This window comes from Nicotiana tabacum, chromosome 6 (genome assembly GCF_000715075.1).
Source record: "Nicotiana tabacum cultivar K326 chromosome 6, ASM71507v2, whole genome shotgun sequence".
Lineage (NCBI taxonomy): Eukaryota > Viridiplantae > Streptophyta > Magnoliopsida > Solanales > Solanaceae > Nicotiana > Nicotiana tabacum.
Genome location: NC_134085.1, coordinates 115,051,605 through 115,123,693, shown reverse-complemented (window position 1 = coordinate 115,123,693; position 72,089 = coordinate 115,051,605). Strand labels below are relative to the sequence as shown.

The 72,089-nt window shown below is 37.7% G+C and overlaps 3 protein-coding genes across 6 annotated transcripts in view; all 3 read left to right on the top strand.

Moving 5' to 3' along the window:
* The first annotated feature begins 16,136 nt into the window (after nucleotides 1-16,136).
* Nucleotides 16,137-19,023, top strand: LOC107789141 (hexose carrier protein HEX6-like). Of its 2 annotated transcripts, none has more exons than XM_016610918.2 (3): nucleotides 16,137-16,352; nucleotides 16,726-17,048; nucleotides 17,460-19,023. In XM_016610918.2, exons 1-3 carry the CDS (start codon nucleotides 16,220-16,222, stop codon nucleotides 18,534-18,536), a joined length of 1,533 nt encoding a protein of 510 aa, XP_016466404.2. In that variant the 5' UTR covers nucleotides 16,137-16,219; the 3' UTR covers nucleotides 18,537-19,023. The 2 variants fall into 2 exon arrangements, with proteins under 2 accessions (XP_016466404.2, XP_075111301.1); XM_075255200.1 differs by lacking the exon at nucleotides 16,137-16,352 and adding an exon at nucleotides 16,367-16,579.
* A 6,649-nt stretch (nucleotides 19,024-25,672) lies between these two features.
* On the top strand, nucleotides 25,673-29,060 carry LOC107789142 (hexose carrier protein HEX6). The gene is made up of 3 exons (XM_016610919.2): nucleotides 25,673-26,103; nucleotides 27,196-27,518; nucleotides 27,857-29,060. The coding sequence occupies exons 1-3, from the start codon at nucleotides 25,968-25,970 to the stop codon at nucleotides 28,925-28,927; spliced, it is 1,530 nt and encodes a 509-aa protein (XP_016466405.1). The 5' UTR covers nucleotides 25,673-25,967; the 3' UTR covers nucleotides 28,928-29,060.
* A 42,519-nt stretch (nucleotides 29,061-71,579) lies between these two features.
* LOC107795480 (putative Rho GTPase-activating protein At5g61530) overlaps nucleotides 71,580-72,089 on the top strand; it is a 6,560-nt gene continuing 6,050 nt past the window's right edge. For 2 of the 3 annotated variants that reach the window (XM_016618127.2, XM_075255198.1), the window contains exon 1: nucleotides 71,580-71,773. The gene's annotated coding sequence lies outside the window, so the exon portion shown is untranslated. The remainder of the gene's footprint in view (nucleotides 71,774-72,089) is intronic. The other variant, XM_075255199.1, reaches the window with a different exon arrangement.

Below are 72,089 nucleotides of genomic sequence, written 5' to 3'. Positions count from 1 at the left end.
GTGGCTTGTTTTGTCTCTGTTCTAGTTGTTGTTGTTCGGTCAATTCTATGTTATTTCTTACTGTTGCACTTATTTATACTATTTATTCTACACTGTTAACCCTCATATTGTATTTAACCTCAGTAGGGCCCTAACCTTCCTCGTCACTACCCAACCGAGGTTAGGCTTGGCACTTACTGAGTACCGCTGTGGTGTACTCATGCCCCTTTTGCGCGTGTTTTTCATGTGCAGATCCAGGTACCGCTGATTAGGCCTACTATCGTTGAGGAAGGCGACTGCTTAGAGACTCTGAGGTACACCTGCCACGTCCGCAGACCAAGGAGTCCCTTTCGATTCCTGCCTTTAGTATTTAGCCCTTCTGTACTTTTCTGTTCTTTACTAGAAATTCCGTAGTTAGAGCTATGTAGTATTTCTTTTCTTAGCTTGTGGTTCAGGAGTTTCCGGGTCTTGAATTTGGATATTGGTTTTGAGATTTATATATGGTGTATGCTAAGCGGCACATTTAAACATTGTTACTACTTTATTTCTGTTTTAAATTGTTTACTTCCGCAAGTTTTAGTTTTCTTCCGCAAATTAGGCTTACCTAGTCGTAGAGACTAGGTGCCGTCACGATGGTTCATGGAGGGCGAACCGGGGTCGTGACACTCATGCAACATACATATGTAATGCTAGATTATTCACTCCAATAATTAAAACAGACCCAACTCAGATGGAGAGTATAGTGTTAATTTAAGTCAAGTGAACATCATAATTAATAGCTCTAGTTCCATTAATCCAACATGTATACTTAGATGGAGAGCAAGTACACAATATAAATTACTAGTATTTCACCTAGTGAGCTTACAATAAATTTATCCGATATGGAGGAAGACCTAAAGTCAACGCGTAAATTTATTACTCACTTGAAATCAATAGTGAAAGACCATAGAAATAGATTTCTATTACCACTTAATCATGATTGTATTTTAGTTATAAAATTGATTCAACCCTTAAACTCAGATAGAGAGTCAATACAGGTTATCAATAACTAGTAACTATATCCAGTGAGTTCATAATAAATTTATCCGACATGGAGGAAGACAAAAAGTCAACGCGTAAATTTATTATCTCACTATAAATAAAAGATGGAGACTATAGGGGTTAATTCTTATCACCACTTGATCACAATCACGAACTTTTCTCTGAGGATTACGTTTCATAATTAAAAAAATTGCTCAAAACCCCATTTAAACAGTCTTAAAACGTTAAAATTAACTTTTTTTACTGCATAGCAGTGAGTATTAATCACTGGGCTGGTTTTGATAGACCTATCAAAATTCAGATCAATCGGAGACCGTTAAAATCACAATCTCTAAAATTGCGACCAAATTTGGGAAATTAAAATTTTAAGCATTTTTTAAGAATTTAAATTATGACTTACATTCTTATCATATACCAATTCATATCAAATCAACATGTGTTATCATATTCCAGATTAGACAAATAAATTAATGACAGAAAGAATGAATTTCGTATGTAAATCATATTTTATTCCGCGAAACCTCCAAAAAAACTCATCTAAACGATCCTGAATCGTCAAAATACGATGTGATTCACTGCATAGCAGTGAGTTCTTCTTAACTGATCGTTTCCGATGATCCTACCAAATACAATCTCCCACGGAGCTCGTGAAATTCACGATCGCCAAAAAACTAGACCAAATTCGAATAAACTATTTTTTGCGTATTTAGGATTACATCCATGTGATTTGCATTCTTTCTATATATCATATCAAGTTAAATCATCATGTTCCATATTTAACACAAATATAGCCAATATATAAAGAATAATTTTTCACATTCATAACAAATTCAATTTAATAAACTGCTTGAAAACTCATCTAAATGACCTCAAAATGCTGAAAAACAACATGATTCACTGCATAGCAATGAGTTTTTCTCATTAGATTGTTTTCGATGAACCTACCAAGTTTTAGGTCAATTGGAGTTCGTCAAATTCATGACCACCAGCCTGTAACCAAACTCGGAGAATAACCATTTTAAAGCAGTTTTCATGAATTAAAATAAATATGATATTGATTTTCATTCTCCTTATAATTATACTATGGCCTCAAGGAATATATTATGTTATACCTATTTCTAGGATACATAATATCTCTTTTTGCATTAAATTATCCTTTTATTAAACATACAAGAGCCTAAGATATCATATTTTATGTCGATCGGCGAAAACCCCAATATCTCTTCTCATGGATGGAGTTGGTCTTAGTAGTACCCAAAGATAAAATTCTTTTCTAGTTAAAAACCTCCACCACTAATGTAGATCTGGATAATTTCACATGGTAGATTTCACATGGTAGATTAAGCAGATTTTAATGACTCTAATAAATAGATCATTTTGTGGATCTTACTTATTAATCATAATTCTCAATCCACGAATAGACATAATTTCACATGTACAATTTATTAAAAATTTTCTATGAGTTCAAATAAATAAATCACTTTAGTGGTAACTAATTATTACTCATAAAATTCTCAATTTACAAGTGAATATACATGTAGCTCATAAAATTATTTTATGGCAGAATATGGACCATAGATTAAAATCTATACCAATAATATGAAACTCATACAAAATACTGTCATATTTCACTTAATTATAACCTCCTACCAGAGAACGAAATTCTTCATCGAAAATCCAAAACCAGTAATCACATTGGGCATGAAGACATAAACTGAAATTTAAAAAAAATGAACAAGTATGCCAAACGCACCAATCATTAGTCATCCAAGATATCACACAGAGTTTTACTTTCTTACAAAATAATTATATCATCACACAATATCAAGTATATCTTGTATCACTAGTATTTAATCATGGAGACCATGGGAAGTCACCCTCACTACCATTGAATTAAAAACGAATTAAAATGATTAAGAAATAATTTCCAAAAAATGGGAAAATGACCAAAATACAATCTAAACGACTTCAAAACGCAGAAAAACACCACGATTTACTGCAAAAGCAGTGAGTTTTTCTCACCACATCATTTTCGATGAACCCACCAAAATTTTGGTTCAATCGGAATCCGTCAAGTTCGTTGACCTCCGAAAACACCGGCAGTACGGTCATAATCGGGTTTTGCGATTTCTAAACCAAAAATAAATCCAAATAATCCCAATCAAATATCAATAAAAAAACAGACATCTCATGATTACATGAATAATCCAAAAATTTTGCACAGTTAATTCACAAAATAGCAGTGTAGTTTTTCAAAAAATAACATATTGTCACGATCCTAAACCGATCCGGTCGTGATGGCACCTATCGTAAAACTAGGTCAGCCGACACAACTCTCGAGATAACCATTTAATCAATAAAGTCATTTTTAAGTCTTTAATTAATCAAATATTTCATAATGAAAGTCTAAATGAACAGTGTGGAATATATACACAAGCCCGACATCGGGGTGTCACAAGTTACGAGCCTCTACAAAGGTTTGAATACAACTAAAGTTTTGAAAATGTACTAAATACAGTCTAAGGAAAACAAGAGGGAGAAAAGCAGTGATGTGAACGTCGGGCAGCTACCTTGCTAACTCTGATGACTCTGCCACTGAGCTATCAACACCCGCTACCGGGTTCAGAAATTCCCTGAATCTGCACACAAGGTACAGGGAGTAATGTGAGTACACCAACTCAGTAAGTAATAAAGTTAAATGAAAGTTGATCAGTAGGAAAACACGTAAAACACAGTGTAACACTACAGCAAATGCAATACCTTTCCAAAACAATACAGAAACGTTTTCTTCATAAATCAAGCTTAGTTTTAGTAAAACCCTTTTTAAACAACTTTCAATGGTTTCAAACGAGTGATAAAAACAGTGAGCAAAAAAATGATAGAAACGTAAACAGCCCCTCGGGCAAAATATGTACCAGAAACTGCTCCTTGGGCATAATATCAACAGAACCAGCCCCTCGAGCTACCTCACAATCACTCGTAATCATCCCCTCGGGCATAACATAAATCAAGAACCGCCCTTCGGGCAATAACATGGAACAACAGCAGCCCATCGGGCTACATCACATTTTACACTAGGTACCTGAGCTCACTGGGGTGTACAGACTTCGGGAGGGGGCCCTTACGGCACAAGCGCAATGACAAACCATCTTTTGACATAATCAATATATCACTCACTCAGGGTACCCGCACTCACTAGGGGTGTACAGACTCCGGAAGGGGCCCCTTACGACCCAAGTGCAATAACAATCCATCTCGTGGAATAATCAAACAGGCTCTCGGCCTCATATCAAGCCATCTCGCGGCGTAACAAATCAGGCCCTCGGCCTCAAAATCATGAATCAGTACAGCACTGTTGCGGCGCGTAGCCCGATCCCACAGTATCCTCACAACACAGGCCCTCGGCCTCACTCAATCAAAAAATCTCTCATGCCACTCGGGCAACAGTAAAACATGATGCTCAGCCCAAAATATCATTTAAAATATCAAAACGGAGTAAATATGCCTGAGTTATGAAAACAGTAGAGTACAGCACGACTGAGTACAAATATGAAGTAAAAACAGTGAGGAATAGTGGTAAAAATCCCCTAAGGGTCCAAAACAATTGGTACGGCGCCCAAATATGGCATTCAACCCAAAATATGGTAATAATTTCCAAAACACAATGATATCAAATAATTCACAACCAAATATACAGAAAAAACACTCATTCGGGATGGACTAAGTCACAATCCCCAACGGTGCACGACCCCACGATCGTCATCTAGCGTGTGTGTCACCTCAAAGTAGCACAACGATGTGAAGTCCGGGGTTTCATACCCTCAGGAAAACAATCATTACTTACCTCTATCCGGTCCAAACTCTAACCCGCGATGCCTTTGTCTCTCGACTCGGCCTCCGGATGCTCCAAATCTATCCAAAAACAGAATTATACCATCAAAATATGCTAAGGGGACAAAGCCCACTCGAAAATAACCAATTTACATCACAAATCCCAAAATTGGCAAAACCCGACCCCCCCCCCGGCCACGTCTCGGATTTCGATAAAAATTAGAAAACTAGAATCCTTACACCCTCACGAGTTAATACATATCAAATACATCAAAATCCGACCACAAATGACCCCTCAAATTCCTAGATTTAGCTCTCCAATTTTCAAGCCCTAACTTTCAATTTTTAGGCTTAAATTCCATAAAATCCATGATTAATTATATAGAAATCACATTAGGATTGAGTATAGAGTTCAAAAATCTTACCTCCAAGTGTTTTCGTTTGATTTCCTCTTCAACCCTTCTCAAAAGCTACAACAATCGTTCAACAATTGAGAAAATAGACCAAAAGTCGCGAAACCCACTTTTAAACATTCTGCCCCAGGTAAAATTTCCTTCTTCGCGAACGCGACCGACCTCTTGCGTTCGCATGGACCAAATTCACTGCCTGTCCACTTTTCCCTTCACGAACGCGGATGCTGCCACGCGAATGCGATGCTTCGCCATTCCAGACTTTCGCTAATGCGATAATAATCTCGCGAACGCATAGCTCAAGGTCCTGGGGCGCCAAACGACCTCACTCCTCTTCGCGAACGTGATCCCAATCATGCGTCCGAGATGCACATGTTGTCTTCACCTTCGTGTTCGCGTCCTCTCCTTTGTGAACGCGTAGACCAAAATAATCACCACAGAAAACACCCTTTGCGAACGTGATGCACCCTCCGCGAATGCGATAAACAAAAATCTCTGCAACAAAAACCAGCAAAACTGCCAAGTCCAAAGTCCAAGAATTGACCCTTTAACCTTCCGAAACTCACCCGAGGCCCCCGGGACCTCAACCAAACATGCCAACATATCCCATAACCTCATTCAAACTTGTTTCAACCTTCGGAACGCTCAAAACAACATCAAAACACCAAAATCACATTGGATTCAAGCCTAAGAATTCTAAAAACTTCCAAATTCCGCTTTCTATCAGAAAGTCTATCAAACCTCACCCGAATGACCTGAAATTTTGCACACACATCACAAATGACACCACGGACATACTCCAACTTCCAGAATTCCATTCCAACCCCTATATCAAAATCTTACCTATCAACCGGAAAATGCCAAAATCTCAATTTTGCCAATTCAAGCCTGAACCTTCCAATCCGAGGTCATATACTAACAGGTCGAAACTTGGTCAAACCTTTCAAATTTTAAGCTTCAAACTGAGAACTGTTCTTCCAAATTCATTCTGATTACCCTGAAAACCAAAACCGATGATTTACATAAGTTATAATATATCACACGGGGCTAGTCATGCCCGAGAACTGGAGAGCGAAGTGCAAAAGCTCAAAATAACCGGTCGGGTTGTTACATCCTCCCCCACTTAAACATACGTCCATCCTCGAACGTGCCCAGAGTTGTTCCGAAACCCATCAAGTTGCTGTGTAACCTTACCATGCACATACCCGGGGGTGATCCCACGTCACCCTATCTCATATAGGTCCGATAACACAATGTAACTGAAGTTTCGCAATCCAACTTATCCTATAAACCTTAGAGCCACATTTCCACTTCTTGAATCCTTTACAAGATTAGAATCTCACATTTATACTCTGAATAAGCCCGAACAAGCTGTAACAAACCATACCTGCAACCTCAGATGCAATTACATGATGTACCACATAACTCAAACACTCATAGCGATAATTTCTAATCACAGCAGTTGCTCAAAACAACCGAATATCGATAATAAGCCTCTTATCTAATAAAGCCTCATTCCAACACTTCTGTATACTGCCAATGATAAATGAAACACATAGAAAGTCATAACCATTCCTCAGATCAACCATTTGTGAAGCCACTTCTCCTTTGGCAAAGACCATAGCAAATTTCTGAGCCGAACCTTGATATTATCCTTCCAACATGCTGCAATCAAATCTGTTTGTATTCATTATAGATCCCAACGATCTCATCTAATCCAACACAACTACTCTGGTGACACGACACATCAATACAAACCAAAGCCATAACTCATGCAATCCGCACACTAATAAGCAATAATCCGAACATACTCGAATCATGAAAATTACCCAAATGAAAGGGTTGTACCGCAAGCTCACCAGTACCACTACACACAATGCTGAGAACTCGTCACACATCGTAGAACTAGAACACACGAATCTAACCTGAAGGATCATACCTCCACATAACTTGCTGCAATGCGCGACCCTATCCAAACACAGGTCCACATGAAACACCTCAAGTCTATGCTCAAAATCGATAACCACGTGCAAATTTGATGTCTAGAACCAAAAGCAAGTCATCATAACCACGGTGAAGCAATTGACATAACATTACACAAACCCGAAAGGTCACAAGCGATACGCCCTCCGCCAAGCAATACCCAATGCTCTTTCCGCTCGAATTCCACTAAGAGACCCCAATAAAAATGCACCACATGCCCACAACCAACAAATCCTAATGCCTAGCAACATGGAAAGGCAACTCATAGGCCTCCCCAGATTTCTAATAAGCTCAATAACAATCGAATCAACACATCCCTCAACAATACAACTCGGCATCCACCAAGCCGACTCGATGTAGAACACACCTCCATATTGGCCTACCAATGAATCCCTTATCAAGGAGTTCCTGAAGTTGCTCCTTCAACTCCTTTAAATTCGCAGGTGCCATATGATATAGTGCCCGGCACCAAATCAATATCGAAATCAATAACCCTATCCGGCGACATGCCCGGCAACAGGAAACACATCCGAAAGAACCCCTCATCACCAGAATTAAATCAATGGTAGGAGTTTCTGCACTGACATCCATCATGAAGGCCAAATAAGAAAACAACCCTTCCCAGCCATCCGCTGGGTCTTCGAAAGTGAAACCTCCCTACTGAAAGCATAATCCGTCGAACCTCGCCACTCAATCCATGGCATCCTGGGCATATCCAACACCGTCGTCTTAGCGTAACAGTCCAGAATAGCACGACATGGAAAACAACTAGTACATACACAATACCACACCAAAATCTAGCATACCAAGCAACACGGATCCACTCGGGTCTCCAAACCCCCAAAAGTTACAACACAAGATCGATATACGCGGTCCACAACCACGACCTAACATGTTCATGAGAACTCCTAGTCTCCAAATCCATATAGCACGCGAATCACCATATCCGATCCCAACTTCGCCGTCCGAATATACGACACACCTCTAATACCCAATCATCCCACGATAGGTACTCCTATAATTCTTATGTGCCACTAAGCAAATTCGAATGTCAGCAGTCGATCCAACAAGAGAGTGCCGCAATACTAATGAAGTATCATCAACTCAAACACATCGCCCTTTCTAAAATGTATACCCTCATCAAGCCACACCAATCCGTTATCTCATTTATCTAGTCATCTGAAACTGCCCATGCTATCTAAGAATTTGTGACCTTCCTTTCAAATCTAAACCGTGACCTTACACATGTAATCTTAATCCTACACAACCTACTGCATATATCATACCGCCCTAGGGTAACCTTGAGAACTTCATATCCATTCTGAGCCACAAACAACTACGCTCTCACTAGCCAAGAACTTTCCATTGATCCCATCCAGAAGAAGATCACTATACATCTCATGCTCCTTACGCTCGTAGAAAATATACATCTCTAACCATGGTAGAAACCATCAAGAACTCTCCGAATTCCATTTGCACAAAACTAAATCGTCAGGACTGAATCCTTCTAACTCAACCAAGCTATGCAGGCCACTAAAACCCAAGAGAATTGCCGCGAAACACCTGTAGAAATTCATTACCTCGTAAGCACCCAAAGAACTAGTCATATCCTTACCGTGCCGATCCGGCCTACTACCAAGTTATATCATCTAGCCAAGTTCCTTCTGATTTACCTTCAACTTGATACTTCTTCTTGCTATAACACCACAATTCCTTAACCCAGACTCACCACACGAGACCCAAGCATAAAACCACATTATCTAAGGCTCATAAGCCGCTGAATACTCTCTTAAATATTCCCAAATGCCTCACATTCAAAATACCTACACTAAAGTGCCTCATTGCGAACCGAAAGCCATTACATTCACCTCCCGATACTAATATATAGAATCCCCTAATGATATTGAAATACCACGAGTCTTGACACCCTCCAATGCAAACCTCAGTTTCTGGCCAATTATACAACTTGAATATCTCCAATTATTACATGTAAAATCTTGAACCCATTAGAAACATTCTCGAGAGTCATCCACTCCACTCAAACCGCAATTAGACTGATCAAACGGGTCGGATGACCTATGCTCCATTGGTGCTCCGACACCCCAGAATGTAATCTCACCTTAATGCAACCAAGCAACTTCCTGCTCAATGCACCGCACATCCTTTACCAATAACCACTCAAGACATTCCGTGATTCTCATACACATATGAAGCATAACATAACCTTTGTCAAAATTTTCCTTTACTCGATCCATCCTTGGTCTCAATCTTCGTAGGCCATAACTGATTCACCCGTATGCCTCAAACTGGAACAAACATAGCACATAACCGTGCAATCAGCTAATCAATAGCAGACTCCCCCACTTGGCTCGAAGTCATAGATCAAAACACACACAACAACTCATAATGCATATACTCTGTTACTTCCATAATATCATAGTGAGATTAAACTCAATCCTTTATAAGCTCATGAAACACAGACCATTTATTACTTTAAATCTTCTGCAAATCTCGCATTTACTCTCGTAACAGTCAAGCCCACTCTTTTAAGAGACCCAAATTTAAATTGCAACACACATACTTCATTTGTAAATGAGATCTTCTAATAGACAACATAAGGATTGCACAAACTTTAGAACACCAGCAGGAGATAACCCACTTGCTTCGCCTCCAACTAACATCTTTTTATACCCTTCCACCGTCATAAACATTACGCAGTCACTTAATCTTCCTGAGTCTGAACTCATATCGCAATATGAAATTTACTTTACTCCCAAACTAGAAAACATGAAAATATTCTTCACACTCTCAAAACTCGGGGCTATACATCAAATCAAGATGGAAATCAAGCACCAAATAGTTCTTTCTATCCTCAGGCAGACCCTTCTCGTCTCATTCAATTCATATGAACATATCTCGCAGTTACATCACACCCGTCACGTAGCTATCCAGTCATCGCTCCCACTAATAGGGACACTATCGGACATATAGATCCAATAGCACATGCTCACACGATCAACGCCTCAGAGCTCAAGCTATAAGCAAAATCCGGCCTCAAGTCCTCTAGACTGGCCCAACATCAACACACAGAGATCACATCTCGCCCCTCGATCAGGGAATCACAAACCGTTAATGCACAGCTGATACCGAGCGCTCATGCGCATATACAAACGCATGGAAGGAATTCAAAGAGTTATATTTCAAACTAAATCAGGGACGCACGATAAGAATTCAAGAATGTGAAGTTTTTCCTAAAGGTTATGCAGCATCCCGAGGATAAGTACAGACGTGTTCGTACCGATCCGCGAGACTCTACTAAACCTGCTCATGACTCGTAAGACCTATGTAACCTAGGCTCTGATACCAACTTGTCACGACCCTAAATCTGGACCCGGTCATGATGGCGCCTATCGTGAAACTAGGCCAATCGATACAACTCCTGAATTAACCATTTAATAAATAAAAGTCATTTTTAAGTCTTTAATTAATCAAATATTTTATAATGAAAGTCTAAATGAACAGTGCGGAATATATACACAAGTCCGACATCGGGGTGTCACAAGTCACGAGCATCTACTAAGGTCTGAATACAACGAAAGTTCTGAAAATGTACTAAATACAGTCTAAGGAAAACAAGAGGGAGAAAAACAGTGCTGCGAACGTCAGGCAGCTACCTTGCTAACTCCGATGACTCTGCCACTGAGCTATCAACACCCGCTACCGGGTTCAGAAATTCCCTGAATATGCACACAAGGTGCAGGGAGTAATGTGAGTACGCCAACTTAGTAAGTAATAAAGGTAAATGAAAGTTGAGCAGTAGGAAAACAAGTAAAACACATCGTAACACTACAGCAAATGCAGTACCTTTCCAAAACAGTACAAAAATGTTTTCTTCATAAATAAAGCTCAATTTCAGTAAAACCCTTTTTAAACAACTTTCAATGGTTCAAACGAGTGATAAAAACAGTGAGTAAAAAAATGATAGAAATGTAAACAGCCCCTCGGGAAAATATGTACCATAAACTGCTCCTCGGGCATAATATCAAAAAAACCAGCCCCTCGGGCTACCTCACAATCACTCGAAATTAGCCTCTCGAGCATAACATAAATCAAGAACCGCCCCTCGGGTACTAACATGAAACAACATCAGCCCCTCGGGCAATATCACATCTCACACTAGGTACCCGCACTCACTACAAACTTCGAGAGGGACCCCTTACGGCCCAAGTGCAATAACAAGCCATCTCGTAGCATAATCAATATATCACTCACTCAGGATACCTGCGCTCACTAGGGGTGTACAGACTTCGGGAGGGGCCCCTTACGGACCAAGCACAATAACAAGTCATCTCGTGGCATAATCAAACAGGCTCTCAGCCTCATATCAAGCCACCTCGTGGCGTAACAAATCAGGCCCTCGGCCTAAAAATCATGAATCAGTACAACACTGCTGCGGCGTGCAGCCCGATCCCACAGTATCCTCACAACACAGGCCCTCGGCCTCACTCAGTTAAAAAATCTCTCATGCCACTCGGCCAATAGTAAGACATGATATTCAACCCAAAATATCATTTAAAATATCAAAACGGAGTAAATATGGCTAAGTTATGAAAATAGTAGAATACAGCACGACTAAGTACAAATATGAAGTAAAAACAGTGAGGAATAGTGGTAAAACTTCCCTAAGGGTCCAAAACAATTGACACGAAGCCCAAATATGGCATTCAACGCAAAATATGGTAATAATTTCCAAAATACAATGATATCAAACAGTTCACAATCAAATACACGACTTAACAGTCATACAGGACGGACTACGTCACAATCCCCAACGGTGCACGACCCCACGCTCATCATCTAGCGTGTGTTTCACCTCAAAGTAGCATAATGATACGAAGTCTAGGGTTTCATACCCTCAGGACAGACATTTACAATCATTACTTACCTCTATCCGGTCCAAACTCTAGCCCGCGATGCCTTTGCCTCTCGACTCGGCCTCCGGATGCGCCAAATCTATCCAAAAACATAATTATACCATCAAAATATGCTAAGGGAAAATAACAAAGCCCACTCGAAAATAACCAATTTACATCACAAATCTTGAAATTGGCCAAACCCGACCCACGTCTTGAATTCCGATAAAAAACACAAAACTAGAATCCTTAGACCCTCACGAGTTCATACATATCAAATACATCAAAATCCGAAAACAAATGACCCCTCAAATTTTTAGATTTAGGTCTCCAATTTTCAAGCCCTAACTTCTAATTTTTAGGCTTAAATTCCATGATTAATTAGGTAGAAATCACATTAGGATTGAGTATAGAGTTCAAAAATCTTACCTCCAAGTGTTTCCCTTCGATTCCCTCTTCAATCCTTCTCAAAAGCTCCAAAAATCGTTCAACAATGGAGAAAATATACCAAAAGTCGCGAAACCCATTTTTAAACATTCTGCCCCAGGTAAACTTTCCTTCTTCGAGAACGCGACCGCCCTCTCGCGTTCGCGTAGACCAAATTCACTGCCTCTCCACTTTTCCCTTCGCGAACGTGGACGCTGCCACGCGAATGCGATGCTTCGCCATTCCATCCTTTCACGAACACGATAGTAATCTCGCGAACGCATAGCTCAAGGTCTGGGGCGCCCAACGACCTTACTCCTCTTCGCGAACGTGATCCCAATCACGTGTCCGCGATGCACATGTTGCCTTCACCTTCGCGTTCGCGTCCTCTCTTTCGCGAATGCGTAGAACAAAATCATCACCACAGAAAACACCCTTCGCGAACCTGATGCACCCTCCGCAAACGCGATGAACAAAAATCTTTGCAACAAAAACCAGCAAAACTGTCAAGTCCAAAGTTCAAGAATTGATCCGTTAACCACCCGAAACTCACCCGAGGCCTCCGGGACCTCAACCAAACATGCCAACATATCCCATAACCTTATTCAAACTTGTTCCAACATTCGGAACTCTCAAAACAGTATCAAAACACCAAAATCACATCGGATTCAAGCCTAAGAATTCCAAAAACATCCAAATTCCACTTTCGATCAGAAAGTCTATCAAACCTCGTCCGAATGACTTGAAAGTTTGCATACACACCACAAATGACACCACGGACCTACTTCAACTTCCGGAATTTCATTCCGACCCCTATATCAAAATCACACCTATTAACCAGAAAACGCCAAAATCCCAATTTCGCCAATTCAAGCCTAAACCTTCCACGGACCTCCAAAATGCATTCCGATCACGCTCCTAAGTCCCAAATCACCTAACGGAGCTAACCAAATCATAAAAATTCCAATCTGAGGTCATAAACTAACAAGTCAAAACTTGGTCAAACCTTTCAAATTTTAAGCTTCAAACTGAGAACTGTTCTTTCAAATTCATTCTGATTACCCTGAAAACCAAAACTGACGATTTACATAAGTCATAATACATCACATAGGGCTAGTCATGCCCGAAAACTGGTTAGCGAAGTGCAAAAGCTCAAAACCGGTCGGGTTGTTACACATATACATGTAATTCAAAAACACATATAAACACGATGTTCTTGTTTCATGAAAAACCTAGTTATATAATTAGATGTGAGTGGGCTCTGATACCAATTGATGGATTATTATAAGCAGCGGAAGTAATTCAGTATCAAAATCACATGTAATCTAGATTATTAGTATAACGGGATTTCACGGATTACCTCTTGAAGCGTGAAAAAAACTCCTCTATCACGTGAGCCTCCAATTCCACAACAACTCAATGAAATCTCCACCACCCGAACGATCACGATCTCCGAATGTTCCACTGTCTTCTATTGTGTTACCCAAATAATATTCGAAAATAGTAATTTCGTGTGGGCAAAATTTTCTAGGAAAAATGGCTGAAAATTTCGGCCACCATCTTCTACCCCCTCTAGGTGGAAAATTATATGTATTTATAGCACAAGTTTTAAGGGTTAAAATCCTTTTTCAAAACCTATTGAATTTTTTTTTCACCAGAAAAAGGATTCCTTTATTTTCTATTATTTAGACACAGTAGGGGCCACAAAATTTAATTAACAAGGCTTCCAAATATGAAATTAATTTCTAGTTTTTGAAATTAATATCCACCATAACTAATTACGAATTATTCTACTAAAAATTCATAATTGCACTCCTTATTCAATTTCGAAATTCATTCATTAAATCTTATTTAACTTCATATGTTAAGATTCAGAGTCTAATAAATTAAATTAAATTACTGACGATTTAATTTATTGATTATTTCCTTTAGACCTTCGTTTAACTTATTTCATGTGTCGGATACAAAATTCACCGACCAGGTTTACACATGAAAACTTATAAGCTTTCATAAAGGTGTATTATCAATCTCTAAATCGAGACACAGATTTCATCAACTAACTATTACTTCGCCAATGTACATTATTATTATCCACTTTACTAGGCATATTGACCCACGAAAGAATCTCATCTTTTAATAAATCAAACAATAATAATATACACATCTAATAATAATTATATCAAGATTAAGAGTATAAGTACATTTAATGGCTATAGAGTTTATTTTATTAAGTCAGTACAAAATATTTATCTCTACTTGGTCCGTGCAATACATACAAAATGTACTAGCATAAGAAGTTTGAATTAAACTATTTCCAAAATCAAGATAAATTATGTTTTATCTTGTGCTACAATCATTTCTGATGGTTTGTCCAATTCCATCATTAGATTGTGAACTCAAATTTTATACTTATAAGAGCCGATGCTTTAATCTTCCGTGTATAAGCTAAACTCTATACACTAAATCATCTACTATATAAGCAAAAGACACATACTAATATATGAACTATGTAAAACTTTATTAAAACTGAATAAACAATTATTTCATAATAAATACTATATCTAAACCAAACCTAATGGTTAATAATATATATCCCAACATATATGTGTATTATATATATATATATATATATAATAGACATATTTTATATACATTATAGCTAGCGAATGTAATTAATTTTGACCGATGGGTTAATTTTATATTTTACCCAAATATATTTGAGGGTGCTCTTTGGTTCTAGTCCTTTTTATTTCTTTTCTGTTTTCCAGACCAATAAATAAGCTAATAGACGACAGAAGAAATCAATTGTTTGGTTATCCCCAATAACTGAGAGCGCTCTTTGGTTACTTTCAAACAATATAAAGCTAGTCTTCTTTCCTTTTTTTTTCCCCCGTTTTCCAGACTAAAAGAAGTACTAGTAGTAATTTTTTTTTTTAAATTTTAATGTCAGAAGTGTTTGCAAACACAATACGAGAACATTTTGGAAAACAAATTAAAGCCAAGACTCATGAATATCAATTTTCCTTCTATTGTGGAAAGGAGCCGGGGGCTGGATATACACCCGATGCGAGTTAGTATTTACACCAACAAGAAGAGGCTGGCTTATGAATTATTCAAGTTCTTACACTAATTTTGCATTTATCAGTTTAACTAGTTTGTTAGGGAGGAAAAAATCACTATTTGATTGGTGATCATGTCACAGAATCAGCTTAGTAAATTATTGGATTTTCTTCTGATGACTATGTCATTTTTGCCCCTTCTCTCAGCATGTCTCGACTCTCGACTACCAGATATCGCTTTGCACCAATTATGCTGGAAATACAAGTGATGAATCATTTATTTATTAGTTCACACACCAAATTATTTACTTGACCAATCATTCTGATTACGCAAAATGCCGATTCTTGATAGCGAAGGCAATAAGAAAACAAAGTAGACAAAGGAACATTTGAATATTCAACTCAGTGACACACATGGGTGGACCAAATTTGATATTGATCTCTAGCAGTCAAGTTGGACTGCTAAAAATCTTACCTTTTTTGTCCTAGGATTGTATCTCCCTACCCCCTTAACTCCTTCACTTCTTCTAAGTATTCATGTTCACTTGAAAAAAAAAATTAAAGCTAAAAAGAAACTATGGCAGGGGGATTAGCAGTAGTAGCAAATGAGGATGGGCAGTACAATGGCAAGCTGACATCTTTTGTAATATTAGCTTGTATGATGGCTGCTATGGGAGGTGTAATTTTTGGATATGATATTGGAATTTCAGGTTTGATTTTTTGCACTTCCCTATGTTATACAATCTTAAGACACACCTTGTAAAAGTTTCAGTTATCCAAAGGAAAAAATGTAACACAAGATGTAGCTGCTATTTCCTTTGATATTATGAATCAATTGCTTTGAAGGGGAGCCTTGACGTAACTGGTAAAGTTGCTGCCATGTGACCAGGAGGTCACGGGTTCGAGCCGGGGAAACAACCTCTTGAAGAAACGCAGGGTAAGGCTGCCTACAATAGACCCATATGGTCCGGCCCTTCCGGACCCTGCGCAGAGCTTAGTGTACCGGGCTAGCCTTTACTATGAATCAATTGCTTTACATAATTTATCTTATCTTACTAACAGTAGCTTTCTGAAAATGTGAAGGTGGAGTAACATCCATGGAACCTTTTCTAAAGAAGTTTTTCCATGATGTGTACACAAAGATGAAAGAAGACAAAGAAGTTAGCAACTACTGCAAATTTGACAGCCAATTGTTGACATCATTCACATCCTCCTTATATGTAGCTGGTCTTTTTGCTACTTTTATTGCTTCATCAGTCACCAGAACATTTGGTCGTAAGGCCTCAATCCTTCTTGGAGGAGCTAATTTCCTAGCCGGTGCAGCCCTTGGTGGTGCTGCTTTTAATATCTATATGCTTATCTTTGGCAGAGTTTTACTAGGTGTTGGCGTTGGTTTTGCAAATCAGGTAACATATCACTACATGGGGTCGAAAAAATTAGTCGTTTGGCAAGCTGAATTTGTCTCAAAATATTTGACCTTTTAGAAAAACGTAATTTCTCACTTTATCAATGATGACATATTCTTATATCTATAGAAATAACATGACATGTTTAAAGACCACAAATTTTAAATATATTTTTAGTAGGTACCAAAAGTCTTTCTTTCTGTATCCGGTCAAACACCTTCGTCTAAAGTGAAATAACGGGAATACTCAAGACGTAAATCCTGTGTTTCGCTCTTGGGAAAAACGGGAAATGTCTCAAAATGCAATCTCAAAGAGTTTCCTTTTGTCCAATTTACTATTCTTATTCCTTTTTGGGACTAAAACAACCCAATCAACTATCTAAAGATTAAGTTGGTTTTTACCATTTTGCAGGCTGTACCATTATATCTTTCAGAAATGGCACCATCCAAGTACAGAGGAGGAATCAACAATAGCTTTCAACTCAGTGTAGGCATTGGAGTTTTAATAGCAAACCTTATAAATTATGGCACTGAAAAGGTTAAAGGTGGTTGGGGATGGAGAGTGTCCCTTGCTATGGCTGCAGTCCCAGCATTCATTTTAACTTTAGGTGCACTGTTCCTCCCAGAAACACCCAACAGCTTAATTCAACGCACCAATGATCGGGAAAAGGTTAAAAGAATGCTACAAAGAATCCGAGGCACTGATGATGTTCAAGCAGAACTTGATGATCTTATTGTAGCTAGTGAAACTTCAAAAACAATCAAACACCCTTTTAAGAACATTCTACAAAGGAAATATAGGCCTCAATTTGTTATGTCCGTGGCAATACCGTTTTTCCAACAAGTGACAGGAATTAATGTCATTGCATTCTATGCTCCTATACTTTTTCGAACGATTGGACTAGGTGAAAGTGCAGCTCTTTTATCTGCTGTAGTGACAGGGGCTGTTGGAATTGCTACAACTGCAATGTCAATGCTGATTGTGGATAAAGTTGGCCGAAGAGGGCTGCTCATTTTTGGAGGAATACAAATGTTTGTTACACAAATGATAGTAGGAGGATTAATGGGAGCTAAGTTAGGGGATCATGGTGGAGTGAGTAAAGCTTGGGCATTTGTAATATTGGTGTTGATTTGCATTTACGTAGCTGGTTTTGGTTTGTCATGGGGGCCATTAGGATGGTTAATTCCAAGTGAGATATTCCCATTGGAGATAAGATCAGCTGGACAAAGTATTACAGTAGCAGTGAACTTTCTTTTCACTTTCTTGGTTGGTCAAACATTTTTAGCCATGTTGTGTCATTTCAAGTATGGGATTTTCTTCTTTTTTGGAGGTTGGGTGGCAATAATGACTGCATTTGTCTACTGGTTTTTGCCAGAGACTAAGAATTTGCCTATTGAGAAAATGGACAAAGTGTGGAGGGAACATTGGTTTTGGAAGAAAATTGTTGGAGAAAATGTTGAGCTTATCATCAAAGAAGAGGCAACTTAAATATAGTGATCATGAGCCCATCAGTAGAATCAATTGAAGAGAACATTGTTCTCTCTTTCTTCTCCCCCTCTCTATTTGGAAATTTGTGATTATGCTTAATAGAAACTATATCTTCTCTTTCCTCAAATAGCAAATAGAATACAGGTAATTTTCTAAATTAGACATATCATGCAGAATAGATACAATGAACCCGTTTTTCACTACAAGAAATGAGATTTCCAATGATGACTTTAATGACAACACGTGCAGTTGCCACAAAAAGCAAGTGTGCCGTTTTTGTGGCAACAACACTTTACGACACAAAAAGGAAAGTTTCTAGTGGCGACTCAAGAAGATTCCACAGAAAATAACTTATTAGTGACGCGAGCAAGGAGTCGCAAAGTATTTATCTTTGTAGTGTAACTTAACCATCAATTAGAGATGTATAAGCACTTATAAGAGATATTTTCCTTGTCATTTGTGGTAATAACTTACCAATTTTATGCTCTATTTCTTGTCCTTGCCTAGCCATCATATAAATAAAAGGTCCCCAACTCCCAATTAAGGACTACCTAAATATTGATCTGTCATTCTACCAAAACCTAATCAAAGTATGTTGTGGTTACATAATCAGACAAACTAGCTATTACATAATATATATAACCAAGGTTTTACTGCTCAATTTTGACTTTCCTGGTTTCTCTCTGTTTCTCATCTTACGTCTATTCCCTCAAACAAATGAAGGAATAAAACAAATCAAAATCAAACAAATGCAAAACGGGAATATATTTTGGCTTCTAGTCCTTTACTAAAGTGACATAATAGGAATTGTTGGGAAGCGTGTCAAGATAATAAAAGGAAAGGATATTTAAAAGAGAAAAGTAATGAATTGCACAAGACAAGACAAGACAAGATTTACGTGGTTCGGCAATTTTTGCCTACTCCACGGCTACACAAAGAATAGCTCTTTATTAATTGAAGAGAGAAAGAAGAAGTTTTGGGATGATCTACAAATGAAAATGTAGACCCCTATTTATAGGTATTTGAATGTCCTGCCGAGGTAAGTGCTTACATCATAAGAATGACGATGTAAGCGCTTACATCATAAGAATGTCGAGGTAAGCGCTTACATCACAAGAATGTCAATGTAAGCGCTTACATCATATTTTCATCTCTTTTTGATTTTTTCTTTCTTTTGTTTTGTCTACTTTCACATACAACAATAGGTTTGGTCCTATCAATCTCCCCCTCAAACCTATGTTACATCAAGAAAGAAAATAAAAAAAAAAGATTTGCTATTCTCTTATGGCGCCTTCACGCTATCAGTCTTGAAGGCTAACTGAGGCAGTGCACAGCCTCAGTTTGTCAACACCGACAACTTTGGTCAACATGTCTGGCGGGTTCTTTGATCCTGGTATTTTTTGCAGGGAAAGAGTTCCTTCATTTATCAACTCTCGGATATGATGATACCTCAACTGGATATGCTTCGATCTTGCATGAAACACTGGATTCTTGGCAAGATGAATTGCACTCTGGCTATCGCTAAAAAGCTCACAATTGTCATGCTCTTTACCTAGCTCTTTAAGAAAATTCTTGAGCCAAATCATCTCTTTTCCAACTTTTGAGATTGCCATGTACTCTGCTTCAGTGGTAGATAAAGCAACACTTTTCTGAAGTCTGGACATCCAACTAACAGTAATACCCCCAAGGTGAATACGTAGCCCGTAGTACTTTTTCGACTATCCAGATCAATGCATAAATTTGCATCAGCAAAACCTTGTAAAATAATATTGCTCTTTTTAAAACAAAGTGTCATACCTGAGGTGCCTTTGAGATATCGCAATATCCATTTTACACCTTCCCAATGTTCCTTTCCTGGATCTGACATGTATCTACTGACAACTCCAACTGCATGGGCTATGCCAAGTCTAGTGCAAACCATAGCATACATCAAACTTCCTACTGCTGAAGCATACGAAACTTTGGACATGTACTTCCTTTCTTCATCTGTCTTAGGTAATTGGTCCTTTGACAGATTTAGATAGCTTCCGAGTGGAGTGCTTCTGATCTTTGCATCATGAAGACTGAACCTACTTAGTACCTTCTGTATGTACTTTTCTTGAGACAACTTTAAGGTTCCTTCCGGCCTGTTTCCGCTAATCCTCATCCCAAGCATTTGCTTAGCTGGTCCTAAGTCTTTTATTTCAAACTCCTCCGCCAGTTGTTGCTTGACCAAATTGATCTCATTTATGCTAGATTCTACAATTAGCATATCATCAACGTACAACAGTAAAATGATATAGGATTCATCAAGATTTTTGATATAGCAGCAATGGTCCATCTCACATCGTGTGAATCCATTTTTATGCATGAATCCGTCAAATTTCTTGTACCATTGTCGGGGAGCTTGTTTTAAACCATACAAACTCTTCTTCAACTTACACACAAGGTTTTCTTTACCAGAAACTTGAAAACCTTCAAGTTGCTTCATGTAGATGTCTTCTTCAAGGTCACCATGCAAGAAAGCAGTTTTAACAACTAGCTGTTCCAAATGCAAATTTTTTGCATCTACGATACTTAGCACCAACCTGATAGTAGTTAATTTGACTATAGGAGAGAAGATCTCGGTGTAGTCAATTCCTTCCTTCTGCTGAAAGCCTTTTACTATTAATCGTGCTTTGTATCTCTTCTTACCATCATGCTCTTCCTTGACTCTGTACACCTACTTGTTCTGCAATGTCTTCTTTCCTTTTGGTAACTCCGTAAGTATCCATGTTTTATTCTTTTGAAGAGAATTCATCTCTTCTTTCATGGCTAGCTTCCACTTATCAGAGTATATCACCTGCATTGCTTCAACAAAATGCTCTAGTTCTCCAGCATCAATAAGAAGTAAATAGTGAAGAGAGAGAGCTAACCTATCTGGAGCATTCGTGACTCTTTTAGATCTCCTCAATGTAGGTTCATGAGTAACAGAATCCGAATTTGATTCAGGTCCTGATTCTAGATTTGGTTCTGCATTTGATTCTATCTCTGGTTCCGGTTCTGGTTTTGATCCAGGTTTGGCTTGTAGTTCTTCTTCAAATTCGGCTTCTGGTTCTTCATCTTCAATTTCAGAATCAGTTGTAATCCCTCTAGCCACTTCATTTTCTGAGATTTCTTCTAACTCAACTATTTCAGACATTGTCTGTTTGCTGGTGTTGGTTGGTTCTACTTCAAGCTTGTCCTTGTACATCACATTTTCATTAAATGTGACATTCCTGTGTTTTAGGATCTTTCTATTCTGATCATCCCAAAATCGATAACCAAAATTATCATCACCATAGCCAATAAAGAAACATTTCTTTGCTTTAGGATCAAGCTTATCTCTATTATTAGAGTTTACCTGCACATAAGCAACACAACCAAAAAATTTCAGATGTGAGAGAGTTACCTCTTTTCCTGTCAATACCTCCTCAGGAATTTCAAAATTCAGCGGTACAGAGGGTCCTCTATTTATGAGGTAAGCTGCCGTGTTAACAGCCTCAGCCCAAAAATACTTCGGCAATCCAGAATGTATTCTCATACTTCTGGCTCGTTCATTCAGGGTTTTGTTCATCCTCTCAGCAATGCCATTTTGTTCCGGTGTTCCAGGAACTGTCTTGATCATTCTGATCCCATTCTCCGAGCAAAATGCTTTGAACTCTTGGCTATCATACTCTCCTCCATTGTCATACTTCAGACATTTTAACTTTAGACTTGTCTGATTTTCAACTTCAACTTTCCATATTTTAAAGGTAACAAACACATTAGATTTATTTTTTAGAAAATAAACCCATACTTTTCTTGTGGAATCATCAATGAAGGTGACATAATAGCGTGAGCCTCCTAGAGAAGTTACAGGAGCTGGTCCCCACACATCTGTATGCACTAGTTCCAGCTTCTCTTTCTTTGGCGTCCTTCCCACCTTTGAGAAACTAACTATCTTTTGTTTCCCATAAATGCAATCTTCTCACAAACCTAATTCAACATGTTTTAGGTTTGGCAACTTTTCTTTGGATGTCAAAAGCTTCATTCCCTTCTTACTCATATGTCCGAGCCTCCGGTGCCACAATGTTGTATCACGATCATGATCAACTGTTGCGATAGTATCTCTTTGTATTACAGTTGCATACAGTGTTCCCCTTTTGAAGCCCCGTGCCACAACCAAATTCCCTTTGGTTATCTTCCACGATCCATTGTCGAATGTTGTTGTATATCCTTCACCATCAATCTGACCCATAGATATCAGATTTTTCTTAAGGCCAGGAACATGTCGTACATTTTGCAATTTCCATAGCGTGCCTTGTGAAGTCTTTATATGAACTTCACCTTTTTCGGCAATGTCGAGAGGTTCACCGTCTGCTAGATAAACTTTCTCGAATTTTCCAGCAATATAATTATGCAATAATTCTTTGCATGATGTAGAGTGAAAGGATGCACCTGAGTCCAGAATCCAAGATTCGACTGGACTGTCTGCACAACAAATTAGTGCATCACCGACTTGTTCAGCAATTACATTTGCTGAATTTTCTTCCTTCTTCTTCTTTGGTTCTCTACACTGGCTACTGTAGTGACCCTTTTTATCGCAATTCCAACAAGTAATGTCCTTGCGATTTTTGGATTGTCCTCTTCTCTTTGACTTTGATTTGCCACGGCCATAACTTTGTCCTCTTTGGTTGATTCTCCCCCTGCTTTCGGTACTAAAAGCAGATCCTGGGGAATCACTTGATTCTCTTCGGTGAATATCTTCGCTTAGAATCAAGTCTCTAATATCATTCAATTTGAGTTTGGTACTTCCTGATGAACTGGTAATTGCAGTTACTGTTGCAGACCAACTCTCCAGTAGAGATGATAGTAGAATCAACGTCCTAATTTCATCATCAATTGTTATATTAACAGAACTTAACTGAGTTAATATTATATTAAACTCATTGATATGTTCTGTGACTGATCCACCTTCTGTCATCTTTAAGTTGAACAATCGACGCATCAAATAGACTTTATTTGAAGTAGATGGCTTCTCGTACATATTTGATAACGCCTTCATCAGGCCTACAGTGGTCTTCTCGTTAATGATGTTAAACGCCACATTTCGTGTTAGCGTCAAACGAATCACACCAAGAGCTTGGCGATCTAATAGATCCCAATCCGCTTTGGACATAGTCTCCGGTTTCACCTTGGTCAGAGGTAAGTGTAATTTTTTCTGGTAAAATAATCCTCTATGTGCATTTTCCAGAATCCAAAATCTTTACCATTAAACTTGTCAATCTTAACCTTCCCTTCTTCCGATGCCATTTATCATAAAAAATAATTTATGTGAATAATGCTTGTGAATAGTAACGATGATCAATAGTGTGGCACTATTTTTGTGAATAATACCTGCACCAATACTGTGCTTTTCTACCAGAAATACACTGTTTCTGCTCTGATACCAGTTGTTGGGAAGCGTGTCAAGATAATAGAAGGAAAAGGATATTTAAGAGAGAAAAGCAATGAATTGCACAAGACAAGACAAAACAAGATTTACGTGGTTCGGCAATTTTTGCCTACTCCACGGCCACACAAAGAATAGCTCTTTATTAATTGAAGAGAGAAAGAAGAAGTTTTGGGATGATCTACAAATGAAAATGTAGACCCTTATTTATAGGCATTTGAATGCCCTGTCGAGGTAAGTGCTTACATCATAAGAATGTCGATGTAAGCGCTTACATCATAAGAATATCGATGTAAGCGCTTACATCATAAGAATGTCGAGGTAAGCGCTTACATCACAAGAATGTCGATGTAAGCGCTTACATCATATTTTCATCTCTTTTTGATTTTTTTTTTTCTTTTGTCTTGTCTACTTTCACATACAACAATAGGTTTGGTCCTATCAGGAACCGCCTCAGACTCTTTGGATCAACACTTATGGTTGCTTCTCTTTTGTATTCAGACCTTATAAAGAATTAGATACACGAGTTTGATACCATTTTTGAAGAAATGAGCTTTATACAGACGAACAGAAGAAGTCAAACTGCAGAACTAGATGACCTCATCAATGCAACTGAAAAAAGAGTCCATACACCGATATTATTATTATTAAAAAAGAAGCATAGACCTCAACTTGTCATATCAATAGCAATCCCAGTTTTCCAACAATTAAAGTGATCTCTTTCTATGCTCCTATATTATTTAAGAACAATTGGATTAGGTGAAATGCATCACTCATGCATATATATCTGCAGTGTTTATTGGAGTTGTTGGTGCTGATATAACCTTGCTCTCCTCGTTGGTATTAGACTGATTCGGCTGGATATTATTGTTTCAAGTTGGAGGAATTCAAATGTTTGTGTCATAAATAGATGTTTCATTTGGAGCAATAATGCTACTTAAATTAAGGGACCATGGTTGTCTGAACTAGTGGTACAGTTTACTGGTTTTGATGTTATTTAGCATTTAACATTGTGGGGTTTTGTCTGTCTAGGGGTCCATTAGGATGGCTGATTCCAAGTGAAACTTATCCACTAAAGACTAGGTCAGCTGCACAAAGTATAACCGTAGCACTAGGATTTTCTTCATTTTTTTCTGTAGCTCAATCATTTCTAGCTATGCTCTGCCACTTCAAGTCTGGAACTTTCTTGTTTTATGGGGGTTGGATATGGGTAATGACAGTGTTTGTGTACTTAACCACCTGAGACAAAGAATGTACCCTTGAAAAAGCGGGGTTCTCTAAAACTAATTTTGCACTTATTCATAATCTGGTATACAATAACTAATACAATTAATAACTAAACCTGAATATCAACTAGTTGATATCACCTATATGGATCAGTTGCATTCATTTTGCTTTGTACACACTAAGTCCGCATTGATTCTGAGAGATATTAGGTATTATTTTCCTTAACAATTAAGAACAATTTATTGATGATCCAATGTATTGACGAAAACATGCAAACGGAGAAATTAAGTTAAGGGTATTCTCTTTTCTTCTTAAAGTTGTCCAAGTCTATATAGTTGTAATGGTTTCTTCTTTGCATTTATTACAAGGAAAGAAAAAGAACATATAACTTGCCACTTTCTATGAGGTGAACAAATTTTGGGAGAAATTTCAGAACTATATTAATTATTTCCTAATATTAGCCATAATACTGGAAGGAGTGATTCCACATTGCATCACAACAAGACAAGAAAGTCAAAAGCATGACTACTTCAACTCAGCATTAATCGTCATATGCCCCTAAAGTCCAACGAGTAGATACCACCTTCCAGTTGCAACCCATTGACCTATGTAATTTATCTACTGATGTTGATTTATTAGCAGTCATGACGGAATTCTTCTTACCTTAAACTCCTATACATTCATGCTCCTTAAATCAGAGCTCTCATTCTTAGCTCGCAATCTTCACTCTTAATCACCTCTAGACTCATAGAGTTTAAATTTGACGAGAAAAAATGGCAGTTGGTATTGCGCCAAGTACAAGTGAGAATTCTGCCAAATACAATGGCAGGATTACATGGTTTGTGGTGTTATCATCAATGGTTGCTGCTACTGGAGGAATCATCTTTGGCTATGATATTGGAATTTCAGGTTCTTTTCAATATTCACTTTTACTTTTAAATAACTGTTAATGTCATTCAAAGACAACGACGAGGCTCGACTCTCAAGTCATCCCTAAGAGGGGTAGTTTCAAGTACCTTGGGTCAGTTGTTCAGGAGACCGGGGAGATCGACGAGGATGCCACACATCGTATAGGGGTGGGGTGGATGAAGTGGAGGTTAGCAACGGGAGTCTTGTGTGACAAGAAAGTGTCACTGTTACTAAAAGGTAAGTTTTATAGAGCAGTGGTTAGGCCTGCTATGTTGTATGGGACCGAGTGTTGGCCGGTTAAAAATACACACATCCAGAAGATGAAAGTAGCAGAGATGAGGATGTTGAGGTGGATGTGCGGGCATACAAGGATGGACAAGATTAGGAATGAAGATATTCGAGAGAAGGTGGGCGTGGCCCCCATGGAGGATAAGATGCGGGAAGCAGGACTCAGATGGTTCGAGCACATTCAGAGGAGGAGCACTGATGCACCAGTGAGGAGGTGTGAGCGACTGGCTGTGGTGGGCACGAGGAGAGGTAGAGGGAGACCTAAGAAGTATTGGGGGAGGTGATCAGGCAGGACATGGTACGACTTAGGATTTCTGAGGACATGGTCCTTGACAGGGAATTGTGGAGGTCGAGCATTAAAGTTGTAGGTTAGGTGGAAGCTTGTGAATATTACTACAGCGCACTAGAGTGAGACTAGCCATTTAAATTAGTCTTAGGATGTTATTAATCAGTTACTGATGCAGGGCTGTATCTGTTGGATATTAGTATACCTTACATCATTTTCTCCATCCTTTTCGTATTTCCTATATTTCTTATATTGTTGTTATTTTGTTATTTTATGTTATTTTATGTTATTTATTATGAGTCTATTGATAGTACTAATATATTGTCTCTTGTTGCTCTCTTGAGCCGAGGGTCTCTTGGAAACAGCCTCTCTGCCCCTTAGGGTAGGGATAAGGTCTGCGTACATATTACCCTCCCCAGACCCCACTTGTGGGATTATACTGGGATGTTGTTGTAACTGTTAACACCATTCAAAGACAAACTGTCAAGTTCTTACTTACTTACTATTGTGTTTTAAAGGTGGAGTAATCTCTATGGAGCCATTTCTGAAGAAATTCTTTCCAGATGTGTATAATAAGATGAAACAAGTCTCCAAAATAAGCAACTACTGTATATTTGACAGCCAACTACTGACTTCTTTCACCTCCTCACTGTACATTGCTGGCCTAATTGCTTCCTTCTTTGCTTCACCTATCACTCGGACATTTGGCCGTAGACCATCAATTCTAATCGGTGGAGTAGCATTTCTCATTGGTTCTTCCCTTGGAGGTGCAGCGTCCAATATCTACATGCTATTACTTGGTCGCGTCCTGCTAGGAGTCGGGGTTGGTTTTGCAAACCAGGTACACTTTCTCCTATTAATGTGCCTTTTATATATTCTAATTAGCTGCGTACTTTGATTTGAACAATATTCTGGACAGACTTATGTTGGGATCGAAATAATCAGATATCATGCAAAAGGTAACAAAACATACCTTCAACGACGATAAATCGGACAATCAAAGAGAAATATACCAAAAGAGACACAAATATTTATCGTAGTTGGTTCATTGACCAACATCCAGAGAGGCAGAGATGAACAATCCACTATATAAAAAGAGAGTACAAAATATCGATAAAATAACTTCACAATGTATTCATTCATGTTACCAACGTCATAACAAATGTCTTTTGGCTGCAGGCAGTCCCTTTATACCTCTCAGAAATGGCACCTCCCAAGTACAGAGGATCTTTCAATATTGCATTCCAACTTTGTGTAGGGATTGGAGTTCTATCAGCTAGCCTTCTTAACTACGGTGTTGAAAAGATTAAAGGCGGTTGGGGATGGAGAATTTCCTTGGCAATGGCTGCAGCTCCTGCCTCATTTCTAACATTAGGAGCACTTTTTCTCCCTGAAACAGCAAACAGTCTAATTCAACATGGCAAAGATCATCAAAAAGCTAAGCAGATTCTACAACGCGTAAGAGGTACACTCGACGTCCAAACAGAACTAGATGATCTCATCAAAGCAAGCGACAAGTCAAAAACTGTGAAGCACCCCTTCAAGCAAATTATTAAACGTAAATACAGGCCTCAACTAGTTATGTCAATAGCAATACCATTTTTTCAGCAAGTGACAGGAATCAACGTGATCTCGTTCTACGCTCCAATTTTGTTCCAAACAATAGGCCTAGGTGCAAGTGCATCACTGTTGTCTGCTGTAGTGACAGGGGTGGTAGGCACCAGCGCGACGTTCTTAGCATTATTGATAGTTGACAAGGTCGGGCGAAGAGCTATGTTCAGTTCGGGGGGAATCACAATGTTTATATCACAAATGTTGATAGGGGGAATAATGGCAGCTAAGTTAGGAGATCAAGGAGCATTGAGTAAGGGATATGGTTTATTGGTTTTGATCTTGGTTTGTATTTATGTTGCAGGTTTTAGCTTGTCTTGGGGTCCTTTGGGATGGTTAGTTCCAAGTGAAATCTTTCCATTGGAAATAAGGTCAGCAGCACAAAGTATAACAGTGGCTGTTGGTTTAATTTTCACTTTCATTATTGCTCAGACTTTCTTGGTTATGCTCTGCCACCTCAAATCTGGAATTTTCTTCTTCTTTGGTGGATGGGTTGCTATTATGACTGCATTTGTGTACTTGTTATTGCCAGAGACGAGGAATTTGCCAATTGAAAATATGGAACAAATCTGGAGGGATCATTGGTTTTGGAAGAGATTTGTTTGTGATGAACAAGACTACGAGAAGAGTGAGACTTAGCCAGACTGAACTATTTTCACCTATGTTGCTCGAACTTTTCAAAAAGGTTGCGAGTGCTTGTTTGGTCTTTTAAAAATTATGTACTTTGGGTGCAATATTTTTGAAGAGTCCGAAGGACATATATTTTTACTGATCTTCTTGTCAAGCAATTCCAATATAATGCAAATTTAAGATACTTCGTGTTAGGTTTGGGTATGAAGTAAGTTGGCCTGTAATTCAAAAGATGACAATTTTGATACTTCATTATTTAGAGGAATTGTCTCTTTTTTAGTTTGATTTTTGTAGCTTTCTGTTAATGTACTCGATAGTAATGGCACTTATTATTTTCCCTCTCATAAAATTTGGGCAATTTGGTATTTTTTCATAAATCAACGGCTTTAATAAAACTAATTATTATTATTTATTTATTTTGGGGAGGGGTGGAGGGGGATGTGGGGGTAGCAAGGACGCATATCTGAAGCACGTAAAGTTTCAGGATTTAACTTGTGAGTTGTGATCTTCCGAAAAGTATCTTTGTTAGGTTTGTTTATAAAAGATCAATTAATTATCCCTTTAGTCATATCTTACGTAAGGCACGTGAATAACAAATATAAAAAATGAGCCAAGAGTCATTTGGGAGAGAATGGATAAAGACGAATAGTTGTTATTATCTTTGTTAAGTTAATCTGATAACGATGTGTTTTAATGATGTAGTCTTATTTTTGAAATCAATGTAACAGTACAGCCATTAATATTGTTCGGTTTGAGTCTAGGACCGTACAGCTTGAAGACGGACATTTTGTATCTATATTCAGTTTTGAGGTCGCAATTGAACTCATACCCACTTTGTAAAAAAATTTGCAAGCCTACTCACTTTACGATTAATTTCAAACTTATCGGGTCTGAAGTTACAAAATATAGTTTAAAGTGAAAAAATTGTACTTCAGATGCACTTAAAGCCAAATAAGTCTGAAGTGCAACTAATGATTTCATGCACTTAAGGCCAATAAGTCTGAAGTAAAAAATTACACTTTAGAGGTGTGTTTGGTATAACGGAAAGAAAATATTTTTCAAGAAAATGTTTTCTTGGAAAACAAGTAGTAATCTTATCCATTTTTCGGTATTTGGTACGTAAAGTAAGGAAAATAACTTCTCAAGAGCATTCATAAATAATTTAGATACAATAAACATGAAGCCATAAACTTTCGAACCGACAACCTTCCGAACCCACAAATTTCACAAACTTTCGAACCGTTAAACTTTCGAACCAATAAACTTTATAATTTCTAAACTCGTAAACTTCCAAACACATAAATCTCCGAACTCATAACTTTGGAACTTATAAAAATTTAAAACCTATAAACCGAAAGATGAAAAAACTAAAACTGAAATATATTAAAAAAATTATTTTTTTCGGGAGGTGGGGGGCGAGCGGGAGGGGAGGGAGGGGGCGGGGATAGTGCAGAAAAACTAAAAAACAGAAATTTAAAATTATAATAAAAAAAGTAAAAAAACAATTGTGAGAATGGGGGCAGTGGGGTGGGGTGGGGTGGGTGGTGCAGAAAAACGAAAAAACAGAAATTTAAAAATTACAAAAAAAAAGGTAAAAAAAAACTTTTTTGTGCTGGGTGGGGGTGGGGGCAGTGGGGTGGGGTTTGGTAGGGTGGGTGGTGCAGAAAAACGAAAAAATAATTTAAAATTACAAAAAAAAAAGTTTAAAAAAAATAATTATTTTGTGGGGGAGAGGGGTAGCAGGGTGGGTGGTAACGGAAAAAAAACTGAAATTTGAAGAAAAAAAAACTTTCTGGAGAGAGGGGGTGGGGTTGGGTTGGCTGGGTGGGTGTGGGGGTGTGGGGTGGGTTGGTCAGGGTGAAGAATAGGGTGGGAAGGTTGAGAACGAGTTTTGGAAAATGTTTTCCCTTCTCTTGATAAGGAAAATATTTTCCAAAATATTTGAGTCAACCAAACATGGGAAAATTGGAAAACATTACCAAACACACCCTAGATGCACTTAAGGCCAAAAGGTTTGAAGTGCAACAAACGTTTTCCTACATTCAAGGCCAATAAGTCTGAAGTGAAGAATTACATTTCATACGCACTTAAGGCCAAATAGGTCTGAAGTGCAACCAATGGTTTCATGCACTAAGGCTAATAAGTCAGAAGTGAAAAATTGTACTTCAGATGCACTTAAAGCCAAAAGGTCTAAAGTGCAACAAATATTTTCCTACACTTAAGGCTAATAAGTGTGAAGTGATATGCACATAAGGCCAAAGGGTTTGAAGTGCAACCAACATTTTCATGCACTTAAGGCCAAATAGGCCTGAAGTGCCAATTGTCTAGAAACAGAAATTTGTTCTTCGAATTTTAACAATCCAATATATGATTTGATACCTAAATCTAACTTCCAAATACATAAATCTCTGAACTCACAACTTTGGAACTTGTAAAAATTTAAAACATATTAACCGGAAGATGAAAAAACTAAAACTGAAAATATATGGAAAAAAAATTGGGGGGGGGGGGGAGGGGAGGGGATTGTGTAGAAAAACTAAAAAATAGAAATTTTAAATTACAAAAAATAAAGTAAAAAAAATTGTGCGGGGCGGGGGCAGTGGGGTGAGGTGGGTGGTGCAGAAAAACAAAAAAATAGAAATTTAAAAATTACAAAAAAAAAGTAAAAAAAAAAAACTTTTTTTGTGTGGGGGCGGGGGTGGGAGGGGGGCAGTGGGGGTGGTGCTTTAAAACGAAAAAACAGAAATTTGAAATTACAAAAAAAAAGTTTAAAAAAATATTTTTTTTTTTGCGGGGGGAGGGTAGTAGGGTGGGTGGTGACGGAAAAAAACTGAAATTTGAAAAAAAAACTTTTTGGAAAGAGGGGTTGGGTGGGTGGGTGTGGGGGTGTGGAGTGGGGTGGGTTGGTGAGGGTGGGGAATAGGGTGGGAAGGTTGAAGACGAGTTTTGAAAAATATTTTCCCTTCTCTTGATAACGAAAATATTTTCCTCCAATTGGAGGAAAATGAGTTCATAAGGAAAATATTTAAGCCAACCAAACATGGAAAAATTGGAAAACATTACCAAACACACTCTAGATACACTTAAGTCCAAAAGGTTTGAAGTGCAACAAACGTTTTCCTACACTTAAGGCCAATAAGTCTGAAGTGAAGAATTACATTTCATATGCACTTAAGGCCAGATAGGCCTGAAGTGCCCAATGGTTTCATGCACTAAGGTGAATAAGTCAGAAGTGAAAAATTGTACTTCAGATGCACTTAAGGCCAAAAGATCTGAAGTGCAACAAATATTTCCTACACTTAAGGCTAATAAGTGTGAAGTGAAAAATTGCACTTCAGATGCACATAAGGCCAAAAGGTCTAAAGTGTAACCAACATTTTCATGCACTTAAGGCCAAATAGTCCTGAAGTGCCAATTGTCTAGAAACAGAAATTTGTTTTTTGAATTTTAACAATCCAATATATGATTTGATACCTAAATCTACTCCAAATGAGCTCAAATTTGAAACATAACCTCCAAACATCATCAAGAACAAACTCCAATCATCAATTTGTCAAAACAACAATAAATCTAACGAACCCATTTTGTAATTAAGAAAAAGAAAAAGAAGAAACCCTAAACAATAGTAAAAAATAAAGCGCCACAACAGCTCACCACTGTAAAATATCATAAACTACCTTAAAATATGTTCACAAACACCATATAAAATCATTGTTACCCAAAAAAGAAGAAGAAGAAAGGAAAAAAAGGCCTGAAGTTGTTTAAACAGTGGGTCTTTAAAAAAAATTAAAAATAGGTACAGGTTAAATGGGGACGACCAAATAGGGTACCGTTATAATTTTTCCCTTTAAGATGCGTCACTAGTATTTAAGACTTATTTACTTATTTCTAGCATCTTTTTTGTGTTTTGTCATTTTGGGATCGCTTAGAGTGTCATAATCAAAGAGTTTACTTTGAGGGTGTTAGAGTGAAATTATTATTTTGTTTTGCTTTCGCATAAGAAACTATTTATTTTAAAGACTAAGGTGCTTCAAAAATTAATAAATAAATAAGTAATCAAAGTATATATTATATTAATAGCATGAAAACCTTTAGTGAAATGTCGGTCATCTTTTTTACCCTTTAAAAATAAATTTTGCATTGAATAAAATTGTAATTTAAGTTATTTTTCTAAAATTTAGGACTTTAACATTAACTGAATTTTGGTTATTAAATCTTTCCTTATTGAATTAGGTCCTAAGATTTAGGAGTTTAAATTCAATTGAGATTTTATCCCCTTTTTTAAAACGGTACTATTTCATATTATTCTAGAACTCTAAAAGATATAATACCTTTTCGTAACTACCTACATACTTGTGGTAATACAGCATAACAATCATACGACACATATCATATTTATGACACGTGCCTTTATATTCAATACTAGTATTATCGCCCGCGCGGACACTAACCATGTAATATATTTGAGTTATTTGGATTATATGTAAATAATCTTAAAACTTAAACTTTCTTTATTAAATATAGATAATCATTGGATATTAATTAAGAAACACTACATGAAAAAGATAAACCATTTCTTAAATTTCCTAGATATAATTCTATTTTTCTTTTTTTATACCATTCTCACCGGTGTTATTGGATCTTAAAATTAGTCGGGAAGCAAAATAATAACTCATATTTATGACAAAACAATCAAAGGTTGAGACTATGAAGGACTCTTTGGATACGACTTGACTCTTTTACGACTTGTCACGACCCGGATATTTACCCTCGGGAGTCGTAATGACGCCTATTCGTGGAAGCTAGGCAAGCCGAATATTATAAAATTATTACCCTTTTTATTAAACATGTTCAATAATTTAAAATAATAAGTGATTTAACAGCGGAATAAATTAAGTAACCAGAAGTGATCAAACGACTTCCGTTTCTTACTAAATTTTACAGATGCATCTGAAATGTCATATTCAACCTGTACCGGGCTCCGGAAACAAAATACGGCCCCGATACCATAAATTTCAAATATAATCAAATTTCCAAAAACTCTTATATTTTCAATAAAACAATTTCTTTCAAAAATTCATTTCTTGGGCTTGGGACCACGGAATTCGATTGCGGGCATACGCCCAAGTCTCATATTTTCCTACGGAGCCTCCGGGACCGTTAAATCACAGGTCCGGGTCCGTTTACCTAAAATATTGACCGAAGTCCACTTAAATTTAATTTTAAAGGCTAAATTAACATTTTCATCACATTTTCACATAAAAGCATTTCGAATATATGTCTGGACCACGCACGCAAGTCGAGCTGAGGAAAAAAAGGCTTCTAAGGCCTCGGAACATAGAATTTACTCGTAAATCAAGTGATGACCTTTTGGGTCATCACACTACTACTTGAACTCTTATTTTGTGTGTTGATATCTTTCAAAATTTATTTCTATTTTAAAATTTTAATTTCTAAAATATTATTTTTAAATAATAATTTATTTTATAATAATGTAAGTAAAAATATTTTCCTTAATTCAAAACTCATTTTAGTCTGCTATCTAAAAATTTAAAAAATTATTTAGCGAGTAATTTTTATTTCCAGTATGACTCCATTTTTATATTTGACATTAACCATATTAAATATTCGAGTTATTTGAATGATATGTAAATAACCTTAAAATTTAAACCTTCTAGATAATCGCTAGATATCAATAACGAAACAGTACATGAAAAAAGACTAACATTTTCTCAAATTTCGTAGTGATAATTTTATTTTTGCACCAGTCTCATTGGTGTCATTGGAACCTAAAAATAGCCAAAAAGTAAAATAATAACTCGTATTTATGTCAAAGAACAAAGGTTGACACAATATGAACGATTATTTGGTTACGACGTAACTCTTATATTACTACTTGAACTCTTATTTGGTATGTTGATATCTTTCAAAAAATATTTCTATTTTGACATTCCAATTTCTAAAACTTTATATATATATATAATGAAGCAAGTATTACGTGCTTACATATATAATGATGCAAGTGAAGATATTATCCTTAATTTAAAATTCACTTTAGTCGGCTATCAAAGAATTTAAATGATTCTTTAGCCAGTAAAATTTTATTTCAATATGACGTCATTTTGAGTTTATCGATATCTCTAGCCACAAATTTTGAATTTGGAATACCCTATATATAGAGGTGGATCTAGGATTTATACTTTATGGATTTAATTTTTAAGGTTTTAGCATTGAACTCATTATATTTTTAGAGTTATGGGTTAATATCTATAATTTTAAGAATTTTTTACATATAAAGTTTTGCTCAGCGTAAAAAGTTATGGGTTTAATTGAACCTGTTGTCAACACTCTACATCTGCCTCCGCCTATATATATAATTTTTTTTGTTCTTTGAATCATTAAATGTTACATTAGTTGACTTTAGTATGTAACATTGCATATATTATCTTGAAATTGCCAAATAGTTTTTCTCGACATCATACTTGGCTTAACCTCAATACAAACTACTCAAGTTGCATTTATATTCAAATTCAGATATCATATCAGTTTGTTAGTAATAGTGATTTTTTAAAAATGACACACAATGTAAATTAAAAAAAATATTCTAAGATATCTTTGTCTTATAATCTATGTATTTGAGTTGAAAAAAATATTTAAAATCGATGATATCAACTTCCAAAATTTTTATACTTAACATAGATGAAACAGAAGAAGAAATTCGTAGTCATCTCTTATTTCTGGTTTCTAGATTTTTCATACAATTTTTCTATATTTATTTCTTTTATCTTATTTTTTATGTTTTTCCTTTTTTATTACAAAAAATTAATTTATTTTTCTATAAAAGATGAGTTTAAATATAAATTGTCTACATAAGAACTTTATCTATATTTTTAGTCTTTAGTTGAAATTCTTCCATATTTTTCTTTTGGCTTTATCTAATCAACCTAAATAAGTGCTCGCCTTACCACTTAAATTAAAAAAAAATTGAAGAATATTTAATTTATATATAATCCATATATAATATGTGTATAATCGTGTATTGCCAGTATATCATCTATGAATATTAGCTATAAAAAGTGAACAATAAATCTGGAAAGATATTTATGTAAATATTCCATAAGATTTTAGTTTCTTGATTTTATCCATGATATGACTTCTATTATAATAATTTTAAAACTCTACTAAAATTCAAAAATATCTTATCCTTTTATTTTTAAAATTATATTATATTTTTAAAAATAATCCAATTTTGAAATAATTTGTTTACACTTTAAAAAAAATATTTCATGTCATACCATTTTTTTTAAATATACTTTTTGTTACACTTGAAAATTGCTATAGAAACTATCAATTAGAAGTCAATGTCCCTCTTGTTGAATTTGAGAAGAATAACTTTTCACATAATCTAGTGATTCAAAATTGATATTCTTCAACAAAAAAAATATTAAACCCTTGCAATATTGGCTTGACTGCAGCTAAATGAAGAGGTTTTAGCTTATACCCTTCAATTCCTAATATGTGCTAAATTAAAATTAATAATAGAAAATGTATAGCCAAAATTTTGTTATTTGTTTGATGTCCATTTATACAAATTGGCTCTTCAAACAGACTGTCATGACCCAAAATCCACTAAGGGTTGTGATGGCGCCGGACACTGGCTGTCAGGCAAGCCAACCAAAATACTTAATTAAATTCTCGTTTTAATAATTTTGAAAATTATGATTTTCCTTCAATTTTACCAGTAAAAGATAAACGTTTCAAATCAAATATGAATGTTAAGAAGTTAATACAAGATACCCCATAATCATCCCAGAACCCTGTGTCACAAGTGCATGAGCATTTACTAGGGAATAATATAAAATACAGTAACTGTCCGGAATACAAAGTGAAGAGAAATGAAAAGCATAGTAAAATACTCTGAAGGGGACTCTGCTGGCTGCGGGTCGTCTCGATAAATGCAACTCACCTAAGTCTCTGTATCAACCATTCCGCTATGCCAATAAGCCACTAGCCACATATGAACTTGTGCAACAAAAATGCACAGCAAGTGTAGAATGAGTACGAAAACAACGTGTACCCAATGAGTATCCTGTCTACTCTCGAAAAAGTAGAGACGAGAGGTCGACTTCGATACTTCCTAATGGTCCAATGATAATATAGTAAGAGTGTGAGAAATTCATGGATTTCATAAAGCCAAAATTTAACTCATAAAGTCGGAAAACAGGTAAACAACTTCTCAAATAATAAAGGATTTTCAAAGATTTACTTTTCATTATCTTTATCAATTTATCTCTAGCCAGGAAGGGCAATTATCAACATTTAAAATTCTCAGGCAAGCAATACAAGCATGCGCATATCATGCCGAGGTCGTACGGCCCGATCCAACATAAATATAAAATGTGCACTGCCGAGGGTCGAACAGCGCAAACCATAGATGCATTTATTACCCCGCTCACGAATCATACATGCGACGCAGTCAACATAAATAAACAAACACCCTGTTCGCGAATCATACATACGACGTAGGTACACATAGAAACACATGCTCAAACAGCAAATTAAGAATTTATTAGGGAACGTCTATCCAAATAAAAGCCAATTCTCTTTTAGCGATTTAAGAAAATGAAGTTTAATCCCTTTTAGAAATTCATTTACCAATTTGATAAGATTTAAGCAATTCAACTACCAACAAGATTACAGATATTCCAGGTATAGCATGCTTTTGGGTCCTAGACCGGACTTACACATAATAGTAGCTACGCACTGACTCAAATATATGATTTTCTCTTAATTTCATATCCAAAATCGTGGTCAAAATCCAAAGATATCAATTTTCTAGGTCTTCCTCAAAAACCCCAAAATTCCACTAATTACCATGTTAAAATCCACACATAATCAATGTATTTAACTCCTAGTAAGTGGGGATAACTTACCTTGCTATTGAATGATGAAACCCCCTCTTGAAATCCTCCAAGAATCGCCCAAGCCAAGAGAAAAATGAAAGAAATGGGCCAAATCTCGTCTTAAAACAAGTCACTGCCCTTCTTCGCGAACGCGGAAATGCCCTCGCGTTCGCGAAGCACAACCTGCTTCAGCCCCAAAATTTCTTCATCGTGTTCGCGAAGGCCAGCTCCCCGGACCCTACGCGTTCGCGTTCCAGGCCTCGCGTTCGCGTAGGCCAACGCCTCAGGCCCCTCTCCCCCATTTCCTTCTACGCGTTCGCGATCTCCCATACGCGTTCGCGTAGTCAACTCAGCCCACCCCTTCGCGTTTGTGATTTCCACTTCGTGTTCGCGAAGGCCAAATCCAGCAGCCTCCCACTTTCCTCTTCACGAACGCAGGACTCCCTTCGCGTTCGCGAAGAAGGAAATCAGATACCAGCAATCAGTAGCAGCATTTTATCCAAATTCGATCCGAAACCACCCCGAAAAACATCTGAGGCCCCCGAGACCTCGTCCAATCACACAAACCAGTCCCATAAATTAACACGCACCTGCTTGAGGCCTCAATTCACATCAAACAACATCGAAATCATGAATCGCACCCCAATTCAAGCTTAATGAACTTTAGAACTTTAAAATTCTACATTCGATGTCAAAATCTATCAATTCACGTCTGATTGAACTCAAATTTTGCACATAAGTCATATTTGACATTACGGACCTACTCCAACTTCCGGAATTGGATTCCGACCTCGATATCAAAAAGTCCATTTACAGTCAAACTTCTCAAAAACCTTCAAATTTCTATCTTTAGCCAAATGACTCCAAAATGACCTACAGACCTACGAACTCACTTCCGATCGCGCTCCCAACTCTAAAGTCACCATACGGAGCTATTCCCAGACTTGAAATCCCAAACGAACATTGATAACCCTGAAATGTACTTCAACCCAAACTTATGAAATTCCTCCAAAATGCTAACTTCCACAATAGGCGCCAAAACGTTCCCGGGTCTTCCAAAACCCGATACGGACATACGCCTAAGTCCGAAATCATTATATGAACCTGCTAAAACCTTCGAATCCTGATTCCGAGGTCGTTTACTCAGAAATCAAATCTTAGCTAATTCTTTCAACTTAAAGCTTCCGAAATGAGAATTCTCTTTCCAAATCAACTCCGAACTTCCCGGAATTCAATTCCAACCGTGCGCATAAGTCATAATACCTGATGTGAAGTTGCTCATGGCCTCAAACTGCTGAACGACGCGCTAGAGCTCAAAACGACCGGTCGGGTCATTACATTCTCTCCCACTTAAACATACGTTCATCCTCGAACGTGCTAAGAACTACGCTGGGGTTGCCCGAAATTACTGTTTAACACCTCGAGCACCTACCCGTGCTACCACAACTCAGCTGGGCACCCTAGCTCGATCAATATGAAGATACTCTTTTTCACTTAGGCAAATAAGCCTTAGAGCCCGATTCCAACATCCGGAATTCTCTGCCAGGCCTGTTTCCAACATACGAAGACCGTATCAATCACCACACGATGTACCAGAACATGACTGCATACCCTTGCTGAATTCACACCTTGCACTGCTTTATTCATAGAACCACAATAATATTCTCTGAGCATAATAATCGAAATTCCACGAATCTGATGCTCTCACTGCACCTCATGACATACATAGGTCTTACTCTAACTCTTACAATACCGCCACGACAGAAGAGATGTGTAGAATTTCATAACCAACTGCCGAATCATCAAATCATTAGGTCTATACTCCTGACAAGAACCATCACCTCATTCTGAACCAAATAGTGGTATTTGCTCCTTAATATACTTTATATAATCAGATTGCAATGATCCTAAATCCAATGATCTCGTCTCACCCAGTACGAACTGCTCATGCAATAAGCCACAATGTGTCAATAGGCTACCTATTCGAATGCGATACAAAAGGAAAACAAACCTTGAAAAGGAAATCCAATTACCCCGCTCACGAATCATACATGTGACGCGGTCAACATGATTAAACAGACACCCCGCTCGCGAATCATACATGCGATGCGGGCACACAGCAAATAGGAGTTTTCCTTAGGAAAATGGGAAACAAAACACCTAAAACAGATATAGGGAACTGTACTCAATATCACACTGTTGCGGCGCGCAACCCGATCCAAACAACATACCCATGGCGGCGTACCACCCGATCCACACATAAAATTCACATAAGGAGATACACACCGAGCTAGATTGCTCATTACAACAAAATGTTAAATATCAGTCACAAGCATGCTGGGTGCATAATATCATTCCCTGGGGAGACATATAGCGCTATAAGCTACAAACTCAAGCACAATTGGGGCACAATATACGATCTGAATCTCAAGAGCCATTCTGCTCATATAACATCATCTCTACACGGGACCTCAACACATAAGAAATTCACCAAGCCATCTCACAACCCATATGGCGCGATATATCATTACATGAAATAGCTGACGATGAAATAGTACCTCGACTACACTTCCATAAGGAGCGCATTGCTAAAATACACACATCTGGCTTGATATAGAGCCCATATTCACATTTAGATCCATCCACAGACCTCAAGCTGATTCTGATCACACTGAACTAGGCTAATAACCTTTCAAAGGTTCATAATAACTCCCTTTTTCTCATAACACACGAGAACTACCATCATAACCGGGGCAATCCTCCACGGTCCACAACCCAATAAGTCGAGTGCCCTCCGGGCATAAATTCTCAAATTAGTGATATTACCACGATCTTCATAATTGGTTTAAATCTTTAATCAATCAAATGACTACATGTCACACTTATACAATCTTCCCATGAGATACGCTCCCACGACCTTCTGCACTAGATAACGAGTATGCACATCTATACCACCGGTCATACTAATGTTGTAAAGCATATCAAGAATCAGTAACCAAGATGCAAAGCCTCTGACACAAAATGCCGATCTTTGGTGAAGATGAAGACAATAACAGCTTACTCCAAATATCCAAATCCCATTCTTGCTCATCCGAGCTCGTGACATCCTCGTCAAACACCGAACCGCAACCTTGATCCTCACTTTCAAATTTCATACCGCTCACTGCACCTAACAAGCCAATATGCGATAGTACAAGAATTTCATCATAACTCCTGAACCACTATTAGGGTAAACACTTCATCACATAGAAACTTTTTACTTAACTCATTACAAGAGAACCATAGCTACACGCGAGTGAATTCTCATAACCATAGAACATTCAAATTCTCAAGTAGTGGTCTAAACCACCATGACTTTCCACGATCTTCCTACACATAACAAGGCCATAATACTTGAATACTTCCAAATAAAATCAATTACGGCGACCGTCAAGCTTCGCATGTACCGCCACAAATCACATGCATAACTTAATCACGCTGAAGGAACTGATCATCGCCACCATTATGCCAATTCAACCATGGCTAATCAATCTAACTTCTTCTAATTCATCCTTACCTTGCCTTAGAGATAATAATAATAGCTCCATTCCTTACATCACCAACCTAAATCCGCACTCATCTTGAGTAACCCCATTCCACGAGACCATATTGTCTCCAAACCCATGAACTGTTTCACACCCTCCTTGCACGCACATTCGCATCTTCAACTGATACACCCATTCTAATAATTCCTCTATGAATTCGAAGTCTTTTTCTCATTTTCCTCCCAATGCTACACTGCAAGTTGAAAATATCATCGAACATTCCAAACCTCTTATCATAATCTTCTACAAAAACTCGATTCTTATCCATACTTATGGACTCGAAATCCTTAAGCACCACACTTTAACCTTTGAATCCACTAGGACCGTTATTCACATGAACACCCATCTCTACGAAGCACCTGACTGAATCGCTTCCCTTGTAAATCACCTCTGTATGAAGCATAAATCCCGAATCTTCCCAAAGCCCGAACATGAGCCAATAAGGCCAACTATAGCACACCTTTAACAATTCCTTCACTTATATTACTACTTATGTTCTTTCCCTTAGCTGAAATAACTCACCAATATGCTAGTAATCCTAAATATTACAAATAAACGACCATGCAATCCAACCGTTGGCGGTGGGACTCTCCCACTTAGCTTGAAGCCACTATTACACATCTCTGAAACCCACCAAGATTCTTTATTTCTTACTGACATGACCTTATGAAATTATACTGCCAGATTCCTCGAAATCCTTCCATTAGCACTTCATAAACACCCTGAATTTCCATCAACATTCACATATTCGACCTCTTACCGGAATGGCTAGTAAAATCCTCCGCAAAAGCTTCGCCAACCACGCGACCGCTAGCCTGCTCACAGGGAATAATCCACCTGTGGAAATCACTTTCCAACATCTTCCAACGCTGCTGCACGGTGTACAATCACTACGACATCAATAACCCATCATGAGTTCGAGCTCACTCTCTAGTTGCACAAGTACATTCACCCCTCGTGGACATCAATTAGATGTGCGGCAACATCCTTCCAATTCAAAGTTATGTTGTATCCTTCTTCATTTCAAGCAGCTCCTTTTCGTTATATCAAATCTCCTGCTGCATAATAGGCCACTCTCCAAATTAAATCTGTAGGCCCCAATCACCAATCTCTAAAATTCCCAAATCATTCCAAACTCTCCTCAAGGTGCGCGGTTATCCTACCACCAAACCCCTATGCAACTCCGCCACTCTTCCACTTTGGCGGAACTCACTCCTTTAATCGACTACTCGACCTTTGCTTCTTATACTTGGCCTTCTAGAAATTTTAACCACTGCCTGACACTCCCCACATGTCCTTCCTCATCTTTTGCTGCTCAGTTGCTGCCTTAAATAAAATCTATCTTCGTAAAACTTGAACCCACAAATCGCTACTAACTTTAAATCTCTCTGAATATCATTTTTCTCGAGCCGTCAGCATTAGAAACACCGATTCAATCCAGAACCACCGCACCCCGCGATATCTAACAGTAGTTTCTCCAATATTATTTCACAATATCTTACCCCAAAGGCGAATTGCAGAAGACCATAACACTAGCGAACTTAACACATTCAATCGCGGACGACGACACCACATCGCAGATGAAAATCCCATCACGCTTGAAATCACCAAGTCTTGTTACTCCATCACTCCAAATCTGGACGTCCCTAGGCCAATTGCTTTTCCTCTGCCGGAAATGAAATATCAGATCTCTGAATCATGTACTGAGTAGGCTTCCTTTCAAATCATTCACTGCCCCAACACATAGGCAAGTATCCTGCTATCAAGTCATTATTGGGCGATAACCAATCGTGAGCATCATAGCAACCTGTGCATAGCCTCGAAGCTCTTAGAAGCACAACTACCAAGCCGAAACGATAGAAAAATCCTTCCGCAAGGCGATGACAATAGCCCAATCAACTATACCGGGAGAAACATCCCGTACCACGTCCGTAGTACCATTACAATTCCTCAATTCTCGATTTATAACAAGTGATTCGCGTTGCGTAAGGTTGAGTAGGAAGGAAACAAGGGCATAAGCCCCAAGGAATCAAATCGCACGATGAGGAATCAAGAAGGGAAGTACTCCTAACAGTCATGTAGCCTTTAGAAGATAAGTATAGACGTTTCCGTACCGATCTGCAAGACTCTACTAGACTCGCTCATGACTTGTGAGTCCTAAGGGAACCTAGTGCTCTGATACCATGTTGTCACGACCCAAAATCCACTAAGGGTCGTGATGGCGCCGGACACTGCTGTCAGGCAAGCCAACCAAAATACTTAATTAAATTCTCGTTTTAATAATTTTGAAAACTATGATTTTCCTTCAATTTTACTAGTAAAAGATAATCGTTTCAAATCAAATATGAATGTTAAGAAGTTAATATAAGATACCCCATAATCATCCCAGAACCGGGTGTCATAAGTGCAATAACATTTATTAGGGAATGAAATAAAATACAGTAACTGTCCGGAATACAAAGTGGATAGAAATGAAAAGCACAGTAAAATACTCTAAAGGGGACTCTGCTGGTTGCGGGTCGTCTCGATAAATGCAGCTCACCTAAGTCTCCGTATCAACCATGCCACTAAGCTACTAGCCACATATGAACATGTGCAACAAAAATGCACATCAAATGTAGTATGAGTACGAAAATGGGTACCCAATGAGTATCCCATCTAATCTCGAAGAAGTAGAGACGAGAGGTTGACTTCGACACTTACTAATGGTCCAATGATAATATAGTAAGAGTGTGAGAAATTCAAGGATTTCATAAAGCCAAAATTTAACTCATAAAGCCGGAAAGAAGGTAAACAACTTCTCAAATAATAAAGGATTTCCAAAGATTTACTTTTCATTATCTTTATCAATTTATCTCTGGCCAGGAAGGGCAATTATCAACATTTAAAATTCTCAGGCAAGCAATACAAGCATGCACATATCATGCCGAGGTCGTACGACCCGATGCAACATAAATATACAATGTGCACTACCGAGGGTCAAACAGCGCTAACCATAGATATATTTATTACCCCGCTCGCGAATCATACATGCGACACGGTCAACATAAATAAACAAACACCCTGCTCGCGAATCATACATGTGATGCAGGTACACATAAAAAATACATGCTCAAACAGCAAATTAAGAATTTATTGGGGAACGTCTATCCAAATAAAAGCTAATTCTCTTTTAGCGATTTAAGAAAATGAAGTTTAATACCTTTTAAAAATTCATTTACCAATTCAATAAGATTTAAGCAATTCAACTACCAACAAGATTACAGATATTCTAGGTATAGCATGCTTTTGGGTCCTAGACCGGACTTACACATAATATAGCTGCGCACTGACTCAAATATATGATTTTCTCTTAATTTCATATCCAAAATCGTGGTCAAAATCCAAAGATATCAATTTTCTAGGTCTTCCTCAAAAACCCCAAAATTCCACTAATTTCCATGTTAAAATCCATACATAATCAATGTATTTAACTCCTAGTAAGTGGGGATAACTTACCTTGCCATTGAATGATGAAATCCCCTCTTGAAATCCTCCAAGAATCGCCCAAGCCAAGAGAAAAATGAAAGAAATGGGCCAAATCCCGTCTTAAAATAAGTCACTGCCCAGCACTGCCCTTATTCGCGAACGCAGAAATGCCCTTGAGTTCGCGAAGCACAACCTGCTTCAGCCCCAAAATTTCTTCATCGTGTTCGCCACCCGACGCTCGCGTTCACGAAGGCCAGCTCCCCGGACCCTACATGTTCGCATTCCAGGCCTCGCGTTCTCGTAGCCCGACGACCTCAGGTCCCTCTCCCTCTTTCCTTCTACGCGTTCACGATCTCCCATACGCGTTCGCGTAGTCAACTCAGCCCACCCCTTCGCGTTCGCGAAGGCCAAATCCAGCAGCCTCCCACTTTCCTCTAAGCGAACGCGGGACTCCCTTCGCGTTCGCAAAGAAGGAAACCAGATACCGACAATCAGCAACAGCTTTTTATCCAAATTCGATCCAAAACCACCTCGAAACACACCTGAGGCCCCCAGGACCCCGTCCAATCGCACAAACCAGTCCCATAACTTAACACACACTTGCTCGAGGCCTCAAATCACATCAAACAACATCGAAATCATGAATCGCACCCCAATTCAAGCTTAATGAACTTTAGAGCTTCAAACTTCTACATTCAATGTCAAAATCTATCAATTCATGTCTGATTGACCTCAAATTTTGCACACAAGTCATATTTGACATTACAGATCTACTCCAACTTCCGGAATTGGATTCTGACCCCGATATCAAAAAGACCACTTCCAGTCAATTTTCTCAAAAACCTGCAAATTTCTATCTTTAGCCAAATGACTCCAAAATGACCTACGGACCTCTGAACTCACTTCCCATCGCGCTCCCAACTCCAGAATCACCATACGGAGCTATTCCCAGAATCGAAATCCCAAACGGACATTGATAACCCTGAAATGCACTTCAACCCAAACTTATGAAATTCCTCCAAAATGCTAACTTCCACAATAGGCGCCAAAACGTTCCTAGGTCTTCCAAAATCCGATCCGGACATACGCCCAAGTCCGAAATCATCATACAAACCTGCTGGAACCTTCGAATCCCGATTCCGAGATCATTTACTTAGAAATCCAATCTTAGCTAATTATTTCAACTTAAAGCTTCCGAAATGAGAATTCTCTTTCCAAATTAACTCCGAACTTCCTGGAATTCAATTCCGACCATGCGCACAAGTCATAATACCTGAAGTGAAACTGCTCATGGCCACAAACTGCTGAATGACGCACTAGAGCTCAAAACGAGTGGTCGGATCGTTACACAAACGTTTTTCAAAAAGGAAAAAAATAATTTTTTTGAATAACTGATTTTTATGATGTTTCTTTCTCCAGCATGTAGGTTTACTTCATTATATATGTAAGTAAATTTTTATTCCATTTTCAAACTCTTTTTTGTTATCCGGATAACCATAGATGTGTACCCTATATGTTACATTTATTTTAAAAGATATTCAATTTATTCAGATCTAGCTATATTGTTTTAAAGAACTATAATTATAGGGTTTTAAATGTGAAAAAGTTTTATAGTTATATGGAATAGTTTTTTTGTTCCACAGGCACAATAGTATTTAAATAATCAGAAGAGATAACAAAAGTTCCTAGTATGATTGCATATGATCATTAACTGAATTAAGTATGATAACTTGACCCAAAAAAAGATAAATTTCTTTTTTTATTTTAATTCAAATTTAAAATTTTTATCTATAAATTCAAAATTATTCTTTAATTCAAATTCAGTATATATATATTGTCACGACCCCAAATACCCGATCGTGATGGCGCCTATCACATTACTAGGCAAGCCAACCCAAACCGTTAACCACAACAAATTCCATTTGTAAAACCATTTTTATAACACAGGTTTAAATACCAAATTTCCATAATAAGTGTTTAAAAATAAAATATAAGCGGAAGTCAAATAATGATGAACTACACAACCCCAAATATTTGGTATCACGAGTCTAGAGCCTCTACTACATAACTGACTGTCTGATACAACATAAGTCTAGAAAAATGCGGAAAAGAACAAGATAAGAAGGAGAAAACAGGGTTGCGGACGCCATGCAGCTACTTTGAAATCTCCAGCAACCTCTGGATCAGCTGAAGACCCTCACTCTACCTCTCGGGCACCTGGATCGGCACACAAGGTGCAGGGAGTAACGTGAGTACGCCAACTCAGTAAGTAACTAAAGTAAATAAGGTCTGAAAGCAGTGACGAGCAGTTAAAAATCATATAACTGAATAAACAACAGGATAACAGGTCAACTTCACAGTTTAAAACCAGTTTCGTTGTAAAATCATCAATTTCAGTTTAAACACTTGAAATCATATACTTAGCAATTTTTCAACAGAGGCTTATTTAAAAAGAAGAGTGAAATCAATAAAAATATTATAACTCGGCCCTTCGGGCAAGGTATCACTCAGAATATGGCCTCTCGGGCAGCCTCTCAGTCACTCGTGACTCGCTCTCATCACTCAGTACTCACTCTCAGCACTTAGGCTCATTAATATCTCATAATAATATAAATCATAGTAACCGCTGTGGCGTGCAGCCCGATCCATAATTTATAGTCGACTACGCTCACTAGGGGTGTACAGACTCTAGAGGGGCTCCTACAGCCCAAACGTCGTATCGCTGCGGCGCGCAGCCCGATCCCAAGCGCTATATCGTTGCGGCGCGCAGCCCGATCCAATATATATATCGCTGCGGCGTGCATCCCGATCCATATAAGTATCGCTGCGGCGTGCAACCCGATCCATATAAGTATCGCTGCGGCGTGCAGTCCGATCCATAATATATACATATAATACTCTCACTATTAGGTTCTCAACCTCTCTCAGTCATTAACCTCACAGCCTCTCGGGCACAACAATAGAAAATAGGGAACTCAGCCCAAACAGTCCTCACGATTAGAAGTGGAGTGATAAAATCAGTTTTAAATATTTAAACAGGTAAAACATGACTGAGGATATGCTTTCAACAAGTAAAGTGAGGAAAAACAGTAAAAATGCCCCTAAGGATCTCAACAGGTCGGCACAAGGCCCCAGACATGGCATACAGCCCATCATACAGTACAAATGACTAGAGTACGGAATATCATAAGGTTTCAAATCAAATACGTGGCTCAATAGTCGCTACAGGACGGACCAAGTCACAATCCCTATCGGTGCATGCCCACACGCTCGTCACCTAGCATGTGCGTCACCGCCTTTATCAAAACAAGTCAAATACCGGGGTTTGTACCCTCAGTTCTAGATTTACAATGGTTACTTACCTCAAACCGGTGGAAATACTACTCCGCGACGCCTTTGCCCCTCGAATCGGCCTCCACTCGTGTCGAATCTATCCAAAAATCAGAATCACGGCGTCAAAATATGCTAAGGGAACGAAGCCCAAGCGAAAATAATCAATATATGACATAAATCCCGAAATTACCAAAACCCGAGCCCTGTGTCCACGTCTCAGAATTCGATAATTTTTACATCAATAGATTCCTTATCTCCCCACGAGTTCATACATATCAAAAGTTCTGAAATCCGACCTCAAATGGTCCTTCCACTCCTCAAACAAAGGTCTAAGTTTTCAAGCCCTAGTTTCCCCAATTTTAGCCCTTAAATTCCATTAATCATAGCTCTAATCCGTGAAATAATAGCATAGGAACGAGTCTTAGGTTCAAATTCCTTACCTCAATGAAGTTCCCTTGAAATCCCTCTTCAAAATCGTCCAAAAAGCTCCCAAGTCGAATTAGAAATAGTGAAAATAGCTCAAAATCGCGAAGGACACAATTTATACCTTCTACCTAGGCATTTTCGCATCTATGGCCCTTTCTACCGCTTCTGCGGTACCGCATTTGCGGTCCTCGAACCGCTTCTATGGAAATCACTTAAGTCCCTAGGTTTTGCATATGCGATGAACTATACCGCACCTGCGCCTTCGCAGATGTGGTCCCACAACCGCTTCTGTGGTTCCTTCCGCTTCTGCGACTCCTCTTCCGCATATGCGGTGCCGCACTTGTGGTCCCCAATCCGCAGGTTCTGACATATCAGAAGCAGCAAAAATCTGCAGCTGCAACAATTTCTCAAACTTTCCGTCAACCATCCGAAATTACCCCGAGGCCCCCCGGGACCTCAACCAAAAGTACCAACATATCCTAAAACCATATTCAAACTTATTACAATTTTCAAAACACCTCAAACAACATCAAATCGACCAAAACACATCGGATTCAAGCCTAAGCTTCCAACAACTTCTAAATTCCGCTTTTGATAAAAAACCCTACCAAACCACGTCCGAATGACCTAAAATTTTGCACACACGTCCCAAATGACACAACAGAACTACTGTAACTCTCGGAATTCCATTCTGACCTCTATATCAAAATCTCGCCTACCAACCGGAAATTGCCAAAATATCAACTTCGCCAATTCAAGCCTAAATCTACTCCGAACCTCCAAAACTCATTCCGATCGCGCTCCTAAGTCCCTAATCACCTCCCAAAGCTAACCAAACCATCGGAACTCACATCCGATCCCTCTAACACATAAGTCAATATCCGATTGACTTTTCCAACTTAAACTCACTCTAAAGAGACTAAGTGTCTCAAACTTTACCAAATCCTTTCCGAACTCGATTCGACTAACCCGATACCACATAATACGGATAAACAAAGCATAAAGAAGCAGAAATGGGGAAAACAAAGCGGTAACTCATGAGACGACTGGCCGAGTCATCACATATATATATATATAGTCAAATATGAAATATAGAAAAAAGTTACCATATACTATTTGCATTTATTAGCTTGCCACTTGGCTTAACCACAATGCAATTATATATGGTAACTTTCTTGCTTTAATATATATATAGATAGTTTGAAAAGAATATAATTGGCACTGCTTTGGAAAGTTCTCAACATTAATATAATAGATCATCTTTCTTAATATAGATCGATTTTCTTATTGGGTGCGGTAAATGGGTATAAGGGACGTGGGTTAAATGGTTTATCATTAAAAGTTATATTTTTATATGACATGGCATGCCAAATGAGTGTTCTTTATTTTTGAGTTTAAATAAATAAAAAAAGCAATAGTTGGGTGACTTTGCTGTCCCAAACCAGAATTAGGGTAGGTTTTTTATTTTATAAAAATAAACCGAAAAATACCGAACCGTACCGAATAAATTTTAAATGTGAAAAATATATTTATTTAGTAAGTTTAAAAATAATAATGCATTAAATTTTCTTTGGGCCTTGGAATTATGAAAACTATTACAAGTCAATAAGTAATTAAACTCAAAATAATAATTCTTAAAACCTATTATATTACTTCTACTTAAACTAAGTTATTTCAAGTATCTTTATTAGCAAGACACAAAGTATTATAGCGATTATGAGTAGCAAACTACAATGTATTGAATATGTTTCCTTTCATAAAATTTAGATTTATCTTTTTGAATATTTAATCTTCTATAGACTTCATTCTTGAGTCCCAACTTGGTATATCTTCAACTCGTGTGATTTATATTTTCTTTGACTTTGTTTGATTTCTTTTACATTGTTGTAGAATAGTTGATGGATCTATACTATAGCCATCTTTCTTTCTTTTTTTCTTTTTTTTAATTCATCACCCTTTAAACAATAAAAATGTCTAGAGAGTTTTGCTAAGTCCTATAAAAGAACGTATGTTATTGCATTCTACTTCTACTGGTGAATTTTACATAATATTAAAAAGATTGAAAATTAACCGAACCGTATCGGTACCGAAGAGAAACCGACATGATTGGGACGGTTTCGAGAAGTCTAATTTTGGTTATATATAATAGAATAACCAAAAAATTGATATGGTACAAATTTTATGAAATAACCGGCCGAACCGAACCATTGACACCCCTAATAAAAGTCTTTGTATATTGACTGATGTTTGTTTTAATATATTGACCATGCTTGAGGACTTCTATGTGGCAGTTTTCCCCCTTATTGTATTAGCTATATAGAATGAATGTTCTTCATCTTCAAAACTAACATTTTTATTTTATAACTCAAATATAATTATAAATAAACTATTTATATAATTAGTTTTGAATTTTGTTTTACTCATTTAGGCAAGATCATGCGCTTACAATTGACTAGTCACAAATAAAATGAACGAGGAAAGTCCTTCTGTTATTATTTGGGTTGACCTTGGACAAAAGCTGCTCAAAACAAGTAGAAGCATAAGTAATAAAGAAAATAAAATCAGCTTGTAACGACCCGACTGGTCGTTTTGCTTTTTAGAACTCCGTTCCCCTAAATAAAATTTTTCGCGCTTGCTTTAACTAATTTATGACCTGCGAGGATTGTTGGTTCGGGATTTTGAAGAGTTTGGGTTGAAATAGGCTCACTTGATTCCTTAAGATTTTCTTAAAAAGCTAAGTTTGACTTTGGTCAACATTTTTAGCAAACGGATCCGGATTGGTATTTTAATGGTCCCGGAGAGTCCGTAGAAAAATATGGGACCTAGGCGTATGCCCGGAATCGAATTCCGAGGTCCCTAGCCCGAGTAGTGAATTTTTGTTAGAAATTGTTAAACTGATATTCTAAGGATTTAATGAAAAGAAATAATGCTTGATCATGTTGGTATCGGGCCCGTATATTAGTTTTGGAGCCCGGTACAGGTCCAATATAATATTTTAGTCTTGTCTGTAAAATGTAGTGAGAAACGGGACTGATTTGACATGATTCGGAGGTCCGGTTGTAAAGATAGGAATTTGAATGTTCTTAAGGATTTCATGTGTTTTGGTGTTGAATCCATGGTTTTAGGTGTTATTTCGGCGATTTGATCTCTTGAGAAAATTTGTACAATGTTGTTGGACTTGTGTGAGTGTTCGGAGTGGAGTCCCGAGGGCTCGGATAGGTTTCGGGCATAGGTTGGGAGTAGAAAAGCACACCAGTTTTCTGGTGTTTTTGTTGCTGCTGCAGATCTTGCAATTGCGAGATATTGGTCGCAATTGTGAACTCGCAATTATGAGGTGAACATCGCATTTTCGATGAGGTCGGCTGGGAGTAGTGGTCGCATTTGCGAACCCAGCAGGGTCCGCATTTGCGACCCCTCTATCGCAATTGCGATCAAGGCAGAGGGAGGCCCAGTTCACATTTGCGAACATATTGTCGCAATTGTGACTTCGCATTTGCGAGCCTGATGTTGCAAATGCGACATTAGAGGCCTGGACACAGCTTTTAAAAACGGGACTTAGGCCATTTATTTCATTTCACTTCTACACTTGAGCGATTTGGGAGTTTTTAAAGAGAGGATTTCAACCTAACATTGTGAGTTCCGGATCTTTCGGTTTCAAATTGAGGGTTTGGGTACGTTCTTGGTGTTGGAAGTGCACTTTGGAGCGAGGATCTGAGGCATGTACATCTGGTTACCAGTCTGGTGTGCATTCTTGAGCAGTGTCCTAGACTTCCACGGTGAGATGCTCCCTTCCTGTGTCGTTCAGCAACATGATGGAGTCTCTCTTTATTTTGGCTGTCTATTCTATTTCAGACAGTAGGATAGATTTATTCTTTTGTATATTCTACTAGTTGCCCGTAAACTTGTGACACCAGGTCCTGGCACACACATTAGTAGACTATTCTTTTGGGAATTGTATAACTATTTTCGTACATTGCTAATTATCATATGTTTTCAACTTCAAATTTAGAAATTTCTGTATTTGTTTTAGTAAATTTAAAATGAGAACTTATTGTAACGACCCTGTCGTTCGTTCTGAGAGTTATAGCCCCATTTTCCCCATATGCTTATTTATGTGTTGTTCAGCTATGTTAAGTTGTATCGAGTTGGTAGGTTTGGATTCGGAGAAGTGGAGTGAAATGATCACTTAGTCTCTTAGTTAGAAAGCTAAGTTAGAAAAGTCAATCGGAAGTTGACTTATGAGTTATTGAATTCGAATTTGGATTTTTATGATTCGGTTAGGTTCTTTGGGTGATTTTAGACTTAGGAGTGTGTCTGGAATAAAATTTGGAGGTCCGTGGTAGAATTAGGCTTGAATTGGCGAAAGTTGAAAATTTAGAAATTCTTAGGCTTGAATTCGAGGTTGATTTGGTGTTATTTTGGGTGTTACGGAGGTTCGACTAAGTTCAGGTAGTGATATATGACTTGTTGGAATTATTGGTTGAGGTCCCGTGGGTCACGAGTGAGTTTCGGATAGGTTTGGGTTGTGTTGCGCTCGTTTTTCTTATGTTTCGATGTCGTTTCTTCAAGCATAAATGATATCATATTGAATAAATGAGCTCCGATTTCTTTTTTTTTTTATTGAAGCATTAGATCTGTATCGTAATTACGGACTCGTAGCAAAAAGAATCGTCGAATTTGGACATCGTATGAGAATTTTATGGTCATTTTACTAAGAATTAGGTTGCCAGATTTTTCAGAGTAATTACGAAATTGTCACTGACGGCGTATTTAAAAATCTACACTATTTGCAAATATTGAAGCCAACATATCTCATTCATTATAAGGTCAAATGGTGTGATTCAAAAGTCTAACTTAACTAGAATTTCACAAAGAATCCATTAGAGGCATAAAAAGTGAGTTTTGAGATCATTTGGCATGAGAAACGAGGCAGAATAACTGGCAGAAAAATATATAAAATAAGGGTTTGTTCATTCGATCATATTTTGAGTTGGGGAGCTCGGATTTGGACGATTTTGGAGGCGATTTTCACCATATAGATTGGGGTAAGTGTTCTCTACTCGGTTTTGGTTATATTTCATGAATTCATCATCATTTTTGGGATTTGATTGATGATTTCAAAGCGAAATTAAGGGAGTTGGGTTTGAGTTTTGGAGAGTTTTAAGTGAGGATTTGAGGGACCAAACGGAGTCCAATTTTGATAAATTTTATATGATTAGACTCGCGAAAGAACGAGGTTTATTATTCTACCATTTTTTATTGATTCCGAGATGTGGGCCCGGGGCCGAATTTTGGCCGATTTCTGGCATATTTTGTAGTTTGTATTGTGGAATTCAATTTTTTAACACATGGTGATGGTATTAATCTGATTATGGTTAGATTTGGAGCTTTTGGAGATCGATTCCAGAGACGAGGGCATCCCGAAGTAGGATTTTATGCGGTTGAGGTAAGTAACAGTTTTAACTCTGACTTTGAGGGTATAAATCCGGAGAATTTGATATCATGTGATTGTTTGGAGGTGATACCCATACTAGGTGACGAGCGTGTGAGTGTATACCTCGAGGGATTGAGACTCGGTCCGTCCCGTGAGACTGCAAGGCCTAATAGCTATTATTTGTGGTTATGTGTTTACTTGTTGTTGAACTTGTTTGCCTTCATGTTAGAGATCATGCTTAGGCTTTATTCTTGCTCACATTATTTGTACTCAGTCATAGAAATTATTGTACATGTTTACCTCAGTCTCTATTATTTGTTAATATGATGTGATACTTAATGTGGGTTGTGTTCCCTTATTTGTTGACGATGGTGAGGCTAGTGCGGTACATTACTGAGTGAGGCCGAGGTCCTGGTTGTGAGGATATTAATACCATAGCGCGTGAGTTGTCCGCATAGCACGTGAGTTGACCATACAGATTCAGGTATCGATATGATGGCCTGGGTGTGAGGATATTAATACCATAGCACGTGAGTTGACCGTGCGGGTCCAGGTATTTATACCATAGCGCGTGAGTTGTCCGCGTAGCACGTGAGTTGACCGTGTGAATCCAGGTATTGATATGGTAGCACGTGAGTTGTCCGTGCTTAGCGCTTGGGCTTTGGGAGCCCCTCTGGAGTCTGTATACACCCCCAGTGAGCACAGAGTGTTGAGTGTATTGAGTGTTGAGTGCTGAGTGATAGAGTGACATTGCTGTGAAGTTGCATTTACTTTTGTTGTTGCTGCATTTTTCTATTAAATTTCTTTGTGGTATTTACTAAGTTATGGAATTTACCTGTTTATCCATGTTTATTTTTTAAAAAATTGTGAAAATAAATAATTGGACTATTTTGCTTAGCTCGTCACTATTGCTCTTAGTTATTTCTGTTACTACTGAGTTGGTTGTACTCATACTACACCCTCCACTTTATGTGCATATCCAGGTGAGTTAGAGAGCGGCGATCGTTGATTTTAGGCCGGCTATCTGTGGAGATTGCATGGTAGCTGCCAGCATCCGCAAGACCTTGTTACTCCTTTTGTTATTTCTTATTTTGGACAGTTAGACAGTTATATTTCTTAGTTCATAGTTTTAGACACTCATGACTTAGTGACACCCCAATGTTTGGGACTCGTTTTCGTATTTTATATTAATTGTATTTAGAGTTGGTTTAGTTTATCAGGAATTAAATTATTGGAAATGTTTTATTAAATTCTTATAATCAAATAAGTAGTAATATTTTGGGAATAGGCTTGCCTTGTAACACGATAGGCACCATCACGACCATGGTTAGATTTTGGGTCGTGACACTTATTAATACTTTCGTGTTGGCTTGTCTGACAAGGGTGTTGGGCGCCATCATGACCTATAGTGGAATTGGGTTGTGACAACATGGTATCAGAGCACTAGGTTCACGTAGGTCTCACAAGTCATGAGCAAACCTAATAGAGTCTTGCGGATCGGTACAGAGACATTTGTATTTATCTTCGACATGCTATAGGGTGTTAGGAAAACTACTCTTTATTCATTTCCTATCGTGTAGTGGTTGGTATACTAAATTCCCCTCTTCTATTCTCTCACAGATGGTGAGGACATGCACGATTGATGTTCCCGACCCGGGAGGAGCTGCTCCCCCCATTGCTAAAGGCCAAGGGCAGAGGCCGGGAAAGGGCATCGGCCTGAGGTAGGGGACGAGGGCGTCCCAGAGCTATCCTATTAGCACTACGAGCAGATCCTACGGGAGATCCTATCGTTGAAGAGAAGGGCGAGTTGCCCGTAGCCGAGCCTACCCCGACAGACTTTATGACAGCACCAGGTTTCTAGGAGATCATAGGTCGTATGTTGCGGTTCATGGATACCATGACTTGGGCTGGTTTATTTCCAGCAGATCCAGCTACATCACAGGCAGGAGGGGGAGCATAGACCCCTAATGCTCAGGCTCCTGGTCATGCAGCTGCAGTGTATCAGTCTTCGGGTGCACTACCCGCAGATGGGGCTCAGCCAGTTGCTGCAGTGGTGCACTAGCCCAGACCAGCTACGGATGGTGACCCACACAAGTTATTGGACAGATGGACTGACTTCACCCTCCTGTCTTCAGGGGTGAGCGTCATGTGGATGCCTAGGACTTCATAGATAGGTGTAGGGACAGACTGCACAACATGAGGATATTGGAGTCGCATGTGGTTGACTTCACTACTTTTCAGCTGGAGGGCAAGGCCCGTAGATGGTGGCAGTTTTATGTTCTTGGCAGGCCAACAGGTTCTTCTCCCCTCACTTGGGGTCAATTCACACAGTTATTCTTAGATAGGTATATTCCACTCTCTGAGAGGGAAGAGCTGCGGTATCAGTTTGAGCATCTTGAGCAGGGTCAGATGTCTGTGACCGATTATGAGGCGGGATTTTCTGAGTTGTCTCGCCATGCACTCATGATACTTTCCATGGATGTAGAGAGAGTGCAGAGATTTGTTGCGGGGTTGCACCCCGATATTCGAGCTAGCATGGCCTGAGAGGTGGAGATGGGTACTGAGTATCAGCTAGTGGTGGAGATTACTCGCAGGATTGACGGTTATCGCCAGAGGGGTAGAGAGCAGTTTCAACAGGACAAGAGGGCTCGGTATTCTGGAGGGTTCATAGGTGCCCCAACTAGGGGTAGGGGGAACACCGGGAGGGGTCATCCCAACAGGCCCCCGTATTCAGCACCACCACTACCTCCCCGAGGTGCTCTAGTGAGACCTTATTTCAGCGCGATGCCGGAGAGTTCTTACCGTCCACCAGCTATTCAGGGTTCCTCCGGTGGGTATTCTGGTCATCAGGGTTCTTCTAATGCTTACTTTAGTGTCATGCCAGAGAGTTCATATCGCCCACCAGCCATTCAGGGTTCTTCTAGTGGATATTCGGGTCAACAGGCTTAGACTTCAGGGCAGCAGGAAATAGTGCTGAGGGGTTGCTATGAGTGTGGAGATCCGGGTCACATGAAGAGGACCTGCCCCAGACTTCGGGGCAAGGTAGTACAGCAGGGTCAATAGCCTATGATTTCAGCACTGGTTGCTCAGCCTCTCAAAGGCGGGGACAGACAGGTAGAGGTCGTCCCAGAGGTGGAGGCCAGGTAGGGAGAGTTCAGCCAGCTACTGCTCAGTTAGGTGGAAGCTAGCCAACCGGCGCCCCAGCCAGATTCTATGCCCTTCCGGCTAGGCCAGATGCATTGGCCTCAGATGTCATCATCAAAGGTATTATTTCCATCTACGGTAGAGATGCTTCGGTATTATATGATCCAAGGTCTACCTATTCGTATGTATCATCTCTATTTGCTCGTTTCCCGGTTATTCCTCCTGCGCCTTTGGACACTCCTATTTATGTGTCCATTCCTGTAGGTGATTCTGTGGTTGTGGATCGGATCTACCGGTCCTGTATGGTCATATTCTGTGGTTTCGAGACGAGAAAGGATCTCCTGTTGCTTGATATGATCGACTTTGAGATCATTCTGGGCATGGATTGGTTATCTCCATATCACGCCATCCTAGATTGCCATGCCAAGACTGTTACATTAGTAATGCTAGGGTTGCCAAGGTTGGAGTGGAAGGGTTCAACAGTTGATACATCTAGTCAGGTTATCTCTTTCCTGAAGGCTCGGTATATGGTCGAGAAGGGGTGTGTGGCTTATCTAGCTTATGTTTGGGACACCAGCGCAGAGTCTCCGATGATTGATTCAGTTCCAGTAGTTCGGGAGTTCGCCTATGTGTTTCCTTCTGATCTTCCTGGCATGCCCGGATCATGATATTGATTTTTGTATTGATTTGGCTCCAAGCACCCAGCCTATATCTATTCCACCGTACCATATGGCTCCGAAGGAGTTGAAGGAGAAGCTTGAGGAGTTGTTAGCAAAGGGGTTTGTTAGACCCAGTGTATCGCCTTGGGGTGCACCAGTGTTATTTGTGAAGAAGAAAGACGGGACTATGCGGATGTGCATTGATTACCGTCAGTTGAACAACTTCACCATCAAGAACAAGTATCCGCTACCTCATATCGATGATTTTTTGACCAGTTGCAGGGTGCTAGGGTGTTCTATAAGATCAACTTGAGGTTAGGGTACCATCAGTTGAAGATTCGGGACTCGGATGTTCTGAAGACTACATTCCGGACTAGATATGGCCATTATGCATTTCTAGTGATGTCCTTTGGTTTGACTAATGCCCTAGCAGCATTTATGGACTTGATGAACCGGGTGTTCAGGCCTTATATTGATTCCTTTGTCATCGTTTTCATTGACGACATCTTGATATACTCACGTAGCATGGGGAGCACGAGCAGCATTTGAGAGTAGTGCTTCAGACCTTACGAGAGCAAAAGCTATATGCTAAGTTCTCCAAGTGTGAGTTTTGGCTAGAGTTGGTGGCATTCTTGGGGCATGTGGTGTTAGGAGAGGGTACTAAGGTGGATCCCAAGAAGATTGAGGCAGTTCAGAGTTGGCCACGTCCTACTTCAGTGACCGAGATCAGGAGTTTCCTGGGGTTAGCAAGCTATTATAGATGATTTGTGCAGGGTTTTTCATCTATTGCATCACCTCTAACTAGATTGACCCAGAAGGGTGCTCCCTTCCATTGGTCCGATGATTGTGAGGCGAGATTTTAGAAGCTTAAGACAGCTTTGACTACAGCACATGTTCTTGTATTGCCTTCCGGTTCAGGGTTGTATACTACATATTGCGACGCTTCGCGCGTTGGATTGGGGTGTGTATTGATGTAGGAGGGGCGAGTTATTGCATATGCTTCACGTCAGCTGAAGATCCATGAGAAGAATTATCCTGTGCGCGATTTGGAGTCGGCTGCGATTGTTCATGCTCTTAAGATATGGAGGCATTATCTGTATGGAGTGTCATGTGAGGTTTATACTGATCATTGCAGCTTACAACATTTGTTCAAGCAGAGAGATCTCAATTTGAGGCAGCGTAGATGGCTTGAGTTACTGAAGGATTATGACATCACCATTCTTTATCATCCGGGCAAGGCAAATGAGGTCGCGGATGCCTTAAGCAGGAAAACAGAGAGTATGGGTAGCTTGGCATTCATTCCAGTAGAGGAGAGGCCACTAGCTTTGGACATTCAGTACTTGGCTAACAAACTTGTGAGGTTGGATATTTCAGAGCCCAGCCAATTTCTTGCGTGCGTTGTTGCTCAGTCTTTATTATTGGGGCAGATCAAGGCCCGAAAGTTCGATGATCCATATTTGGCGATTCTTAGAGAGATAGTGATTTAGGGTAGTGCTAGGGAGGTTTCTATTGGCGAAAATGGTATTTTGCGACTCTAGGGTTGCCTATGTGTTCCTAATGTTGATGGTCTGAGGGAGAGGATACTAGAGGAGGCACACAGTTCGCGGTATTTCATTCATCCGGGTGCGACGAAAATGTATCGTGACTTGAGATAACATTATTGGTAGCAGAGAATAAAGAAGGACATAGTGGAGTATGTGGCTAAGCGTTTGAATTGCCAGCAAGTTAAGTATGAGCACCATAGGCCGGGTGTCCTACTTCAGCAGATGCCTATACCAGAGTGGAAGTGGGGGCGCATTACTATGGACTTCGTAGTTGGGTTGCCCCGGACTTTGCGGAAGTTTGATGTAGTATGGGTCATTGTTGACAGGTTGACCAAGTCGGCGCACTTTATTCCGGTTGTGACTACTTACACTTCAGAGAGATTGGCTCAGATTTACATTCGGGAGATAGTCAGGTTGCACGGTGTTCCTGTTTCCATCGTATCAGATAGAGGCCCTCAGTTCACTTACCATTTCTAGAGAGCCGTTCAGAGTGAGTTGGGGACCCGTGTCGAGCTTAGCACAACATTCCATCCTCAGACCGACGGGCAGTCAGAGCGGACAGTTCAGATTTTGGAGGACATGCTTAGAGCATATGTGTAGTGGGATCAGTTCTTGCCTTTGGAGGAGTTTGCTTACAATAGCAGTTATCAGTTCAGCATCGAGATGGCTCTATTTGAGGCTTTATACGGTCGGCGGTGTCGTTCTCCTATCGGGTGGTTTAAGCCTGGTGAGGTTAAGTTATACGGTATAGATTTGGTACAAGATGCCTTGGACAAGGTAAAGTTAATTGATGAGAGGCTTCGCACAGCTCAGTCCAAACAGAAGAGTTACGCGGATCAGAAGGCGCGTGATGTATCATTCATGGTTGGCGAGAAGGTCCTCTTGAAAGTCTCGCCAATAAAGGGTATTATGAGGTTCGGGAAGAAGGGCAAGCTGAGCCCAAGGTTTATTGGCCCATTTGAGGTGTTAAGGGCGAGTTGGGGAGGTCGCTTACGAGCATGCCTTACCCCCAGTTTATCGAGAGTTCACCCAGTTTTTCATGTGTCTATGCTTCGGAGATATCATGTCGACTTGTCCCATATGTTAGACTTTAGTACTATTCAGCTGGATGAGGGTCTGAGTTATGAGGAGGAACCAGTTGCCATTATTGATAGATAGGATCGCCAGTTAAGATCCAAGAGGATTTCAGCGGTGAAGGTCCAGTGGAAGGCCCAACCAGTCGAGGAGGCGACCTGGGAGTTCGAGGAGGTTGTTTTGTTTAAGGCATAGGGAGGCCCAGTTTGCATTTTCGAACATATTGTCGCAATTGCGACTTCATATTTGCGAGCCTGATGTCGCAAATGCAACATCAGAGGCCTAGACACAGTTTTTAAAAATGGGACTTAGGCCATTTATTTTATTTCACTTCTACACTTGGCGATTTGGGAGCTTTCAAAGAGAGGATTTCAACCTAGCATTGTGAGTTCCGGATCTTTCGGCTTCAAATTGAGGGTTTGGGCACGTTCTTGGTGTTGGAAGTGCGCTTTGGAGCGAGGATTTGAGGCAGGTATATCTGGTTACCAGTCTGGTGCGCATTCCTGATCAGTGTCCGAGACTTCCACGGTAAGCTGCTCCCTTCCTGTACCGCTCAGCAGCATGATGGAGTCTCTCTTTATTTTGGCTGTCTATTCTATTTCAGACAGTAAGATAGATTTATTCTTTTGTATATTCTACTAGTTGCCCGTAAACTTGTGACACTAGGTTTTGACACACACATTAGTAGACTATTCTTTTGGGAATTGTATAACTATTTTCGTACATTGCTAATTATCATATGTTTTCAACTTCAAATTTAGAAATTTCTGTATTTGTTTTAGTAAATTTAAAATGAGAACTTATTAATACTTCCGCGTTGGCTTGCCTCACAAGGGTGTTGGGCGCCATCATGATCTGTAGTGGAATTGGGTCGTGACACAGCTATAACAGATTGTCTTTGTTCCAATTATGGGTGTCTAACGGGTGGGCCGGGCCGAGCAGGGAAATTTAGGAACCGTACGGATTGTTGTCCGGGCCGGTTACGGGTTGGGGCTTACCGGGTTTAACGGGTTCGGATTCATCCGGATAAAAAATAAACCATAAGGGTTACGGGTACAAGGGGCCGGGTCAGGCCGGGTTAGTGTAATTTTTTTTTTTTTTGTATTTTGTATATTGTAAGTTATATTAATATAAAGTAAAAATATAAATAATACAATGAATATGGGAAAAAATTGCACTTATAAATTGCAAGTGTTACATTTATTTTAAAATTACAAAATTGAAGTTTACATTTAACAAGTAAATTAACAAAAAAAATTAGTAAAACTAAATTTTCATGCATATAAATTAATAATACTTCAAATTAATCTAACAAACTAAAACATTAAGCATAAATACGTCTAATAATTTTAAAATAACACAAATTGTCTCAAATCAACTTAAATACGAATTTCCGGAGGACGCTCAAGACAACTCTTCATATGCCTCCTTAAACTGCATGTGCCACACTTTGGACGAAGATTTAAGACTCGACCACAGTTCTTGCACTTTACTTTCTCAACTTCTTCATTTTCTTCTACCACCTCAAAGTGTTCCCAAACATATGAGCGCACTCTAGAAGTACGAGGCATGATTTAACTTGAATTGAGAATTTGAGATTGAGAAATGAGAGATGAGTGAAGAAATGAAGAAGGGGGGATGTATTTATAGTTTTTCAAAGGGGTGTTAATTTTTTTTTAAAAAAAGCTATTTGTGCAATTCAGTCGTTGGGCAACGGCCATAATGGGAAATGGACCGTTGCCACGGTCAGATTTAGGCCCACAAGTAAAAAAAATTAAAAAATAATAATAAAATTACTATTACCGTTATACCGGTCTGGGCCGGTTCGGTCCGGGCCGGTTAACCGGATTAACAGTGATTTGCGTTGACCAGGTTTGACCGGTCCGGTTAACCGGTTGTCAAAACATGAACGAACCAAACCCCCTACCCCTTTAACCCAGCCCTACCCGGCCCCCTTGTACCGGTCCGGGCCGGTTCCGGTTTCAATTGGTCTGGGCCGGTCCAGAAACGGGCTGACCCGGCCCGTTAGATACCCTTAGTTCCAATTATTTAACACATTATTTGAAGAGTCGGCAGTAATTTTTCTTTAGCTACAACTGTTTCAACACTTTCTGAACAATTTACCTGCAAATGAAAAATGTGATGAATAGTTGTTAATCCAATTCCAAAGTTCTCTTTTACTCTTTCCTTCAACTTCAATAGAGCATACGGATAAAAAGAAATACTTAATAAATAGGTGCTGGCACATATAAAATCTTTTAGTACTTTGTTAAAGATACTAGCACACATCATCAATGAGCATCTGCGGAATTATTGGTCAAAAGCAAAATAAAACATGTTCCCATGATTACCCTAAGATCCACTTTATCCCTAGTACTGATTTAATACATCTACGGCATCTTAAGTTTGTTTTGTGTTTTCATTGTTGAGAAATTGGTTATTGCTTGTTGAGTTGTGTCTTGTACAGTGTATTCACCTTTTAAAAAAAAAATTATAATTAATAAATACAAGGAACAATTGTGGTTTAGTCAAATTATGAGGTATAGTCGGTTTTGCTAAACTTTTAAATTTTGCTTATTTTGAAATGTAATTTCAGAAAGAAACGGTTTGTATTTGACTAATTAATTTGAAAAATATTTTTGACTAAGATTTTAAAAAATACTTATGCGTGTCAAATTATGAATAAGAATATGAAATTTTATACTTAATTTTATGTAAGTATATAAATGATTTTAAATATTTGTTACGAAAGACTATAATTAGCCTTTTCAATTCCAGTCAAGTAAAATATGAAAAACTGTAATTTGATTCGAATTTTTTTGACTTTGATCAACGTTATTGGCTTGTTGTTGAATTGTGATGGAGCCATCGAATAAAACTCTCCAGAGGAGAAATGCTTCTTTTTTTTTGTTTCCTATCCAGTGTTCGATATCCGTATTGGAGCCCGACTATATTCGGATTTGCGGCACGTAACGTGGATGGGGAGAGGGAGGGGGAAAACGCTCCTTACCAAGAAGTTTTCTATACTCAGGTCTCGAACTCAGAGGAGAAATGCTTAGAATAACATAAATATTCGGTAAAATTAAGTAAAGTTATTTTGGTATATAAATTTCTTTGTTAATGGTATTTTTGTCAAGAGAAAATTTTTAAAAAAAATTCTACTTATGAAAAAAGTTACTTTTTTTAGTTTTTGAAAAAATATTTTTGCTTCTACTCAAAAATAATTATTTTTTCCTTAAAAACTTGGTCAAACCTCAACAATAAGCACTTTTAAAAAAAATAAAGTAAAAATTTTTTAACCTCCCGAAAGCTTGGCCAAACATGCTATTAGAACCTAATTAAGAATATCAATCTTTCTTTTTTAACGAGGGTGGTGTCCGAGATAGTTTATTCGCAACTCGACTATTCCAATGGGTGTCTGCTACTAAGGGTATCAATGGTTTGGTTCAGCCGATTATGTTATAAAACTTGTATCATACCAATTTTTTAATTATTCTATTTTATATAACCATTATTAGACTTTTCAAAACCGTTTCAATTATCTCGGTTTCTCTTTGATATCGTGTTCGATTAATTTTTGATATTTTTCTTAAAATATTATATAAGTCACTAATAGAAGTTAGAGCGCAATATGATACATACTTAGGACTTCAAGAAAACTTTGTAGACTTTTTTTTGCTGTTTAAAGACGATAAATCAAGGTAATATGAAAGATATCCATAATAGAAATCTGTTCCACTATACAACAGCATAAAAGAAATTAAGCAAAAACAAGAGAAATATAAGGGAAATCTTAGTAGCTTAGTTGCTTGGCTACCTTAACTTTCACGTTATTGGTGAGAATTTGATTCCCCACCTTGTTATCCCCTCCCTTCCCTCTTACCTTATGTAATTAAAAAGAAAATATAAATCATACGAGTGGAAAGATATCAATCAAACTAAGACTCAAGAATAGAGTCTATTAGAAGATTAAGTATTCTATAAGAGAAATTTAAATCAAGAGAAGATATCCAGTACCTTGTGGCTTGTTACTCAAGATCACTGGAATAATTTGTCGCTTGCTACTCAAGATACTGAAACTAATAAGTAGCATAATAGATTTGGGAGTTAAGATTTTTTATTTTAATTATTTGTTGGCTTGTAACCGTTTTCATAATCCTAATGCGCAAAGAAAAAGTTTAATGCTTTTTTAAAACTTCATATATATAATAAATTTTTTTATATAAATTTATTTAGTAGAGGTTGTGTTTTTATAAAATTTAAAATCTATTGACCGACACATTTATAGATTTATATAAGAACCTACGACGATTTTATTAAAAAAAAAATATAATAATCAGTTCAGTACGATTCGATTCTATTAGTTTAGCCGGTTTTCAAAGATCCATTGACACTCCTACATGCTATCGCCCACCAACATAGGTATCAGGTAATTCTGCCCATCAAATATTGCATAGAAATCACCTAATATGTTTTGCCTCAACTGAAATTTAAACCTGAGACCTCACACTTCTCCTCCTAATTTATTTTACTAGTTTACCCTTGGATGTAAGAATACCAATCTTTCCTATGTCCTACTCACTGCAGCCATAAAGTTTTGAATTGTACTTTTTTTTAAAAATTAGTAAGTAATTTTGTGGCATTATTATGTGTATCTTTGATTATCCACACCTCACTATTAAAAGTAAGTCTGATAGCCTTTAGGAGCATTATAAAAGAACTTCTGATGTAACATAACATTACTACATTAGATAAAACAAGTTTAAGTACTTTTTTGTTTGCGTCACGAGCCGTTTTTTTAATTCTCACTGTACCCCAAACAAAAATGACTGGTTATTCTTTTTGTTTTCCTCATAATTAAGGCTCCCTTTTTATCAAAGAATATGTTGACATTTTATACTTGTCCTAAAAAAGTCATGTATAACTTACTGTTACTTTTCTTAAGGTTTTTTCTCTATCTTGCAAAAAAAAATAAAAAAAATGATCAACCATATTCACAATAAATATCTATCTGGAAGTATAAGAGTTTAAAACGGGTCAAATGGTTTTGTGGGTCTTTACAAACTTATTTTTAGTTTTATGAGATTTACTTTTGGGTTTTTTATCTAGCTATACTATATTAGAAACTTATTTACCAATATTCTCTATGTTTTGTAGTTTTTAATAATAATCTAGGTTTTTCTTACAAATTGTGTAGATTGCTTCTTAAAAGGCTCTCACCCTATTATCAGTGCCTTCAATTAAGGGATTCAATTATATCCTTTCCTTTTTTTCCCATCTCCTCTTCTCTCTCCGTTTTTTCACATCAAAATCCCTTAATCTACGCTCAGAATCTCCATCTTCTCTCTTCCCACCATTGCCGATAACTTTATATTATTAAATCATCAATTGCATCGTTCTTTTGTCGGGAGACAAAACAACACTGAAAATGAAGAAATATTCAGGAATTGTATGATAACCGTAACATAATTGTATTTGAATTGTATCAGATACATTAATGCGTAAAACATAATTGTATCATACTTGTATCTAACTTGTAGATGATACATTAATATTCAAAATAATACCTGATACAATACTAATAAATTGATATATGATGCTACAATTTATGAGAGATAATAGTTTGATTTGTATGAGAGAGAGAGAAAGAGAGGGGGGGGGGGGGAGAGAGAGATTGGTTGATTTGTATGAAAGAGAGAATGACTTTAAAAAATTTGAAATTGGAAAGAAAATCGTGATTGTAGGAAGCTAATTAAGCTGATAGATGGGGATGGGAGATACAGTTACAAATTAATTCCTATATTTAAGGGATCCTTCTTTTATCATGATTTTGTACATAAATAGTAAGCATAGACACAAAATGTAATTTTTAAGGAACCTAAAGAAAAGTGGTTAATAAGTTTCTAATATAGTATAACTAGGTAAAAATCCCTTTACTTTTACACGTAAGAGATCTGTTCTTTATACATAAGAGATCTAAAAAGGTCATTTTCTTAATTTTAAAATTGTAAAGGAGCATGATGATATATCGGAAACAGCCTCTCTGCCCCATCGGGGTAGGGGTAAGGTCTGCGTACACACTATTCTCCCCAAGCCCCACTTTATGAGATTTTACTGGGTGGTTATTGTTGTTGTAAAGGCATGATGCCCCATTTCCTCGTTAAAAACTCGGACATTGATTGATATTTTTGAAATAACATTTTTAAAAGCTATATAAATTACTAATTTATAATTAAAATTTTAAAAAGTATTAAAATCATAACAAGAATTTTTTTACTGAATAAAAGTATGATATAAGCAATTGCGCCGGAACAACCCGCTAGAACTAGTATTAAGTTAATGATCGTACAAGTCAAAATACAATTTAAGGTAAACATGATAAAAGTGTTTGAACAAACCAAAAATTATACTCATTAATTTATTTAAAAGATTCAAATGATGTAGTTATTTGAAATTTTGAATTGATATAAATATAGATTTTTTGGTACCAATATCTATATCTATCTATCTATATCTATATATTATATTAAAAGTACGAAGGCCCTTTGCCAAATATCGTTCGTCTTTTTTACCCTTTTAAATATAAAATTCACACTAGACAAAATTGTCATTTGAGCATATTTCTTAATATTTAGGAATAGCCATTTATGTAGAAATTCCTAATATTTAGGAATTTAATCTTTTCTTTCTATAAATTTCATGTAAATCCTTTCCTATTTCAACTAGCTACGTAGGACATCATAATAACTACTATTATTTTAAATTAAAGGAAATTTTACCTCCTATAACAAAGCTTTACACCCTATTTATTATAAATAAAAACCCTTTTAAATTATTATTTTTTATAGCTACCTTTTAGATTTTATGGCAAAATATGTATTCATGGTCACTTCCTACCATTAAGCCATCAAATACGCTGTCTAATATTTCTCTCTCTCATTCTTTCAGTTTATTTTCTCCCAAAATTACCGCATAGTATCTTATTTCTCTCTCCTCTCTCCTCTCTCTAGGCGAAATGGAAACCTAGCAGCTGCCATGGCCGTTTTCAATATTTTTTGCTCCAAATTTCTCTGCCCGACTCTCTCCTTTATCAGTGTCATTGTCTCCCTCAATTTTTAATATTTTTTGCTCCAAGAAGTTATGGTAAGTGTTAAAGTTTTTGGGTTTTTGACCGATTAAAGCTTCTTCTTTTTCTCTTCAACAATTTTTTTAAAAATATTCACCATTATTAGGTTTTCTGCAGAATACCCACTAAAGCACTTAATTTCGAAGGGCCATCTTCGATACTATAAAAGCTTTGTTAGGTTTTCTGCAGAATACCCACTAAAGCACTCAATTTCAAAGGGCCATCTTTCGATTTGCAAATCAGTCGAGAGGGACATGTATTTGCAAGTTCATCAGCAACTATTGAAGTCGAAAGGAGAACAAAAATACACAATGACCCTAATTATAGATGTATTTATATGTAATCGAGTCTGAATACATTGATTTTTTGTTTGTATAGTGGTTTTCTCTTCTTATATTTAGATGTATTTATATGTATTCAATAAGGCATACACTGATTTTTATTTTGTACGGTGATTTTTGACTGTTGTATTTAGATATATATATATGTATTTGAGTTCATACAACAACATTTTTAAATACATTGCTAGTTCTATCATTTTGATGTTATTCATCAATTAGTTATGCATTCAATCTAACTGTATTCATTTGTATTTTCAACCTAACTGTATCCATCTATATTTAAAACAACAATACAGTAAAATACTCTTAATACAAATAGAAAATCAATGAATACAACCAATGAAATATACTCAACAAAGCAGTAATATTATGTATTAGGAATAAATAAAATATTGTGAATACAAAAATAAACTTGAATACATCGATCACAACTGTTAGATACAACAGAATACAAGCACTAGGTTTATTATGAAATATGGAGGCAGTAGGTTACTATTACGGGTTATATCTGGCATAAATACATGAAGTATTCATATAAAGAAAATTGAATACAAATACTAGGTTTATTATGAACCTCGAACAATATCAGAAGAAAAAAAACTCGAACTGTATCAGAAAAAAAGAGAGGGACCGAAACTCTGAACTATGTTTTTTGGTGTTTAGCGTCTGATAAATCTTCTCATTAATTGGATTGATAATGTTGTGTGTTATAATTGATTTATGTGAGTTATATTAGGAGTGTGTCCCAGTAATTAGCAGCTTTTCATTATTAAACAACTGGAGAGACCTATTATTACGTTGTATTCATGAATACATGTTATGAATACATGTGAATACAACAGTTGGCAGCTAGACTTCCCTATTTTTTAGCCGATTTTTGATACTGTATTCATGAATAGAGTAGCTCGAATACATAGAATACATTACCATAACAACTAAAAGATAGCTACGGAAAGTAATTATGTATATGACAGCTATATGAAGTTAATAGCCACTAAACAATAGTCATTTCTGAAAATTTCTCTAAATTAAACTAGGATTCTTCAACATTAGAGTTTACTTCTTGAAAGATTAGGTTTTCTTTCTATTTCTTTTCTTTTTTCCTTTCCGCTATTTACTTATTTAGGAACACAAATCGATTCCTTCCTCTTTTTGAAGAATGAATAGATTATGCCTCTCAATGGCTATCTAAAGGAGCGATTAAGAATAAATTAGTTTAAAATTAAAATTTCTATATGAAATAAATGAAGGATCGAACAAAGAACATGAATATTAAAAGTTCTTTTGATGACTCTTTTGAATATAAAATTGTTACTGGCCATATACAATTATGATTATAATGAATAACTTATTTTTGGTAGAACTAAATTTAGGACTTTTAAGATTTGATATGAAAATTTTACATTAGTTTGATATTCCTTTAGTTTTTGTAAATTACTTAGGTTGAATAGAATTATACTGACAAGTTCCACTAATGAAATTAGAATACATCAATATGATTTATACTTAAAAGAATTTAAAATTGAATGGACGTTAGACCTAAGCAACATGGAAGGTACTTGTATACGAGACATTTGTATCTATACTCGCTTTTTGTGTTACGTTTTATTTGTGCCCGCTTTGCAAAAAAATTTGCAAGCGTACCCGCTTTTTCGTAAACTTCAGCATACGGGACTGAAGTAGCAAAGACAATCACGCAAAACTTAAGCATTCTAGTAGCCGGGCCTGAAGTTCAGCTCTAGAGCTGAAATTTTTGTTTTGTAACTGGCGAACTTCAGCTCTAGAGCTGAAGTTTTTGTTTGTAAGTTTTTGTTTTTGTAACTGGCGAACTTTAGCTCTAGAGCTGAAGTTTTTGTTTTGTAACTGGCAAACTTCAACTCTAGAGCTGAAGTTATTTAGTTAACCTAGATACTAATAACTCCTTTGATTAACCTTCGTGTTGATGATTACTGTCTTCAGCTCCGCCGTGGACATTCAAGCCTTTCTTTTCAAGGAGAGCAGAAGCACTCTTTGTGTACCAGCATTGGAAGAGATTATTTTCTTGTTGGAAGACATAGTAATTGATTTATGGGTCAGTTGATATCACCACTGGTTGTCCAAGTATGCTAGTTTTAAATAATCCTCCGTACTTGACAAGTATCAACAAAGAGTTTAAGTTCATGTTATACTCCTTTAATAGAGAAACGGACAATGCTGTTCCATTTAGAAGGATATTCAGTTGCAATGGATCCAATATATTTTCTGCTTAGTTGAGATTCTCCTGTATATGATTCGAGAGAGTTGCAAAGCAAGGAGGAGGAGAAAGGGGGCTGGAGTTATTTAAAAAGTGGGTACAAGTTAAAAGTTTTTTTAAAAAATGGGTATAGGTTAAATGGGGGCGACCAAATAGGGCGGCCCGTGCAATTTTTACTTTGTATACGGTCAAAATTAAGGAGCCCAAATTCAAAGTCCTAAATTGGGCTATAAATGTCCGGGCGATTCGAAGTGGGGGTCGGGTCAGACTATGAAGCACACACCTCGAGGGAGCAAATCGAAGGCCTGGCACGACCTACATCGAGTGCAGTATAATTTCGATGATACTTAAGAAAGAGCGAAAATTTCTCAAGGATACGTGGATCAAGGCATAAATTAAAGGATAAGATTTGTACGAGTCGGTACAAGTCCGTATTAGGTTGTTATACACCTGTACCAATAGAATTCTTTACCACAATAAGGAATGTACTATATTGAGGTTTTTTCTTCCTATATAAAGGGGACTCCAATCATTTGTAAAAAATACATTATTCACGGCAATAGAACATTCTACTTTGCTTTTCTCGTGCTCCACAATTGTTCTTCAGCTTTATTGTTTTACTTTATTGTTCTTACTTTATTTGCTCTTAACTCACCTCAAGGCCCCCGAGATAATTGAGCTCGAGGTCCCCGTTGCTCTAACAACACTGGTTTGGTTTATCAATTCTTCTTACTTAAACCTAATATTACTTGCATATTTACTAGTATTGAAATAAATCACATATTTTTAAAACCACAAATCACTTTAATTGTTACTCACATTTTTCGAGGTAAACAGTACTAAAATCCAATGAGATTTTAGACTTTGATTGTCTTTTGTTTGCTCACCGATCTTGTTTGTGCTTTCTAAAATGAGCTAGAGAATAACTTTATGGGAAAAAAGTTTAAGAACTCTAAAACCTTCAACAGTTATGCGTTTTTGCTGAAATTGAAAAGAAACCATGATAACTTAGATTGAAGTGATGAAATTATAATGCTAGAACAAATTTTAAGTTGTGAATATATTGACTAACCAGTGAGAACGTATATGGGCAACTTTTTCCTTTATTGACTTAGCTTTATAAAGATGAACATTCATTATCTTTAGGAAAATAAATTTTGATTTTTAAACGTAAATACAAAATTATAAAATATTGAATAGTATTTGTATAATATTTTAAAAATATTTCCTTAATAATAGGAGTGAGCTTTTAAGGTGAATCGTATTTGAAATCAGCTGAAGAGGCGCATAGCCGTTATGTCCGTTGGAAGCGTCCAGAAGAAGCAGGAGTTATACTTATCTACCGTCGTTTTTCTTCGTCGTTTTTCGAAAAAAATTCCACGTAATTTTATTGGTTGTATCGAAAGCATAGAAAAGTTGACCCGCCAGTCTTTTACCTCATTAATCATCACATCCTCTAAAAAGTCTTCAAAATAAATTTATTATTGGCATTACTATATTTTCTCCTTCTGCCGTTCTTTTTTTCTAATTTTCTCCTTCAACGTTCCTTTCCAAAGTTCTCAATTCGTCGAAGAATTTCATAAAAGGTAAAACCCTAACGCTTATTATCTTCAAATCAGGGTTTTGGATTTTTTGATCATTGATTATAACTTATAAGTTCTTTTGGTTGGTTTTTATGTTATCGCCTGTTAATTATTGGAATTGAGTTAATTATCGTTAAGTTCAGGTGTGGGTCTTGTAATTGAAACTGATGAACGAAGGTCAACTTGAACTTTGCTTTATTGAAAACTGCATTTATTTCTTTTCTATTCTGAAACTTTGTTATCTTTATGATTTGGCAATTTATTGGAGCTATCATGTTCTGATTTCTGAGAATTGAGACTGCACTCATTCTTCTTCTTC

What these genes read in the sequence shown, in the direction of transcription:
- LOC107789141 (XM_016610918.2), top strand. Translation starts at nt 16,220, where the DNA reads ATGGCAGGGGGATTAGCAGTAGTAGCAAATGAGGATGGGCAGTACAAT. An exon ending in ATATGATATTGGAATTTCAG is followed by an intron (nt 16,353 to 16,725) that starts GTTTGATTTTTT and finishes GAAAATGTGAAG; the next exon opens with GTGGAGTAACATCCATGGAA. An exon ending in GCGTTGGTTTTGCAAATCAG is followed by an intron (nt 17,049 to 17,459) that starts GTAACATATCAC and finishes ACCATTTTGCAG; the next exon opens with GCTGTACCATTATATCTTTC.
- LOC107789142 (XM_016610919.2), top strand. Translation starts at nt 25,968, where the DNA reads ATGGCAGTTGGTATTGCGCCAAGTACAAGTGAGAATTCTGCCAAATAC. An exon ending in CTATGATATTGGAATTTCAG is followed by an intron (nt 26,104 to 27,195) that starts GTTCTTTTCAAT and finishes TGTGTTTTAAAG; the next exon opens with GTGGAGTAATCTCTATGGAG. An exon ending in GGGTTGGTTTTGCAAACCAG is followed by an intron (nt 27,519 to 27,856) that starts GTACACTTTCTC and finishes TTTTGGCTGCAG; the next exon opens with GCAGTCCCTTTATACCTCTC.